This window comes from Lacerta agilis, chromosome 1 (genome assembly GCF_009819535.1).
Source record: "Lacerta agilis isolate rLacAgi1 chromosome 1, rLacAgi1.pri, whole genome shotgun sequence".
Classification (NCBI taxonomy): Eukaryota; Metazoa; Chordata; class Lepidosauria; order Squamata; family Lacertidae; genus Lacerta; species Lacerta agilis.
Window position 1 is genome coordinate 97,896,151 of NC_046312.1, and position 72,089 is coordinate 97,968,239.

At 43.3% G+C, this 72,089-nt stretch overlaps 1 long non-coding RNA gene across 1 annotated transcript; it reads right to left on the reverse strand.

The window, feature by feature from the left end:
• Nucleotides 1–12,420: 12,420 nt before the first annotated feature.
• Nucleotides 12,421–59,633, reverse strand: LOC117054998. Its single transcript, XR_004427561.1, has 3 exons — nt 58,773–59,633; nt 15,331–15,515; nt 12,421–12,653 (listed from the first exon to the last, which is right to left on the reverse strand). It is a non-coding gene; the product is annotated as an uncharacterized LOC117054998 (long non-coding RNA).
• Between the last annotated feature and the right edge of the window lie 12,456 nt (nt 59,634–72,089).

Genomic DNA, 72,089 nt, shown 5'->3' on the forward strand with positions numbered 1-72,089 from the left:
AACAGCTCCACTGACTGATGTACTGATGAATAAGTGAAGCATTGTGAATTGCTTTAGTTGCTATTGTTAGCATTGTTATTGATGGATTAATATATGCTAGAAAATGTTATTAAAATGTATCTCAGACAATTAAACTATGGTAGTCCCTTTTGACCTGAGATGCATACAAAAACTGAAGTAAATAATAAATCACAAAGTCAAGTTTAAAACTCCTACTGCAGTCTCAAAATGTGCTAACAGGACCTATAATCTCTGAAAGAAGAAACATCAGTTTCCTCTGAAATGCATTAAGGCTTAATAAATTCTGCAAACACTTAGGGATGTGTTTGGCATTAAGTTGTTTGCAATATCTAAGTAGAGATGAACTAAGCATTGCCCTTTAAATTTGTGAATCAAACGTGAGCATCCATTTCCTTTGCTAAATGTTTGGATACAAGCATGCACCCTTTGACTATGAATAATGTCCTTCAGCAACTTTGATGCTGTTTCATCTGCTTTAGTAACTTTGACTACAATCAAATCGGATAGTCCATTTCTGCTACTCCAGCAGGATGGCAGGGAGGCAACTGGGGCCAGATTAAGATTGGCAAAGTACTTAACTTCTTAAAAGTGACATACCAGGGATTGAATCCAGCCTGGAAGCTATGCCATCTGCCCTGGAATGCTGTTTCTTAATCCAAAGTGTGTGGAGGTTACTGGAAGTAAGGTACTCTGTATAAACTCAGAGGTACATTAAATCATATATTTGAAGAGTCCTTCACATTACTGAAAACAGATTACGGGGTTTAGCTTCAGCAAGCTCCAGCACAAATTAAGCTCTGGATTGGTAGAGGGCTGAGAAAAGTAATATTTTTTTTAAATACTGTGATCTCTTCCATATCCTCCTCCCACCTTCCTCCTTAGCTATATTCCCATTAAATGAATTTTACATGTTTCACTGCATTTCATCCCCTCTGCACTACATGGAGAAACTGTTTGCACTTTCTCAAGCATAATTTTCCGCAGCGCATTTCCTGGTTGGTGGTACCTGGTGCGGGCTCATTCACCTGCAATCAAGGAACAGAAAATGTCTTTTTGTATCAGGCCAAAGTCCAGCATTCTGTTGCCAAAGCTACCACGCTAGCAAATGTACTGCAGGAAAGAAAAGACGATGGGTGCTTTGATAACAAGGTGCCTGATATGGAATTGCCATGCTTCGTGCACTAACTTCGTAAGGGTTTTGACATGGGCAGTGATGAACTGGGCAGCTGAACCTATGCCCAGCTTAACACACACTCACTTTTACTGAGATTCGATGTATCATCTCTCCAAGAAACGGTGGTTGGGTGGTAGTGTTGTTAAGTGTGTTCAAGCAAAACTAGGAAAGTGTCCTTTGGAACCTTCAAGACTAGCACACAGGTTGTGGCATGGTCTTTCATGTGCTAGAGGTCATTTTGGGGGGTGTAACCAATAGCACAAGGTCTAGCCACAAAAGCTTATGCTGCAATAAGCACAGTTTACAGGAACTCGATCTTCTAATGTGGCAGCACCTACACTTTGGAACTCCTTGCCAGATGGAGGGGGCATAAATAATTTGTTGTTGTTGTTGTTGTTGTTGTTGTTGTTGTTGTTGTTGTTGTTGTTGTTGTTGTTATTTATTAGGCAGCCACCTTTACTACTCTCTTTATAGTGCCTGCTAAAAACATTTTTGTTTAGACTAGCCTACCCAGATATTTAGAAAGTTGGTGCAAATTTTAATCTGTTTTTAGTTTATTGTTGATTTTAATTTAAAAAAATATTTTTTTAAAAAATACTGTTGTTAATTCTTTTTCTTGATTTTCTGTGTGAACCGCTTTGAGGTTCTTTTTGCAAATACACTTTATTAAATGCATTAATTTTGGAGGTGTCATGGGACTTTTTTCAGCTGGAAAATATATGTGGGATGATGATAGACTTCTCAAGTCTTAATAATACTCTCATTGGCTGGTATACAACTAGTACTACTAATAATAATTTAATAATCTTATTAGCCACAAACTTTAAAAAAGTAATAAATTTCCCAAAGCTCTAAGAGTAGATGAAGAGTTGCCCTTTACTTTGTAAACAAAACCCAATATAATTATTTTGCCTTTATGAATAAAATGAGTAATAAACCAAAAGAGAGGTAGGAACAGAAAACGTGAAAATGTGAATTTTATGCACATAGCCTTTTAAAATCTCAAACAAGGCCTTTAATAATAATAACCATTGTACTAAGAATAAGGATAAAGCTATCACAAATAGCTTCTTCTGGCCGAAGACATACAGCAAGGCAACCTTGTTGACTGGGAGCTGAAGGTTACGCAGTAGATATGAAATGCATATAACTCAGATGTCAATGATAGTTTTGAAGTACTAGGGGAATAATTAAGTTTCCCTATTAGGAGAGCACATCCTACTGAAAATTTCAGAACCCTTCACTGGCATACAAAAGTGCTAACAATAGCTGAATTAAAGGTTACATATCACCTAACAACAAGCTTTCGACAAATTACTGCAAGAAGGGGGAGGGAGACAATGACAATGAGGGTATAAACCTGCATAAATGAACTTAATCAGTTCACTCCCTGTCCACCAGAATGAATCTTTAATGTAACTCTTAGCAAATTATAAAGGGATAAATAAATTAAAAACCCAAATATGTTTTTAAAGTGCCCTAGCCATACATATTAGTGTTACACTGATAACCTAGTTTTCCCAAAGAAATAATCTGACCTGACTTTATGAGATAATCTTGTGACCACCTGACACTGGTGTAAGCTCAACAGAAGGAGTTTTAAGTCATTATAAACTGGACAGTGAAGAATGTTGGGAGCATATTGGAAATTGAGCTGTATGAATCAAAGTGACTTTTGGGGGGGGGGGGAAGGAAGTCCCATTCTGAAGACTGGATATACCAGTGTGTCAATAGAAACTGCATGTCTAAGAAGGTGTACTGCTGTCCCCACCATTAGTCAGAAGGAGACAGCCACCTTAAGCAGCAAGTGGCAGTATGGTGTTGAGGGGAAAAAACTGTGTGTGCCTCACACAGCCTACCCTGCAGTCCCTAAGCTAGCCTCCTGCCATCAGATGTGGAAGAAGACACCCTCCCATTGGCAGTATTGAAATAAGATTCAATTGCCAGTCCAGTTGGCATATTTTCACTGTTTCCACTGGAGATTCTGCAACTTATAATACTAACCCTCAGCAGGGTGGAATGATCCCTCTGAGGTCTAACTATTTCTGTCTTTCAATCATTCAAGGAAATTTTCTGGGCACTGGGGAAGGAGGGGGAAATTTTGTGAGCTCCCTCAAACATTTGAGAGCATTCGGGTGTATATGTGAACTGCAGGTTAAAGGGAAAGATGATGTTTTGGTTCATCTGTTTCAGGTTCCCAGTGGGTCAAGGCAGGTCAGAAGTTGCAGCACCATGGATAGTTCTAAGTGAATTACCTGCTCTAAGAAAGGTTGGAAGTGAATCAGGGTCTTAGAAGAGTCATTTCCCGTAGTCCGCCTTTCCCAAGCATAACACCCTTTGGCCTCGGTTGTGGCCCCTAAAGGGCCTGAAGATGACGAGCACTTTGCATCTTTCTGAGATGTGACATCTGGTGCACTCTCTGCACTTATATGCCAATCACTCTTCGACCCCTTTCTCAGTCAATGTCGCCACTATGTACTGTGGACTTCAGTCAGTTTCCTGTGCTTTCCAGGTTTGCAGGCAGTTCTTGCTTTGGTCAGCTCTGAGGTAACTTGTTGAATTCACGTCACTGCTCAATTCTTTTATATAGCCTCACTGCCAATTCTTGGTTTAAGACACTGATTCCGTTCTTTGGGGGGCAGGCTATACCCCCAATTTTCTCTAGCTTCATTAGTCTCTTTCTTGTCTTCTATTCCAGACTTCGTTCCCTTCCTCTACTCTTTTTTCTTCTTCTGCCTTTCTTGTCTTTCTCAACAGAAGTAGAATAGGCCTACTTGTGTTACAGACAGCTTATACTTCAACCAATCAGATCTGAATGCCGTAGAATTCTCCCCCCTCCATCAGACTATTTCCCCAACCAATCAAGAACTCCTGCCCAATAAGCCAATCAGAAGTGTAATTTTAAGTCCTCTCTCTTAGTATTAAATAGAACTCTTCCCTAGACCATTCTTATGTAACCAAATAACAGCCAAGTCAGTCATCAATGGGTACTTAGAATTTCAAATTTAACCCATTACATGACTCCCCACATAAACATACTAATACTCATACATATACACATACATTGTATCTAAACCATACACAGTTTAAAAGGAGACTTCTCTGCACTCTTATTAACTTCAGAAAAGCTGTGCATGAGCAAAGCTGCAAGCTGTATTGGAATGTGTGACTTACAAGGACCTGAGTTTAAAATTTTGACAGGCTGCTATAGTAGACCTAAAGAGGTATACCCTTCTTCTTCCAGTGTTTTTATAACTCATTTCCCGTCAGAAAACCTTGTTCCAACCAGTGTTTTAAAGCAGCAAGATGAATAAATATTTAGTCTACACCTAATTACCCTCCATAATACTGGATATGCAAATCTGAATGTACTTGGAATCTGCTCTAAGAGACTTGGCATATATAAATTACCCTTGTCCTCCAGACTTCTAGCTTCCACAGATAGCTTATCAACAGTTGGTGCTTAAAGACAGCAGCTTTATTATTAACAATCAATAACGTTTAAAAAACATTAATACACTTAAGCAATGTTAATGCAATTACATTTCATTAAAGGAAATTAATGCTTGAAATACACCCACATTGGGCTGTGCTAAGTCATCACATCTCTCTACCTGTTATACAGCATCATTCTTCTCTTGTTTATCTCTCCCTCCCTCCCTCTTTCTCTCTGAAAGATCTGACAAGAAGGTAACAGGACAAAATGTTATTTTCAATTATTATTATTATTTTAAAGAATTGTAGCCCTTTAAAACTATGAAGAAGTGTTTTATAGGATGCAGGAAAAAATATTGCTACAACTTACATCAGAATATGGCTACCACTAACAGTTATTGCGGGAAGGGGGACAGGATGAATGATTACTCACATGAACTTTCAAGATCTCTATCCCTAAAAAGAAAAGAGAAGAGGGAATCAAGATCACTGCCCAAAACAGCACATTTTCCCTAACAGTAGTAAGTGTAAATACTGCAAGTGGTGTTTCTTTCAGGAGTCTGAGAACATGGAAAATGGCCACCTCAGAAAGGAGCTCTGAAACTCTGCAAGGGCTATTTCATTTGCCAAGAGTGGCAGCTGCTTTTTTCTAGCAGGAAGGTCTGGCAGGCGTGTAGTCACAAGGTCACTGCTTTGGGGTTTTACCCATGAGATGTCTTGGACAGCTAGCAATACTGGCATGGAACTAGGAGGACACGTCGTCCCTGATGAGTTGGAGAGAGAAGGCTATTTAGGTCATGCTCAACAAGCCCTTCACCTAGAGCTATGCAACCCAGTAGCAATTTTGCTCAACGGAAGCTTTTGCAAAAAAGTAAAATAAAAATCCTGTAAGACTGCTCATATCAGCACCTCTTTTTTTAAAAAAAAAAACAAAACAATAAATAGAAGTGCTCCTTTCTCTCTCACTCACCTTCAATTTCCTGTGTTTAAGGTATTATTCCCTGAATCCCAGGCATCAGTGATTTCAGAACTCATATGAACCAGTGAGGTAGCTTTTGTCAAGAAGCATCTAAATGCTTAGAATTGTTATGTATTTGGAGATTAGTGTTTTCAGTATGGTCACCAACTATTATACTTTGTCACTATCCACACAACAGTTACAAGCTTCTGGAGAAATGTATTCCCCATGACCTCAATGGGACAAATAGGTCTTGAAAACAACAACTGTGGACTTGTACTGGAGCCACCACTGTTTGAGATGCCTGTCATCACAACTTCTTGTTCTGTAGCATTGGAAAACTCGATTATCTATTAAACTGCCAAATCTTAAATAAAGGACATACTAGATGCACAACTGCATAGCCTTAGTTGTCATGTTTCTAACCAATATTTACTCATGGAGATGAAAGAAAGCAACATTATTTGTGTCCTGAGTCTTTATTTCACCACGGGAGGGGTCAGGTATTGCCATGCAAGGAGGGTGGCCAAGGTAGTAGATGTGTCTGACAAAACCATCACCTGTCAGTATGTATTTAAAAAACCCAGTACTGTATCATGTTTAACCTCCCAGTCATCACTTGATCTTACTCTATGCTAAAACTCACTGCATGGACTCCACCTTGTGGTGCCTTCTCCATCCAGCAGGTGGTGCTGATGTGGAAACTTTCCACATGATCTGTAAGAATCACATGATGAGCTGTGAGATACCGTCCCACTGTGTAGTGAAGGAAGCACTGCTGGTCTGCTTTGTCACACAAGTGGTCTGCTATTTATTTATTTATTTATTTATTTATTTATTTATTTATTTATTTATATCCCGCCCTTCATGGTTCAGAAACCTGGGCTCAGGGTGGCTAACAACAGGTTTAAAACACTTAATTATAATACAGCATAAAAACAGCATAAAATACAGTATAAAAGCATGAGTAACAATAAAATTCAAAGTTCAAAAATCAATATTGGGGGAAATCCATCCAATAAACATTAGATAGTTGCCAGGGCTAGCTGGCTAAATTAATCCTACTTGGGCCAGCAAGGAGGCCAGGGGAGAATTAGCTGTGGGGTCCCAGAGTGGGTAATCTTCATAAAAAGTGGAGGGGGGGGAGAGAAGGGAAATAAAAGATCAGGCTGAGTTACAAATTAAAGGCCAGGTGGAATAGCTCTGTCTTACAGGCCCAGCGGAAGGAGGTTAAATCCTGTAGGGACCTAGTCTCATAGGGCAGAGCATTCCACCAGGTTGGAGCAATCACTGAAAAGGCCCTGACCCTGGTGGAGGATAGTCTGATAGTCTGAGCCTGGGACCTCTAAGCTATGGTTATTCATGGACCTTAAGGTCCTCTGTGGGGCATACCAGGAGAGGTGGTTCTGTAAATATGAGGGCCCTAAGCCACAAAGGGTTTTAAAGGTCAAAACCAGCACCTTGAACCTGACCCTATACTCCACCGGGAGCCAGTGCAATGGTAAAGCACTGGGTGAATATGCTCCCATGGCAGGGACCCTGTGAGGAGCCTCGCTGCAGCATTCTGCACCCGCTGGAGTTTCTGGGACAGTTTCAAGGGCAGCCCCGCATAGAGCGAATTACAGTAGTCAAGCCTGGAGGTGACCGTTGCATGGATCACTGTGGCCAGATCGGGGCAGGAGAGGTAAGGGACCAACTGCTTAATGTGGCAAGGATGGGAAAATGTCGCCATAGCTGTTGCTGTAACCTGCGCCTCCATGGAAAGGGAGGCGTCGAGGATTACACCCAAACCCTTAACGGAAGGTACTGGCACTAATTGGGCCCCCACAAGAGAAGGGAGTTGGTCCCTCATCCCCATGCCATCCCGACCCAGCCAGAGGACCTCTGTCTTTGAAGGATTTAGTTTCAATCTGCTCCCACGAAACCATCCAGCCACAGCCTCCGAGCATCTGGTCAGTGTGTCCGGGGCCGAGTCAGTGTGGCCATCCATCAGCAGATAGAGCTGAGTGTCATCCGCATATTGGTGACAACCCAGCCCAAAGCGCCTGACAATCTGGGCAAGGGGGTGCATAAAGATGTTAAAAAGCATCAGGGAGAGGATTGTGCCCTGCGGCACTCCACACACCAAGGAATGGCACGACATCTCCCTCCCTAGCGCCACGCGAGTCCCAGGGTGGCAACGTTTAAAGTGGCCCTAAGGCACTTCCAAGTGATCTAATCTTCTTGAATCCTGCCTTCTCTCCTCTTTGTGTGTAACTTTATGCCATCTTTTCTGTTAGAAATTCTTCTCCTGTCTCTTAACATTCCTGTCTTTCTGCAGCTCTCCCAGAAGGTATTGTAGAGAAAGGTCAACTCTCTTAACACAGCTCCTGCCTACATTTCAGCTAATGTACTGTAGCACATTATCAGATTTCCAAACAATTGTTTGGTTTTTATTAGAATGTGCTAGGTTTCTCTCTTTGCGTAGCGTTAGCAAAAAATATATATAAAAGAATAGTGTTGAGTTGTTGACTCGTAATAGGAACAAGCAACCCATTGCCCTGAGAAGCGGGATGGAATTGATTCCTGTTATTAAAAACAGACGGTGTGCTGGCCACCATGCATGCGAGAGAAGGGTTAACACTGCAAATGTGTAGCTAGCAAATACCCTGAATATCTGCCTTCCCTAATGATTTATTTTCGGTTTCTGAGGCACCATCTCAAATAACATGGTGTCATATTGGTGTGTGATGGAACCTCAAGGTGCTAAGTGAAGAACACTGACTTGAACCAGAAAAGGGCAAATTTCTTCAGAGGCTGAGAATTTAAACTGCCACATTTGCCATATCTCTCTCCTGGAAAGGAAAAGAGAATGGTGTAATGGCTAAGATAATACCTCTATCAACAGCATGGGTAAGGATAGCAGGTGGTATTCAGATTTGACTCTGGTTTGTTTTTTTAAAAAAGAATAAGACTTAAATTGGTAGTGAATGGTGAGAATGTTAATGTACATCAAAGGACTGAGAAGGACCCAGTGAGGGTGGAGGTCTGACAATTGGCATGTTGCCAAGGACTAGGGGACAGAGAGAGCATGTATGGGTTGCAAGAGTACTGGGTGGGGTATAAGTAATAAATTATTGTTACTCTGTAGAGACACAATATCATGGACTGGCTGGGAGGCACCAGCCTCGGGACCTCCCAAGGGAAGAAGGCTCAGAGCCAGGAGATTAGTGGTGGGAGGACAATGAATAGTCAGAGGGAGAAGAGGGAGCAGACTGGGAGGAGGGTTTATTGAGAAGGAAGTGGCTGCGGCAGAGAGCAGTGCAGCATAAGAGGTAGAAGCAGAGGATGGAGAAAAAGGGATTCAAGAGGCAGAGATCAGGCAGGCTTCTGAAGAAGCCAGGGAGTCTCCCCTTCTTGCTGCAAACAACTCCCCTCCGCCTGGTCTCCCAGAACCTGAAGAGGTATAAAGAGGGAGGAGCAAAGACAGACAAGGTGGAGAAGTCTCAGGTTGCTTGGGAAGGAACCGGCAGGAGGAGACTTAGAGAGCTGTGGGAAGGTGGGGACCTTCAGTCCTTACAACTGCCTCGTTGGGGCAAGACCTACTGGAAAGAGTTGCTGTGCTCACTGGGCCTGAGCTGCATTGTTTCTTTGAATGAAGACTTAACTTCACTTACACCTTGTGAGTTATTGCTCACCTCCCCAGAGGTGGACACATGAGGTGGTTACTATAATGCCCCACTTCTGGCCTTTGATGAGAAGGCTGAGGGACCTCACACCAGATCCCAGGCAACTGTGGACTTTCCCACTCCTCAAGTGGCCAGTGGGGAGGGGTTAAGCAGACATAGGAAGAAGGGTACCATATTGTTGGTCTAGTTATACTCTTAGTAACAAATAATAAAATAAAAGAGGCGGGTAGTCTTGTAATGAGCTACATCCAGGATAACAAGCATGGTGGCACTCCCCCTTTCTCCCAACAAATGTCACCAACCGAGGCATTTTCAATGCCAAGGCCAGGCCTCCAACCACGCTAGAATGGATTCAAGTATTCAGTTTCCTCTAAGCATGCCTGAAACTGGACTGCCACCACCTTCTTGACCACTTAGCTTCAATATTCGCCACTGGATGATAGTTGCCAAGCACCTAAAGGTCCAGGAAGATCTTGTTAAGAAGACAGCACACCACTGTCTCCTTCAAGGCAGATAGTTCTTCCCTCTCATCCGCTGAAGCATTAATCACTCCCTGGACCCACCCAATCAATCCCCTAAGGCTAGCTCTAAGAAGCCAAGATGATCAAGTAGCAGGTGGTTGGCCACACTTCTTCAAGCAGTTTGTACATACTGAGATGCAATAATCAAAACTGATCCAGTACAGGTCAAATAGCATTACTATACTATTTAAAATATGGATTGATAATATGCAGGTACTAATGGAAGATATGGTTCCTATCAGCTGCACGAGGTCAGGCTCAATGACTGCTGGGTCATTACAGTATTATGAGGGTTCTACGCAACCCAGTTCAAGTCAACTTAATTACCAAGTTTTTCCCACTTTATAATCACAGTCACATTTGCCCACTTCAATTTTTACAAATTCATCTGCAGAAATATCAACCCAATCACTTGGAAAACATGAAAATTAATTTTGTTTAGACCTAAGGGTTCTTCTCATGCTGACATTATTATTCAGTGGGCCAGGGGTGGGAGAGTGGCAAAGGAGAAAGAAGTCATAATGGAACTAGCGAAAGGAAATGAATGTTTAAAGGAATAGCATATCCCAGCACAGGACAGTGATTCTAATTTTAATCGTATGCACCAGCTTGAAGAAGCATGTGAGTAAATCTGAAATATTGTCTGGACCCAGAGTATGTTTCTTCATCATTGTCCATTATAGGAATCTCTCTTCAGAGATGGGTGGGCCCCCTTCCACACAACCACTTGTATCCATATCTGGTACACCATAACAACTCTCATAGTCCCTTCCCTATTTATCTTAACCCTTGGTATGTACCTATGGTGTGTTGAACTCTTAAAAAATAAATAAAAGAAAATGGATGGACTGGAGTGTTCTTCAGAAACAACCAGAATTAAATCCAGAAGTGAATATTGTTATATCAATGAAGTAAGAACACCTAACTCTGTGAAGTACTGCAGGCAATGTCTTCAGAATCATTCTTAATTATGAAATAAGAATGGAAAATTAATGAAACCTGTGTTGATCACGTTTCAAACTCCCTGCCATTGTCTGTGAAGGCTGTAAATTGGTATAAAAGGAAAGCAGGACATATTCAGCCTTAATATAATGTAATTTGGCAACTGATAGGCCATTGCAGGAAAAATATTTGTGAAGGGAAGCAATTTTGCAGCAAAATGAGTCTCTGTAGGAATAATGGTAAATGGGGATGACGGGAGAAGCACCAGCTCTGTGCCCTCTCGGTTCTCAGAACTTTTTTTTGCTGTAGTGAGCAACAAGTATGATACGCAGTTACCTTGAGAACTTATCTTTCCGTTGGGCTAACTGATCTGCCCTTAACTACAATTACTGTTCACCCAGATTAGGAGTGCTAACCTCTGGGCCTATCCACCACAAAGCCCTTGAACACTTAAGCACTGGGAGATAACAGTCCTCCCTCATCATGAAGGGGCAGCCGTCTATCCAAATGCCATTCTACCATGCCAGAAGTGTTTGTTAACACTCTATGATAACAGTCTAATTTGAAAAAGTGCTAACGCATTGCAAAGAAAATATTAACTGTAAATCGTATGGGATTTGCAAATCAGGATAGATTTCCTTGCATAACTTTTCTGTGCTTTTACCATTTTTGCTGCCATGTTTATCGTCTTGCAGCTTATTTTTTCCGTTTCTATCACTCATCTGTCTCAGCTCTTCTGATCTGGTTTCATGACCCTTAAATGCTAGACCTCTTGTGCCCTTTTGGAAACATATCCTGGTTCTTCCAGCTGGGTTGAGAGCTCTCCACCATTTGACAGCTGAATTAAAAAAATATATAAATTGTTTAGGGTGGTCCAAAACATACCCCATTATTTTGTAATAGTTGTCTGTTCTGCAAATGTATTTATATGCATGCAGGCCAAATAAGCTATTATTGGATTATTAGCAATGGCAGGGAGCAGATGTTATAAACTGCAATCACATGTACGAGCAAACAGCCAGTCAGCTTTGGATGCAACAATCTGAAAACAGCAGCTAACCCTGGAAATTATACTTAGGATGAATTTATGCAGAAACATTTTCATTCTGCTGTGTCCAAACTAGGATACTGGCAACATCTTAGACATATACTTTCCTCTGAGGACAAGAGCTTCCTTGTATGGAGTGCTAGACTCTTATTTAGTCTTATCTACCACAAAGTAGACTGGACCTAATGGTCAGGGGACCCTTTACCTTTTTACCACAAAGTTAGGGTTGGTTACACATTAAGAAAAATGGGGCAGGCCTCAGATTGGAGGGGATTTTCTGTAAAGTTCTTTTGGTGGGACGTTGTTCCTTTTGGTTTGGTGGTGGTGGCAGCAGGCAGTACTGAATGAAGAATTCTGAGAGCTGTCATCTAAATTTCCCACAATCCCCCAGGTGATGGTATGTCAGGTACATTGTGGGAAATTTTAAAAGGCAGCTTTTAGACACAGATGCGGTTTCAAAGTGGGGGGCGGGGGTTTGCTGGGTCCTTGGGCTCTATAATCTGCCCACAGGTGATGTATACTGACACCAGGCCTGTAGATAAGTAATGAGTACGGAGTTCTTGGGACAGTTTAATTAGAGTTATGCATAAGGACTCACATGTGCTTCCCCACAGGATAATTTCATTGTCAAGGGAAATGAATAAGACAAAGAGAAGGCTAGGATAGTTATCCACACACAGAGGAAGTGCTTTGTTTGTTTGTTTTATGTTAGGCAGGACTGAAGCATGTGGTACTCACCTGCCATCTAAAAAGAGACAGTTCTTGAACTCAGTCACTGACTGGATACCAACTGTGCAGTAACAAGCTTCCTTGTAAGGATGTTTTCTTATGATCAAAACTCGCCAGTTTGGTGAAACACAGAAAACATTGACTCAATGTGTAGCAGCTGTGAAAAAGGCAAGGGATTATTAGGAAAGGTTTCAGAAATAAAAACTGTCAATATCACTTTGCTTTTATACAAATGTGGAGCATCTGCAGTTGGAATACAGTGTGCAATATTATAGGGCTGGAAAAGGTGCACAAAAGGGCAACAGAAATTATCACGGGGGGGTGGGGTGGGGCTGGAATGTCTTCTCCAGGAGAAAAGGCTACAGCATTTGGGTCTGTTTAGTTTAACCCTCCTCTAAAAAAAAAGTAAGTAAGGGGGAGGCATAATAGATATGTAGAAATACATTTTTCCTCCCTCTTTCACAATACTAGAATCTGAGGTCAACCAATGGAGCTGAGTGGTGAGAGATTCAGGATTTTAGCTTAGAAGAAGAGAGAATGTGAATGAAATCAGATGTGGTATGGAGAAATTGGTGTGTGTGTGTGTGTGATGGAGTGGGGGAGAAGAGTTTTCTCCCTCTCTCATAAAACCACAACTCAGGGTCACCCAATGAAACTTTAAGGAGACTCAGGGCAAAGGGGTACTTCTCCAAACAATGCATGGCTTGTAAAATCTGCTGCCGAAAGATGTGATACCAGTTGCTGGAGTTATTAAGGGCTATTGCCTTCATGCGCTGATTGTGTACATTGGATTGCCACTGTTGGGAACAGGGTGCTGGGTTAGGAGGATCTTTGGTCTGTCTCATTAAAGGCTTTTCTTAACACAGAACCATGATTGTGTGTGTGCCTTGTTTGCAGAACACATAAATATTCAAAATGTGAAAACTTGCCACTCAAAGTGAGCTGAATTTGATAAGTGATGGGTTGGTTAAAACACCAATTCTTCTAAATAGTGTACTCAATTCCCTGTATCCCCCCCCCCCCTTTTAGTATAATGAGTGTTTAAAAACTAGCAAATAGAGTCCTAAAAATGTAATTGTAGCTTGGTAGCACTATTAAATATGTATACGGTGGTCTTTTTGACAATTGTATTAATCCTTTTATAAAGTCTTCAGAAGTTTCATCACAGAGGCATGGATGCTGTTTTGATCTATTTATTACTCTTAAGTGTTCAGAGAACTGTCCCTATTTTCTAATTAACACTTTTAAAGATAAAAAGCTATGTATTAAATCAATCTGAATGATGGTTGTTTGTGAATCCCACAAGATAAGGCAATTTGCATGTTCACTTTGTACTTACAAACTAAATCTGCACATCTCCAAAGCAGCTCCTTATAATGTAAACCTTTTGTGAGTATTTGTAACTTAAAAGTAAGTTTGGCCTAGTACAGAGGCGGTGCCAATTATCTAAAGGACTTCTTTACCGAACATGATTGAGATACAAAATTATTAGGTTGTTATTTTATATTGTTTGTGGAGGAATTTGAGGAAACTTCTTTGGGAACGTTAAGTGTTCTGGTGTTAACTTTGCTTTATTCTTCTTTTTCTCTTTTAAATGTGTTCATAACCTGCTTTCTGAACAATAGCTAAGAGGGGGGTGGGAGGAAGGTAGCTAGTCATTCTTTCATTTGAATTTCTTTAATGATAATTAAATTATTTATTGGGGAATACACCCATAGTTTCTCTGTTTGAACAGTAATTTTTACCATGTATACTTCATCGTTTAGGGGAAGAAAATACTCTGCTCTGAATTATTCTGATTTGGGTTTTGTTGTTTGCGGCTATTGTTGTTGGTTCTCCAGTAGCGATGATTCAGCATTGCATAAAGATGTTTATGGAATTAGATAGTGCGGAACAATGGCACAGTTCCCAAAATAAATGCAAAAACTCTTTGCTCACATATAGGCGTAAGTTAATCTTTTCATGTTCCGGGCTTAGCTTCCTCATGCTCAGTCATACGTTTCCCCCAAAGATCTGGGAACAAGAGGAGGAACTATGGGATTTGCTTAGGAACAAAGGGATCTGCAAGGTGATTTGCCCATCTAGTCCAGTACTATCTACTGTGATTGGTGGCAGCTCTGCGGGGACTTAGGCAGACGGAGACTTTCCCTGTCACCTGCTACCTGAGATCCTTTTAACTGGGAATACCAAGGTTTGAATCTGGGACTCTTCGCATGCAAACTATGTGTCCTGCTACTGAGCTTATGACCATTCCACCAGCCAACCATCTTGATTGGTTTACCTTAGTAGTCTTCAGCTTCCCTCATCAACTTATTCACTGTGGTACCCCTGTATGTCTGCCTTAGAGCTCCTGGGCCTTCTCTAGAGCAGGGGTGTCAAAACTGTGGTCTGTCAACCACAAGCTTCATTCAGGCAACCCATAGCACATCTCCACTGAATATTCGCAAAGATTTCAGATTGTATTTCTGCAGCTTATTTTATTTCTTATATTGTGCTTTATTGTATTTCAATCTGGATTCTCTGAAATGCAGATTGCAATGCAATATATCAGAACTAAAACAAGCAATTAAAAACCACCCAGCATCCAGCACACCCCATTATCACTGCTACAGCAGACAGAATAATAATTGAGTGGTCTGCAAAGACTATTGACAATTTTCAAGCGGTCCATGGGGAAAAATATTTGGGTACATCAGGTAAGGAAGAAAAGTTGGTCTTCACTGTTCAATCAACATGTATTGCAAATGTACCCGAGCACTGTAACTTATCTTTTCTAAGCACAAGCAGGACTTCAGTTTCATAATTGGTATGAAATATATTGCCATGGAGCTTACCAGTAGACCTGTTTCCTGATGGTTTGATAACAGGGTATATATAGGAAGGCTGAAGAGATGGCTGGAGGCCAGGATTGCCCTACTCTGCCTGCCATCTTCAGTGCAGATCTACCTTGCTCCATAAAGATATCTTAACAGCAAGGACTAGGACGGTCTTCACACATGTCTCTTCAATCACAGGAAACCTGAAGAGAGAGAGAGAAAAAAAGTATCTGAAGCAAATGTGTGGCATCCAAATGGTCTGAGTTACCTGATTCTGCAGCACTGATCAGTGGGCTAATCAGTCCCTTAGGCCACTGGGTGTGAGAGTGGAATACAAGAATAAACACATCTTTTAAAACAATAAATAGATGGATAAAGGGAATAATTGTGACTTTTAGGTATGATGGTGGCAGGGTCCACTGGCATCATTTCTGATGGGCCCTAGGTGTCTGGGCACCCACAAAATTTTGACTGTGGGTGCCTGTACCCACCCGCTACCTTACCGCTCTTCGGTGCCATAGCGGCGACTGGCCCGGGGCCTCCACTTCCACAAACTTTGTAGGCCTTCCTGTGGCCACAGTGGGCCTCATCGGGCCTTCTGGAGGCCGTGACAGGTCCGGTTGAGCCCCGCTAAGCACCCACAAAGTGGGGCAGAACCCGATGCCCTTGGCAGGCTCCCTGAGATCCTCTTTTTCAACAGCCAAAACTATATTTTCTATTTTTCTAACCGTAATTTTTTCAATAAAAGACAAGAGTTAAAAACAGGCGGTTTTTGTTTTTTGTTTTTTGTTTTGTATACCACTTAGAGGTTCTTTTAACAATCAAGTGCTATATATACATTTTGTTAAATAAATAAATAAATAAATAACTTGCAGGCATCTGATAAAAGTCCCTGCAACAATGACTTTTCTAGTAATCTTAAAACAGATAGATTGTAGACAGCAGGACTACAACCTGCATGCCCATGATTCTTCTTACATCATGAATTCCAGTGCAAAATATGGTAGCTATGAAAAAGAAATCCAGTGATGCTACGGTACTGGGGGGGGGACGACGACGACGACACACACACACTATTAAAGATGATAAACCTCTCTCTGTGTAGCACCTGCACTGTGGAACTCCCTGCCTGTTGAGATCAAGCAGGCACCTTTACTGTATTCTTTTCAGCACCTGCTAAAACCTCAGATACTTAGAAAGCTGAGGTAATTTTAATGTGTTTTAACATCTTAACTTCTGTATGTTTAAAGTATGGCTGTAAATTTTTATTGATTTTCTTGTGTGGTTTTTGAGCTATGAGGGTTCTTTTTTTTTTTACAATCAAGCGGTGTATAAATTTTATGAAGCAAAATGAATATAAAATGCTGCTTTTATCAGCCACTTTAACCCTCTCCAAGCATTATGGGCAAGCAAGCCAATGTAAGCATGCCAAGGTATGCATGAGTGTAGGGGATAAGCACCCTAGCCACCCCTGTTTGCATTGCCTCCCGATACCACAGCTGTCTGTAGTGGTTGGGTACTTGTCTTTCTGGAGGCTCCTCACATACTTTGAGGATTGAAGGGACTGGGCTGCCCTTTTTTCACATAACACCTGAAGAGCCTTTTTGAGGGCCTGCTGCCCAGCAGGCTATAAATGACCAGGCTACAAATGCCTAGAACAAACAAACGAAATGATGAATAAATTACAATTTTGTGCTTGAATAATTTGCTTTGGTACAATAAGGGATTATCTACGTTGAGAAACGTATTTTCTTTCAGAGAGAAACACTCTTCATGACATTAAAGGGTTTTTGTTTTTGTTGTTGTTGTTTGCCTTTTAAGCTTGCCTGTGTAGTTCAAATGTATAATTGTCCCTTAACGATTGCCACCGAGGATCTAGCTAGATTATACGTACTGCTGAGGGATTGTCCATTGTCAGGCCTGGACCAAGATAGGTTTTGCTGCCTGAGCTAGAGCAGCAAATGTTGCTCCTTTCCCTGTCCAGAGGCTGAGTCAAGGTTGATGGCATCCAAAGCTGGTCAAGATATTTGGGCACCTGAGGCAGAAAATTCCACAAGTGGCTCACTTTCTTGGCAGTAAAAACACAACAAAAGTAAATCAAGTAACAACTTGCTGCCCTTTCTTGACACTCAAGATCAGCTCCCCCCCCGCTCTTCTTAAATGCCCCCCCCAGCCCTACCTCTTCTTTTTTTCAAGGAAGAAGGTGTTACTAAAGTCACTTTTCTCCCACCCCCATCCAAGGCGAAGGGCAAAGTGCTATTTCTGTCAGAAATCTATTGAATGGGCCAGTTTGCTCACATTTCCAAGACGGGGGTCTTATGTGGGAAAGACTTGTGTGTTGCTGCATATTGCCAATACATCACAGGCTCTGCTGGAACACTTGCCACAAGGACTAGATGAAGCAAAAACTTTTATTATAAAAAGTGTGTGTGTGTGTGTGTGTGTGTGTGTGTGTGTGTGTGTGTATATTCAAAAAGGAGAGAAGAGGGGGCAGGAGCCTAGTGCACCGTGGGTTCTGTAGGAAACAGAGCATATTGGTGGTTATGTTAATAAAAGCACTGTGAGTTTTCACAGTGGATCAGCAGAAAGTTATGAAGCACAGGTGTTTCTGTAATTGTGATACATTGGGAAACTTCACACTGTTAAATGAGCCTCAGCTTCACACTTCCACCTGTGTGATGTGGAAATGTACTGTTTGTATGCCAGGCTATAATAGTCAACATGTAGGAGTGATTGCTGGCAGGTTCAAGACCTGCTAGGGTGAGGGGTTTTTTCCCCCTCATCTCTCTCTCTCTCCCATTTGCTCCTTTATTCGGGGAACTGTATAATTTCTGCATTTATATTTACCACAGTTGTAAAGTGGGAAATATGTGTTATACATGCTGGTAAGATAATTATAAGAACCCACAAAAACAGAATTAAAACCCTAGGATGAGAGAAAGGAAATCTTTCTCTTTTTTCTTTCTTTTTTTTTAAAAAAATAGAGTGCATTTTTATTTTTTTTTAAATGAATTTCAAGCCTGGAAAGTGTGTATGACCAGGAAGGCAGTTTGGGAATTTTCAGATCAAAATCATGCATTTTTATGCATTCTGAAGCCTACCAAAGCATTGATATCGCCTATATATAAGAAACCCTTATACTTAGCATGTGAGAGGTATGAACTCTGGACTGGGTTTCTAACATGATACAGCCAATGAGTTAATTCAGTTGTTTGGACAAAAAGAGGCCAAATGTCTCATTCCCTTGGGTTTCAGAAAATAGAAGGGATGCATGCAAGGTTGGGTAATCCACATTTATTTGAGTTGTGACGGGAAAGCCTGAGTTGGTACTATGGTATAAGATGTTCAGTTGCTCAGGGACATAAATAGTCTACAGCAGCATTCACCAACCTGGTACAACTCCCATCAGCTTCTGCCAGCACAGTTGGCAAAGACTGGTCTACATTCCCTCACACAGCAACGGATTGAGGTCTGGGCAGGGATGAAGAAGTGTTTTTAGATTGGCCTGCAAGGAAATTTTGAACTTCAGCGTGCAAAGCAAGTAAGGAAGACTAAGGAGGAAGAATCTGAAGAAAGGATGTGTTAAGAATGAAGCAAGGTTAGAATGGAGCAGAGGATACAAGGAAAGGAAGCAAGGATAGGTTAAATGAGTGTTTTTTGGGGGGTAAGAGTTCTGAAGAAACTTTCACAGAATCAATGAATTGTAGAGTTGGAAGGGACCTTGAGCATCATCTAGTGCAGGGGTAAGCAACCTAAGGCCCGGGGGCTGGATGCTGCCCCAATCGCCTGCTCAATCTGGCCCATGGACAGTTCGGGAATCAGCGTGTTTTTACATGAGTAGAATGTGTCTGGGCTATTTAAAATGCACCTCTGGGCTATTTGTGGGGCATAGGAATTCGTTCACCCCCCCCCCCCAAAATATAGTCCAGCCCACCACATGGTCTGAGGGACAGGGGACCGGCCCACAGCTGAAAAAGGTTACTGACTCCTGAGCTAGTGCAACCCTCTGCAATGCAGGGATATGCAGCTGCCCCATACAAGGATCGAAACTGCAACCTTCATGTTATCAGCACCATGCTCTAACCACAGTGCTTTGGGTAAGAAGAGTGCTAGGGAGGTTCTAAAAGCCATTGTGAGAACAGGATGCAGAAATGGATGGGCCATTGGCTGAATTCAGCAGGCTTTTCTTGTGTGCAAACGCTACAATTGACCATGAACCAACAGAAAGAGGGTGCTGAGCTCCCTTATATTCCTTACCACCACACCCTTCCATGTGTTGCATTACTACAAAAAGGGGTGTGGGTGTGTGTATGTGTGTGGGTGTGGGTGTGTGGGTGTTATTTCAGAGATTAGTTGCCTTTGTCTACTGGCATCCCAGGAGGGATTTACATCCTCCCTTCTCATAATAAAGCCCTGCAAGTACACTTCAATCCCAGCCACCAGTAGCTTTCCTCTTAATCTCACCTGCTGGAGTAGAAAATGAGAGACAGCCTCTCGGATAGCTGCAGAGACTGCTCTGGGCTGGAAAGGTTATCCCCAACATCTTGAATTACATCTGCAGGAAGGGAAGGGAAAGACCTGTTGCCCTCTCACAGCTGCTATGTGCTCACAGCAATTTGTTCTCTGCAGGAGAGCATATTCTCCATATCTAGATATGCAGAAGGACTTCAGAAAAGAATGGCTTATTCTATCTCAAAAGTGCTGTAACAGATTGGTGGTTGCAAGAGATGCATTTTAGGAACAAATGGCCACTGAGAGTCTCCTACGCCCATGAGAGAGAGAAGGCTAAAGAGCACGTGGCTTCTAGAGAATTTGGCAGTGGTCAGGCGACAGGGTCTACAAACCTTATTAGTGCTTACCAAGAACCTTAAAATTACCTAGTAGATTCTGAATCACTCATCACTAACCTTAAGGAATGACCTTTGAAGCACTCTGGGCCATTCTCATAAGTGACCAACAGAATTGCAACTTTGTATGGCATGTGTGTGAATCAGCAGGGGCTACATAACAGAAGCTAGCGATGGACATGGCTAAGTATCTTAAATTGTTTTAAATGGGTGAAGGCTACCCTAATGATGTGAAGTACCTGTAACATCTATAGAAACATGTTCCCTAGTTAGCAAACATATACATCAGTCCAAAGCAATGGCTTACTTTCTTACTTATTATTTCATTTATACCGCACTTTTTCACCCAGGAGCTCAAGGTGGTATACATGGTTCTGCCCCTCCTAATTAAATCCCCACAACAACTCTTTGAGGCAGGTTAGGCTGAGAGGCAATGACTGGCCCAAGATCACTAAGTGAGCTTCATGACTGAGAAGGGATTTGAACCCGGGTCTCCCAGGTCCTAATCTGACATGCTAACCACTACACCATACTTAGTATCAGGAGTATAACATACAATCAAACAAGAGATGGACAAATGCTCAGAACTATGGACCAGTATGGAAAGATACAAGATGGAATTTAGGAACACGTAAATATGCACACCGTGGACCCGAAATGCCAAACTAAAATCCGCTCGGCTACCATGATTCTTCTGGATACAGTACAATGAAACATGAGGGGATGACACTTTAGTAATACCCTTCTAAACCCCTTATATATGGACTTGAACATCAGAATGGACTCGTTCCGCTGTGCAGTTTTTCAGCACATTCTAAAAGTTAAGTTTGAATCCATGAGGGCTAGAACCACAGTTTTACTTGTAAATATGAAAATAGTATTCTCATAATTTACTGAACCATTGCAAAGTTTCACAGATAACTTAAATCTGAGAATCTCTTAAATGGTTGTATAAGCCCTTTGAGATGGTCTTGGGGTTCAGACAGAGCTTTTACTATTATTACCATTATCCAGCAAAGGGCACTAATGAGTGGAAACAGATTTTCACATGTGGGTATTCCCTACTGAGTACTGAATAACAAAAGAATGAATACAAAGTCCTACATCCAGCATAGTAAACTCATATGATCATCTATATTACTAATTCATCTGTGTGTATATGGAAAAGTTAGCTTTATTCTAGTTTCTGGAAAGAATAGCCTTGTTCAGAGAAGCAGTAAACATGCTTGGGGATGAGGGATGTAGAATAACTGTAGCAGACTCCACACCCAACCTATTTATTTGGTTGTTTGCACACAGTTCCTATGTAAGCATGAAGTGTACATGCATAGGTTTGCCCCATTTTACACTTACATTGGGATTTTGCTTACAGTCTAGTGAATGCAGTTAGTTCAAGTTTATGGCCAGACACTGCATTCCTTGATGAGAAAACAAGTTTTCATATCTCTTCTCTCTCTCTTTCCTCATTTTAAGGACAACAGTTTGCTTTGCTTTTTAGGTTAAAATGACGATTCTTACAATATTGAGGGCCCACCCCTGTACTCATCTTGGAGAGAGTTCCATTGAACTCTTGGGACTTACTTCCGAGTAGACACGTGTAGGATTAAGCTGTGGAAGTTCCTGCAGTTACACGCTGCCCTGAGAGTTTAAAATATAGCATCGGAGCATAGGTAAAGGAAATGAAAAGGTGCCTCAGTAAGTTGCATGCTAATCGTCTTTTCCTAGACTAAACTCTGAATCAGATGGCAATTCAGTTGTTTCCAGCACAGCTTCTTGCATTGCTCGACACAGACGCAGAAAATGGAGTGCTCATTTGCTGACTAGAAAATCACAGTTGAGGTCGATTGATGAAGCAGTGCAAAGAAGCCTGTTCTGTCCCCAGCTTCTAGGGAGACAATACCATTCCTCACCCTTCACTAGTTATGTATTCAAATGCTGAATATATATTTTTTAAATCTAGTTAAGCTGCAGCGCAGCTTACTCACAATTTCTCGGGAAGATGTCAGATTATTTTTTACATTTGGTAGCACATGAGGCAGCCAGCTTTCCTTTTTTTTCTTTTTTCTTTAAAGGCTGATGTGGAATAAATTTTAAAGAAATCCAAGCTGTACCAAATATATTCTGGGAGTGGGTTTCCCATTGTTCCGTGCAAAACCTTAGGAGGCAGCGAATTAACTAATGGAACAAACAAAACAAAAAAAAAAACGAAGCGAGAAAGGTACAGTAGCTACTTTCTTGAAAACAAATCCAATCTTTTTCATTCCTGCCATTTGTTTGAATTCTTCCTCCGGGCAAGCTGGACAGCTGCACTAGTGAGTTTTTTAGTCATGGGTTGTAAGCCCCACCTGGCTAGATTTGTTTAGCAGACAGCTGGCAGAACGAAATAAAAAAAGGGGGGGGGAGGTAGAAAGAACAGGGATGTACAAACTGCTTCCAAAACAAAAAAAAAGATAGAGAAGGTTTTTAAAATGCTTTTCTGCCTTCGCCAGCTTTATTGGATAGATGCGTGTGCATATGGGAGGAATTTTTCCTCGTTCATCCTCATTTATGCCTTTACGGTACATCCCCCCAAATCTTCCAAGATGAGGCTGCAAAATGGAGGGTGCTTGAGCTGCCCAGCTTGCACAATCCTGAACATTAGCAAGGAAAGAGTCTCCTCCATCCCCTTTGGTTGAATTCACAGTCACATTCCTGATTTACAGGTCTACACACAAATACGCACGCACACAAACCAAAAACCACATTAGTTTTAAATTAACTTGGGTTATGCTTTTATTATTACTCTGAGTATTATTATGGCTTTCTAATTTTTAAAACGCTTCAACTGGAATGTTCCTTCCAGCTTAAAGATAAGGAGGAGGCAAAAATTGTGGGAATGGCATCCGTTCTGCATCTGTTTCTCTCACAAACCTATCAAATATCTAATTTTTGGCATTACTGCTGGCTCCAACAGGGGGATGACATAAACCAGCTTTGTGGTTACATGTTTCACTTTTAATCTCACAGAAATGAAAATCAGCGCTGAAATGTCCCTTAAATGCAGCTCTGTCAGATTCTACCCCCACCCCAACCAACAAAACGATTGAAAAGGGCGTTAACTTGGTTCAACTTAATATACAGCATATGTAGAAAGTTGGTTTTCAACTCACTCCCTAGTACAATCTAAGCTAAAACTATCCATTAATTATTATTTTTTTAAAAACAAACAAACCGTATGTTAGCCATTTTGAATGAAAAGATAATCACAGCAGTGAAACAAATTACAGCACAGGAACCAGCAGCTTAACATACTTCATGATTTTTTTTTTCTTGCACAAGTGTGTGTCAGTGCTCCTAGACACAACTCTTGGAGGTTCTCAAATTAAGCAATATTTGTTTCTGTGGGTATCTTGCCATGATTCGAGACACTTCTGCCTTGAGTTCTTCATTATATGGATGCACATGGTAGACACTATTTATAGCAGGCATGGCCAAACTTGGCCCCCCAGCTGTTTTGGGACTACAATTCCCATCATCCCTGACCACTGGTCCTGTTAGCTAGGGATGATGGGAGTTGTAGTCCCAAAACAGTTGGAGGGCCAAGTTTGGCCATGCTTGATTTAGAGGATTAGAAAAGAGTATACAGTAGTTTGGTCATTGTCCAACTGGAGGAATTCCATGAAAACAAAGGCCAAGGCTGTGATCCACCAAATCTCACTTAACCCCTTAATATCCAAAATCTGGCAATGGAACGGGAGGGAGGACAACACTTTTGGTTTCTTTCTTTCTTTAAGATACTTATATGCCACTTTTCCAAGACAACGGAAATCAGCTCCCTACAAATAGCAGAATGTAGCTACATACACATGGCAGGAACACTGCAGTATAACCCACTTGCAAGTCTTCCAGATCTTTCCTCCCACCCCCAATAATCTTCCTTTGCGAGGGTGGGGAGAAGAAGAAAAGATACACAAATTTGATTCAGATATTTCTCAGCATTACGGGCCAAATGTGAAGGTGGCAACTGCACTTTTTGCCCCAAACCAATTGCCCGTCCTCATTAAAGGTCCAAACAAAAGGTGCATTTTGGGCACGACTCGATCGCATGACAGCAAATCCAGGTTTGGAATCAGAGTTGATTGTGAGAGGTCTTGCGCAACAAACCCACTTCTCCAAAAGACTGGACCTTTTTTGCAACAAGTGGCATGAAAAGGTGGGATGACACTTCCTTTCTGATGCAACATCATATAACCTCCCTACAAACAAATCGGGATGGGTGCTCAATAAACAGGTAAGCACCCAAGGAAGACATCACAAGCCTATGGTTGTAACTCCTGGCATTTAATCTAAAAGATGCCCTGTATTGAAATCTGGGGGTCCAAATTTGATTGGAGCAGCAGCACTGGGGGGAATGCATGTTACTTCTTTTGCCACTCCAGAGTGCCTCTCATCTAACATGCCTAATGTATTTCTAAGGTTTAGGGGAAGGGCTGTGGCTCAGTGGCAGGGTTTCTGCTTTGCATGCAGCATCTCCAGGTAGGGCTGGGAGATATCCTGCTCTTAAATGCTGGAGAGCCACTGCCAGTCAGTGTAGACCATGGGGAGGCAAAGTAAGGCCCGGGGGCCGGGGGCAGCCCAATCGCCTGCTCAATCTGGCCCCTGGATTTTTACATGTCTTTACATGAGTAGAATGTGCCCTTTTATTTAAAATGCATCTCTGGGTTATTTGTGGGGCCTGCCTGGTGTTTTTACATGAGTAGAATGTGTGCTCTTATTTAAAATGCATCTCTGGGTTATTTGTGGGGCATAGGAATTCGTTCATTTCTCCCCCCCAAAAAAAAAAATAGAGTCCGGCCCACCACATGGTCTAAGGGACGGTGGACCAGCCCACGGCTGAAAAAGTTTGCTGACCCCTGGTGTAGACAGTACTAAGCCAGTTTGACCAATGACTCTGACCTGGTATAAGGCAGCTTCCAGTCTTTCGAGCCACCCTGCCCTAGTTTGTATTAGTCTTGCAACAGAAAACATCAAAATAGTTGTGACTGGGGAGATAATTCAGTTTATAGCTTTAAGGCATGGAAATGAATGGCATGGGATGGAGGGGGGGAGGGGACTCAACACTGGCCTGAAAATAAGCTCCTATTTTTGGTGGAAAGCATCCCAGCTATTAAATAGCAAGCACTGAAATAAATCTAAGCCATTACGTAACACTTCCCTTCCCAGAGCAGGATCTCCTCCACCACACACATACACGTTCCTTTGGCTTCCTTCCACCCGTGCCTATACAAGCCCCACAGAGCATAGACTTTACGGAGCCATGCACGGTATACGTGCATTTTAAGAGTCCAAACTAACCAAAAGCATTGGTATCAGTATCAAATGCTTCAAAGGGAAGGAGGGTCTCGGCTGCCTCCGTCCCTTGGGCTTCAGGAAACTCAACGCCCTCTCCTGGGATGCTCTTGACAAGAGAGCAAAAAGAGATGCATTTTATTGTATCGGGTTTTTTTTGTGTGCTTCAGGAACTGTGTTTTCCCATCAAAAAAAGCACACAGGGATGGCGGCGGCAGAGGTCACATTAGGTTTCTGACTGACCCTCCTAGGCAATTAGACCCTTGCTATAACTTAACAGCTTCTCTGTAGTTCGCTACAGACAATTACATATATTTGGTCAGATAATTATAGGAGCCATGTATCTTACCAGTTCTAACCGTGACTCATTAGCATTGCAAAGCTTTGTAATCCTCTCCTCCCCCCTGCCCACACACAAACCCTGCTCCAGTCCTTCTTCAGTTCCCCCGTCTCTCTTTCCTAACCCCCCCCCCACGTAACACCATCACCATCATCGCACATTTACACACGCTGACAAAGAGAGAGAGAGAGGCAAGACTAATTTGATATTTCTCAATTCTTTGGCAAACATTTTGTTAAGAGTCCACCAGTGTCTGCTCTCAATGAACCTCCAACCTCTGCCAACTTCTTCACTAAGGGAAATTGATTCTTGTTTACTCCTTTTCAGAAAGGGAGAAATCATGATGAATTTTAATAGGCTAGCCCCCCACTGTTCAAAATCTCCCTCCTTTAGCTGCGCAAGCTTTGAAATACGTAAATCAGAAATAAGCCTGGATTTTTTTTTATATCTATTAAAAAAGAAGGGTGAGTAGAAAGAGGAGAGAGGGAAATGGAGAATTGTATGAAACTAAAGCTCATCCAGAGATTTGGCTCTACACAGCTGTCTTCTCTCTTTCTTTCCGCTCATAACGACAAAGCACACTGCAACATTTTGTTGCTGCATTGTAAAAGGCCCTAACTATACATTCACCTTTAGAGTTTATATATATATATATATGAGAGAGAGAGAAAAAGTGCTAATGGAAGGCAAAAACACTAGAAGTGTTTTATTTCTGTGCTGAAAATTTACATAATTTCATTTCAATTCTGTTACACATATACCTTTTACTCTGGGGATAACTTAAAAAAAAAAACTTGTCAAAAGAAAAAAGGAATGGCTTATGTAAATATGCCTAGAAAGTATGACTGCTGCAGTGTACTCAGCCATAGAGAAACATAGAAATCTGTACTTGGCATATCATGCAATCCAACTAAATTCTGCTCAGAGTAGACACACTGAAACTGACCCAAATGGCAGCTGAATGTCACTATAGTGCTGGTGACGAGATAGTACCTTCCACCTGAGGCAGCCGGATAGTTTACAGAGGCCGGGTCAGGCTGTGTAGTATAGTGGGAGTGTTGTGACTAATAGCCAGCTGGAAGCCACCAGTATCTGCCACCTGACTTAGATGGTTGTCTCACTATGCCTGATGGTAGGGCCGACTCTATTTCAGACAGTGGCATAGCATGTGGGGCCACCGGGGCACTTGCCCCGGGCACAAAATTTTTAAGGGCACAAGTTGAGCGAGGGATCCTTCTTCACCTCCGAGCCTCGACTACTGTTTGAGCTCCTTTCAGTTAAACGGATCAAACTTTCAAACTGACATTCGGAAGGCTGTTTGTTGAGGAACACCCAGGCATTCCAGCTGCAGAAAGCAGCCAAACAGGGTTCCTGCTTCACTTTTGACTGCACGGTCTGCTGGGAAACATGCCTCTTCCCGAGCTGCATGCTGGGGGGTTGCAGTTTTGGTGCCTCCCCTCCCCGCTGAAGAGGTGGACAAGCTGGAAGGGCAAAACCTGCTTGCTGAGGGAGGAGGGGGCCCAATAGCTGCTCCTCTGGGAAGGGCACTTTCCTGCATCCCCTGCAGCCCATAGGGGCAGGCTATGGTGCAGAGACAAGCAGGTGGGGCTGGGCTGGGCTGGGCCCCACCTGGGTGCTGGTTATGGCTCACGGCTTGCATCTGCCTCCTTGCTGAGCATGGGACGAGGAGGCTTCATGGGGATGCAGCCCTAGCTCCCTTCTTCCTAGCAATGGAGGTGGTGCCAAGCTGCCAGCAGCTGCTTCCTCACACCCTCTGCAAGAGGCAGGATGAGGCGGTGGTGGCCTGAGGCCGCCACTCACAGCCTGTGAGTCTTGCATCGGGGGTCCAATACTTGCCTTGCCCTGGGCACTGGAAACCCATGCTACACCACTGATTCTAGGCATTGCCAGGACAAGGAAGAGAAATGGAGCAGCAGAAGCTCTGTGCCTTTTGCACCCTTTTAGAAAGATGCAGCTGCTTATACCAAGTCAAACTGATGTGTGTTTTACCTTTTGCCTTACAATGACATGCCAAAGCTCTCCACGTTTTCAGACAGGAGCGTTTCTGCAGCCCTGCAAAGAGATGGCACTGACTGAACCTGGGACCTTTATTTCCAAAGCACATGATCTGCCACTTTTGGCCTGCCACTTACTACCTAAATGCATTGGATAATGTATGCTTTCTGCATCTTCCCCCTTGGAACAAGCTGTATGTCCACTGTGGCAAAGGTCATCTAATGGCATTCTGTCAGTATTTAGGCTTCAGGCAATTGGTTGTGTCCTTTAAGGACTTGGCACTGCCGCTGGCCATGTGCAGATACATTTTCTTGAGTTCTGGGGAAAGATTGTTGTCAGGCTATCTGTTTTTTTCTAAAGGGAGGGGGAGCAGAGGGAGATTACAAAGAGTAATTGTTTGTTTTGCTTTAGCTTTTGGGACACTCTTGTACTGTTTAGTAAGTGAAGCAGTCTTGGTGGTGGGGCGATGTCACTCCACCATCCTTCTGAAAGGGGCAGGTTTACCCCACCTCCATTTAGCAGCAAGACGTGTGGGGGGAGAGAAGCATTGTGACCATATGTGGCCAATCAAAGGGGGGAAAGCTTCCTCCACCCTCCACGTAACAGCCCTTTAGATATCATTTCTCCTCATGGGTGTAGCCAAGGAGGGCAGCAGCTGCCCCCCTAGATCAAGTAAAACAATAGAAATAGTTAACTAACTGACCAATCAGGTCGGTTCTGCCCCCCCCCCAAAGTCCTGCCCCTCCCAACAAAAATCCTGTCTACACCCATATTTCTCCTCTAAGTCAATATCCTTCTTAAATTGTGGCAACCAGAACTGGACACAGTACTCCAGGTGTGCTCTGACCAAGGCAGAATAGAGCAGGACTATTACTTCCCTTTGTCAGGACGCTATATTTCTGTTGATACAGCCTAGAATTGCAATAGCTCCCCCCCCCCCGTTGCCTCACACTGTTGAATCATGTTAAGCATGCAGACCACAAGCATTTCTCTGTCTTCTCCACACAGATGACCTACTACTTGCATGTTCTTTCTTCCTTTTGCTTCAAACATAGCCAAAGAAACTTTCTTTATTATGTTTAACCTCTCTTGCAAACTTGAGTTCATGCTGAGCTTTGGCCTGCCTGACCTTCATGCAACTGTTGGTTACTTGTGCCTACTCTTCCTTCATTATTTCCCCTTTCTTCCGTTTTGTACACATGGCCTTCTTAAATCTCAGCTGATCTACATTCCAGCCATGAGTCTTATCCCACCAGGTTTCAGTAATGCCTATTTGGTCATATTTGCCATCCTGTATTAAGAGCTCAAATAGCCCCTGCCCCTCAGACCATGTGCTCCAGCACAGCACACAGCCACACCCACAAACTCACAATCAAGCACCCCTGCAGCTCAGACAAGCAACCAGCCGTGATCCAAAAGACAGAAGTTCACTCTCTCCAGTCTCCTTCATGAATCCTTCGCAAATGCACCTGATTACAAGTCCTGGTCACAAGCTCCCAGAGGCTGCAATCAGCTGCACAGAACTGCTCGTCCCCCAACTCATTTCACTTGTTCTACAGGTGTATTTCATTTTTCAAAAGATCTGTAACTGATTTGGAAGTCTGTTTCAGTTGCAACTACTGAAACACTTTGTTGACAGCGCTGAGCTGAATACAGACTAGCAACGCGGCTTCTACAAGTGCTTGGATTTGCATTGGTGGGCTCCATATGGAGCATTGGCCCAGCCTTGTTGAGGATGCCTGATGCAATCTCAGCCTGAGGTAATCTGGCTGCAGGCCCTCGCAATTTTTGTTGTGGTTTTGTGTTACTTTGATTCGAGGCTTTTAACATCATTTTGAGCAAGTCTCCAAGGGCTAAATCATGCTCATGGATGTGTAGTGCTATCGAGCTTGCAAAATCAGTCCCTAGGCTTGTGCAGGCACACAATGCTGGAGGGTTTCTCAAGGAATTTGATGATGTTGTGATCTGTACTCATGTACCGGAAGATGTTCCCCCCTATATCTAGAATTTTAATAGAAATATCACTTCCTTTCCCTGCCTCCTTTGTCAGAGTGTCCCCTGATGCTTTCTAAGGGTAAGTAAGAACACTGCATCTTTGCAACACGAATGCATCAAACATCCATTCAAAGTGCAAGGCCTGCTATACCCCCCACTGTAATTGTATGGGGTACAGTCCATAGTGCAGTTAAGTGGGCTTATGATTCATTGCTTTCAACTAGACAGAAGTGCTCAGCAGGTATGCTCTGGATGTGGTATCTGACAATTACAAGCCCACCACAGAGAACCAGGGCCAAGCGTATCTTGTATAGGTGTGCCTATGTTGCATGGTCCTCGACCCACTTTCTGATGTGGGGAGGAGCACAAAGAATCCTCTCCGCTTTGTAAATTAAGCCTGGCAGGGATAAGGCTAGGCTAACCTCCATTTCCTTGTCATCTAGTTTTCCATGTGAAGGGACATAATCTGTATGAAGGAGAAGTTGGTCATATATTCCCCTACTTGCAGCCTGAATTGCTGCCTTCCCTCTCTCATTGAAAGCAGACAGAAATGAGACAGTAGTACCACTGAGTACCACTGAGCTGGACACTGGACACTGAGGCAAGCCACTCTCTGCTTTGAACACTAACATACCCACCAGTAACAGCATGAGACCCACTCCTCAATGCTCATCACCATCTGGCAATCAATACATCTCTGCCACAGCACCCCATCCACAGTTGCTGCTGGATTTTGCCCAGAAGGTAAAGTGACCTAACTTTGTTGTATTATATCAGGTAAACCACCAGCACCTTCTATGGTGCTTGCAAAAAGGTCTCAGTAAATATCATTTCAAAAATCCGCAATGCACTATAGGTGATTGCTCTTCCTACTCATATCTCATTTGCAGTGCACGGGCCTTTCCAGCATTGATCACCCACTTCTGCCAGGATTGGACACCAACCCACTGGCGGAGAAAGAGGAGTGCGGGGGGAGCGCACTTCCCCTGGCAGCACGATCCCGGTGGGGTGGCATCGCAGTTGCCCCCTGTCTGCGCTGGGTGCCACACCCCCACAGGCAGTGCACCACACCCCCAGGATGCATGTCACGCCCCTGTGAATGGCGCGCCACACCCCCAGGACACGTACCAGCCCCACCCCTGCCTGCTCTCCGCCCCCCGGTGCCAGAACGTGAAGCTCTGCCACTGCACCCACCCTCAGATACAATCTCAACAGAGAAGAAGTGCAAAGAGCATCTATCCATAAGTGTGGTGATGACTGACGTAGGTGCCTCCCCCCAGCACACAATTGATTGGAAGGCTGGTGGAGGACATAGCCACATCATTTTGTGGTCCTGTCTCCTTTTTTGCTCTTTGAGATGTGGCAGCCATTTTGTGTCATGCTATAGCCCCGCAGGAACCATTTTGTGACTGGCAACTATGGCAATTTCTGCAAATTCCAAATGGGCCTGCTGATCCAAAAAGGTTGGAGATGCCTGCATTATAAATTCACACAACACATTATATTTGTGGAAGCAAATCAGGATGGATGCACAATAAACACTACACTGACGTTTCATCTGTGAACAGGAGGAACCCTCAGGAACCTCCCTCTGAGTGTCCTACAACACACCGGACACAATGTACTGCAGGAGTGTTCTTCAGTGTTATCATCTACTCTATGCCCCCACCCCAGAACGGAGCAGGTTAAGAACCCAAGGGCTCAGAAGCAGAAAACATTAAATGGAACTTTATACTATATGGTTTCTAGAATGAGGAAGAAATTAAGCTCCTGTACACTTAAGAGCAGACTGGCACAGATAATTTAAGCAGGTGAACCTTCTATCTCCTTGAAAGTTCATCTTAAACAATTAACCTTCTACTGCTTAATCTCGGTGTGTTGAGCTGCTGTTAAAGTCAAAGGAATAGAACCAGTAAAAAGAAAAGGGAACTTTAAACCCAAGAAAAGCAATAGGGTTGCCAATATCCCCCCCCCGCACACAGATAGGGCTTTTGTGCTGCTGCTATGATGATGATGATGATGATGATGATGATGATGATGATGATGATGATGATGCTGCCACCCATCTGACTGGGTTGCCCCAGCCACTCTGGGCAGCTCCCAACAAAATATTACAAATACAGTGGTCAGACTGAATCAGCAGACATAATCGAACAGGTAACGCTTTCCTCGCCATTAGCATCTCCATGGCAGGAGAACCTTCTCCTGCTATAGCACTTTTAGCATTATGTTACACAGCTGCTGAAGCCAGAAGAGTAGTTAAAAAAAGAGAGTTGGCAACCTTGCTTACATGGCGCCCAAATGGACGAGCTTGTGCTCTTTGATGCCACAGCTTCTCAAATCTGATTCAGACCGTGGAACAATCAATTGCTCGCTCTCTTTTCTGCACCATGACATCTGTTCAAGGCAGTGACTCGGTGGCATCTATGTTTGATACCGCCTGCTGCATCCTGCATCTCACCGCCTCCCCCCGCCCTCTGGATCCTGCAACATCAGGATATTCCTTCCCCCTGGAGGTCTCCCATTTATGCGCTAACCAGGCCTGACACTGCTTACCTTGTGAAATCTGACAAGATCACAGGCAGATCTGGTCTGGCTGCAGGCACCCCCCTGAGAAAAATCGCAAAGCAGTAACAGCCACCGGCTGGCTACATACAAATAAAATGTGACAAACATCAAAAAGTTTTTGGTAGGTCTGGGCTGTGTGGGAAGCTTTCATTTGGGAGGGCTCACACCTGTTTCTTCTTAGCGGGCCCTTCCCAGGCTGCGGCCTTGTGCTTCATGTGAAGACAAGCAATTATATCAATATAATCAGAGTCAAATCCTATGTAATTTACACATTAAAAGGAGAGAATGGCGCATGGAATGAAATCGGTTTGTCTAAAGCAATTAAAGCCTTTAAGCAAATACTGGCACTGAAAGGGGATGGACAAAAACTGTTCTCATATCCCACATCCCAGGACTTTTGATTCACTGGCTCAGTTTTAAAAGGGCTGGGAAAGGGGTGTGGGATCCCCCCCTTTTCTATGTTACACACTCAGATTCTATCTGGATATAAAGCCCAAAGATAAGGAGTTTGATTTGCTTTCAAATTGAGGTTGCCAGCTTCCCTTACCACCCCTTCTGCTTTTAACAGATGCGCAGCAGGCAGTTCTCAGGTGAATTTTTTTCCAGCTTCTTCAGCTACATGCTGGGAAAAGCTTCACCTGCTAAATTTCTGTTTAGGATGCCAGTGTGAAAGGCAGAGGAGCCCTTCTGGGAAACAGCTGGCAATCTTATTTTGCATTCAGCAGAATAACATCTGCATACACTCTGGCCAACTTAAGATTCTCTCTCTCTCTGTGTGTGTGTAGGAAGGCACTACTGTAGTTGCTCGATGGTGACATAACTGCACACAAACATGATGGCATTTTTTACTTTACATTTTCCAGATAGGACCACCATCTCATCTTGCTGGACGCAGATGAGACTAGAACATAGATGGCATCTTCTTTTGTCACCTCTCTCGCTTCTGCATCACACCTTTTGCATTTAGCGATGCAACTATATAGCCTGTATGGCATCTTTTCCTCTTGAAATAAGTAATGCTAAGTAGAAATGAAAGAGGTGGGAAGTATGTCAGACCTATCCAACAGGATGTAATGCTTCGAATAGGGATGAAGAATCTGTGGCCTTCGAGATGTTGTTGGACTACAATTCCCATCATCCATGGCCATTGGTCATTGCTGACTGGGGTTGATGGCAGTTCGAGTCCAAAAACATCTGGTGGGTCACAGCTTCCTCATCCCTGGATTATAATGCAGGAATGAAACTAAGGAAGCCAGGGTTCAAAATCCTACTCAACCATGATTTTTTTTACTGAGTAACCTTGGGCCAGTCACACTCAGCCTATCCTATTTCAAGACAATAGGGTAAAATGCAGGTTGGGGAGGGAAACATATGTTTTCAGAGCTCCCTGGAGGAAGGGTAGGGTACAAAAATATCATCAATAGGATAATCTTTCTTCCTCCCTCTCTCTCACCTTTGATCAAAACGTTTTGCAGGTTTACGTGCACTAGAAAAGCTAAGTTGTTGTAAGGATTCTAACCTGCACTCATTTACTTGGAAGTAAACCACACTGAACAGTGTCTTGCTTTTTGCATGCAACATGCATTGGATCAGACTGTCAAACCCTTTGCCTGTACCGCAATTTCCCCTGGATCTTTCCCCATCCTGCCATGTTTTCACCAGAATTTCATTTCTCCATCAATCCTGAAGTTAACCTCTTGACCATATTTCTTGGACAGAAACAATAGACTGCCATCACCTCCCTGCTCCTGATGTTCCTTGTCTTTTATTTCCCTTTTACTCATGCCTTGCCCCCAGCTCTGTTTCTGTCTTCCACTCCAATGAATCTATTTATTAATAAACCAGGGGTTTTCAGAACAGTGATGCATCAATAAACTCCAGAGCTGTTCAGTTAGTCAGCATTCTGGGAAATCCTTTCCAATATTGAACAACTGTAAATCTTCATTATTGCTTCCAATAGCACAAATAGAGAACACCCTCCCTCACCTTTGTGACATCTTCTTTGTTTAATTTTAAGGGTGAATGTGCATCTTTAGCTTATGCTTGGGTCAGATAGCAGACTCTCAACTGTGGCTGAAGGAACGCCAAGTAGTTATGGACAATTACAATAACCAAGTAAACACTGATTTAAATTAAAGGTAGGTAAACATACAGAATTAAAGGGTACCTCCATGCGGTCACTATTTCATGGAAGGGATTCAAGCACATATGCAGCTTTAGATTTGTGCAATTAAAGTAGATTAAATTGCTGTGTTGTCCGAGCGCAACAAATCCACTTTAAAAAACAAAACTTCCCAAACTTTTGCAGAAAATGCATTGCAAAGTTTGTGAAAGATGAATGAGGAGGAGGAAAACTGCCCAATTCAAGATGCCGGTTACTATTTTTAAAGCTCTGTATGATCTGGGGCCTGAGATCAGATTACAAGGGAGTGGGGCTTCAGACAGACCTCATCATACTTAAGGGATTCTGGTGGGTGCGTTGGCAGTAGAGAAATAAGACTAGCCAAGCCAGTCCCATGCACACACCTGGTAATGTGAGCCAGCAAGCAGGTTCTGCACATGGGGGAACACCCGGCTTGTGCATGCCCCAGCCACCATGCACATAATGTGCTATGTGAACCAATGTATGTACATGAATAAGCCCTGCTTATTTAATTCCCTTTTCACTAAAATGGTTGATCATGTGGGCAGCCTGCACATATTTTGGGATGAACCTGCAAAGTTACTAGATCCTGTAAGATGTACATGCATTAAACTTGTTTACACATCCCACTGCCTGTAGAACTTGCACACCTTGGCCCTGTGAATTGTCCTTGTGGACCTGCTCAACTTAAGCTTAGATCTGTGTAGAACCTCCTTAGTTATATCCCTTGGCTATGGAATTCCACCTAGGGAGAAGCTTGCATGAACCCAGTTCTTCATATAATCACGAGGCTGGCTGTGCTTTTGTATGATGTGAATTATGATCATTTGGTGTGACAATTGTGTGGTGATTTTGAAATTATTTCATGTATATTTCCCCTCACTTTAGGTCTCCTAAAGTGAGAAAACATGTGGGATTTAAAAATAATAAAATAATATTAAAAGTCTTTACGATTTCTTGAGGATATCCCAACAATGGACTTTTCTTCTTCTTTGGTAACCTGCCTCTTGGGCTCCTCTTCAAAGAATTCCATATGTCTCATCACTCTCAAGATCTGCACAACCTAAAGTCCGTCACCTAATACCATAGAGCACTTCTAGGCCCTAACCAATCCTTTGAGAATCCCTGATCTAAAGGAGTCCAAACTCTAAAGTTTTCAAGAACTGTAAAGCAGTCATTTCCCTCACCACTTCCTGTCCACACTGTAATTACTATCTCCAGTCATTACAATGTTATCAGATAATGTCATGTTGCATCTTGGTTACATCCAACACCGTGGAGACATTTCTGACAAGATATCTGCAGCTGATACAATGAGACAAGGTGTCCTGTTAAAATACCTGCTTTTAGCTGACTGACAATTAACTATAAGTGTGTTTTGATAGTTCTGTAGAGAATGTGAACCAGCAGCTAATTTCAGTCTCTATCTCCATCACCACAGATGTCTTCTTGTTTGATTAGGGGGAAATCTGAGAATGGTGAGTTTTAAATTACCTTTGTTCACATCCGACCCGTCAAGCAGGTGGGAAAACCTATCCAATCCAGTTGCTTCAACATGTCTCTCAGTGGCTCTACATCCCTCAGCCCTCCTGGTATATTAGAAACCATTCTACTGCCACACAGACATTAGGAAACCCAAGTGTACAACACTGTAGATTTTAGTTACTCTTAGAAACATTTTTCCATACGAGTGAATAAATCCCTGAAGCAGATACATTACATGAGTGGGTTGTAACCTCAAAAAAAGGAGAGAGATGTATTAAAATATGGTGAAATTGCAAATACAATATCACTTTGCCATATTAATTAATCCTGAATGACTGTGGAATTTTTATATAAATGCATATGACATACCTAGCATGCCAAATTAATTCTTTATTATCAAAGAGCTATTGCAATCAATACTAAATGAATTCATAATGATAAGTTACATAAAATAAAGAGCTGCTGGAGAAACAATAAAAAGGCTATCATTGTCAAAGCTAGAACATGCTAGGACTCATTAAGATGGAGATGGATAGGAGACTTGCAGCATGACTCTATGCATGCTTGCTTCGAAGTAAGTTTGAGTGAGTTCAGTGGAGCTTACTCCCAAGTGTAGGACTGCAGCCTCAGTAACAAACCTTTGTATTGGGGGATAATCTGTCCTCATCCCAGATTTCTTGCTATTCTCTTTTCCCTTCTCCCAAGACCAAAAGATAATGCATACTTTATCTAAAATCTGATTTCCATATCCACATATGTATCTTAGCACAATGCTGCTCTCAGATGCTGCAAAGGAGACAACCCTATTGCTTATGTTGGGCGGGGGGGGGGGGGGGAATCAGCTAGCAGCCTGATTGGCTTCTGTATGTGGATAGGAGGTGGGAGGGAAAGCCACATTGTCCTTGTCTCAGGTAGCAAAACGTGTATTGAGCTAGTGCTGCTTACTACTGATCATCTTGCTTACTGCCCACACAACTGAAAGTGTGAACTACCTCCATTGAAGAGTACTGTGCCTGAAGGGATGAAAGGAGGATCTTGCCTGTGATCTGTAGTGGGTGTCTCTTAAATACAAGTTTTCACTTGGTGTTGCAGCCACTGGCTGATGGCCATACATGGGTGGATCATCCAAAGCTGGCCAGTGCAGTAACTTCTCCCATTTGTTCTAAGGGCTCGTGTGCACGGCAGTCATTTGTGATCCTGCATGGGTGCCGTAACACACAACCAAAACGGGAGGAATTGTCCTTAGAAAAAACTGAGTCCTCCACATTCGACACCAATTGCATAATTCTAGCTGCAAAGTTCACCATATAGTCCTGTCATTATCTCAATGAACCATTTGGACAAGCTGGGGGGCAGAACAGGCTGAAGACATTTTGCATGCAGGCAGTGAGGGGGGGGGGAACTGGACTCACAGAATAACAGCATCTCCTCCTTGAAAGAGGCACAGATCACACGTGTGCTCAAAGCAAAATGTGGCACGCATGAACTTCTTCCACTGAATGTGGATTAGGTATTTTGAAGACTCTTGGGTGTTTGCCCTTTGGTGGTCACTATTCACTTGCAAATTATCACTTTATGTTGCATCAACTGATGAACAGCCAATGGAAAGGCAGACCATGAGAGATGAAGTCAGTACAAACAGAAGTCAGACTCCAGAATTACTAGACATTCACTTACTAAAATTATTTCGGCCTGATGCAGTCCTGCAGTTTCTAAATAAGAATGTGTCTGTTTGCTTCCTAAATACTTTGCAGCACATTAAGGATCAGAAAATTGAAACACCGGGGGGGGGTGACTCTATCCCTTGGAGGGCTTCTGCTTAAAATTCCGTTGCCAAAACTCAGGTGACAGTGATATGTGCAGGAGTGGCATCTGCAGGGAGGGAGGGAGGGAGGGAGAAGGTGGGACTTGAATCTCTCCAACTCTGAGCCTATTTACAAAGCTGACCTCCAGAAACATAAACAAGGCCTTACACATTTAAGTATTCCCTGTGGTTATACTTCCTCAGATTAACAGAAAAGGCAAACTATTATGTTCCCCATAGAGCCTTAAGCTATGTTGTTCCTCACTCAGACCAGCAAAGGTTACATATACTTTTTACCCTTTCCTCTTTGGCTTTTACTTCGTTCTGTGAGCAGATGTGGTGTACTAAAAGCAGCTCAGTTCCATGTATCAGCAACAGCAACAATTGCCTGCCAGAGAGGTTCAGGGGAGAAGCAAACCTACCTTATTGAACATAATCTCTCCCCAGACAATGCAGGGCAGCTTGGGAGCATATATAGTGTTTAGGAGGTCAGCTCCTGCACTCAGATGCTCAAATTAGCAGCTCAAATGGCTCTGCTTTCTTTTGCCCAGTTTGCTCTTGCCTGAGTTCGCGTTGCCAGTGCGTGGGCCCAGTGGAGCCATGAGCAAAGCGGAAGGAACAACCAGGGAGAGCGTCTTCTAACATCCTTTCTTTTTAACTTTCGGCATGGGAGGGGAAACGTATCAACATGTAGCAGATGTGCTGAGACCAAACTGAGCTCTTCCTCATGATTACAGTTGGGTATACCTGGGGAGGTGCAATTTAATTCAGGCACCAACATGAAAAAGAGAGCTGCTCTGGAGACAAATATGTTGAGCTAACAGCTTCCTTCCTGTGAAGACGACGGCGAAGGATATAGCATTTTTCTTCACTAGTCCTGTCTTATGTATAGGGGAAAGAGGCATGGCTTGGCACACGCTGTCACCAACAAACATGGCTAAGTAAGTGTGTTTGTTCTCAGCACTCTCTGTCATAAATAGCATGTTTTTTTGCAGTTGAAGCTGGGGAAGTAATGATTCCTTCTCCTGTATCTTTGCACCCCATTGTTCTGCGCCACTTGTAAATGCCTGAGGTTGTCATTATACCTTTGCGTATCAATACAAAACCTTTACAAGCTGTTGACTAAATGATCCGTTATTATCTTTGTTTCTGAAAATAGTGTACCTTTAAAAATGAAAGGGGGGAAGGAGAAGGGAAAAAACCCAACAAGCCCAAACCAACCACTCTTCATTTATCAGTAACTAGGTATAGTCAATTACTCACCGGTATTGATCACAATATCTATGAGAGTTGCAAAGTACCTTTGCTCAAGGTCACTGTAAGGTCAAGTTATGATCAATATGAATTGACTGTCTGCAAATAAATTTAAGTAGCTGACATAATTGCAAGGGGTATCTATTTGAAATTAAGGTGGACCACTGCACAACATCTTAGGAAGGTTTATGCAGTTTATTGCAACGCACTTGAACAATAAAAGAGAGGCATACTCAACAGGTTTTTACAAAAGGGGAGGAAAGCAGGACCCATGAAGCTATCATTCATGTACTGACAAATATCGGAATAAGCAATTTTGCACAGAAGGCCTTTTACCTGCAACAATAAAATAGTCATTCAGTAGAGCACCCATTCATTTAATGCTTCTCAGCTGTTGTTGAGGAGTTTGAACACCAATGTGTAAATATATACCAGATGAAGAGGGTGTTAACCAGTTAGAATTGAAATAACTGAGCCCAGTAGAAAAGTTCTAGCCACAAGCATTTCCTCTTTTAGATTTCCCCCCCATTTTTTCATTGGTGAAGGTTTACTAAATTTCTGGTTTCTGCTCCTCAGTTTTCTGGTCACCCTATCATCAGGGTGATTCATGGAAAATATGACGTGCTACATTTTATCACGGAAGGTTTAGCGGACACACTTGACAGGAACTTTTGGCTCTCGCCGACAAGAAGAGAACTCTCAAATCCAGTGCCACCCAGTGACTAAACTCCATATAGACACTACCCACACAGGGTGGTTCCCAGGCACAGCAAATGCCAAACTTTGGACATTTCTCACCCAATAACAACTCAGGTTAAAGAAAATTACCAAACTATGCTAAAACTATATAACTATGAATTGTGATTGAGAGACAACCTATCAATTTCTATGACTCCTATGACTACATCAACAGCCAGCCAATAGGAATTTGAAGCTCAGTTGGTAATTTGAGCAACATCCAGCAGTACCCAGTTTAAATGAAATACTGTACTAAGAATGTAATCACCGATTCTCGCAGGCAGCTGTGTTCTTTAACGTAGGGAATCAGTTCACAGAAGTGACGGCTGCATGACTGGCCTAGTTACCCTTTATAGGCCAAACCCACACATTTTGGTTAGACCACACAATTTCCCCAAAATAAGCCAATTTCATGCTTGGAACTCAGACTCATCTCAACCACTGTCTCTTGGACTTTCAAACAACATACATCTGAAAAATCTTAACTTGATACCATTTCCTAACTGAATCTTTGGCTGGACCAGTATCTGGACTTGCACTGGTCTTTCTACAGGTGTCTGCAAAGTATCACATCCACCCAGAAGGCATCATCATATCAAGAGTGCAAATTAGATAGCGCAACATTATCTTTCTTGTAATATGAGTAGTACTAACAATAGCAACCTTGTAGTTTGGTTTCAAAGTAGCAGTCCTCTTACCTCAAAAGATTATTTTATAAATCTTCACTAGCTTATTTATTTTTGAATTTAGAAAATACCACTTGCTCAATTTAACCTCTCCCCCTCAAACTGTGTACAGGACCAATGATATACAAACATGACTAAAACAAACCCATTTAAAACATTTATATGAAAGCATAACTGGAAGAGAGATAAAGCAAATGAAACATTTAAAACAAATGTAACTAAATTAGGTTCTAGATAGTGTTGTTTATACAGTGGTACCAATTCTGCGCATGTGCAGACCGCGAAAACACGCATGCGCGAATTGCGCGTGCTTTGGGTTGCGCTTCTGCGTTAGCGTAGTTCGTACCCCGAAAAGTATGCAACCCGAAGCGTACATAACTCGAGGTACGGCTGTAGTTAAAGTCCAGGCTGTAACTGCTGGATATGGCTGGCTAGTCATGGAGTGGCTGAAATGTCTACTATGAATAGCAAAGCCACAGGTGAAAGTCTTGGAGAAAGTCCACATCACCTGATGTGTGACACCTGAACCACATGATCTACCTGGTGGTGGTGCCACACACTCGCTATGCACACAAAGTCCTCCATGCAGACTGCTGTCCCTTTATGCAAATGACTTCTTCCTTCTCTACAGCATATCTGAATACCGGTAAGTCTCTTTCAAAAGTGCAAACAGGAAATCCTGTGAATCCATATTTAGAAAACTGTTGTTCATTCAGTAAAACTCAAAATGCCACAAACCAGAGTTTTTCTACACAGGCTCACAGATACTCAGCTTCACTTAACTTCTTTTTTTTACCCCTCTGAATGCACCATAAACCACTTTTGAAATTCTCACCAATTTAAAAAGCTATTATTATTATTATTATTATTATTTGTATTGGTATTATCCTCATTAGTATTTGCATTATGTGGCACACTCCAGCTTTTTAAAGCCCTTCAGTACATGGACTTAAAGCATATTTATATTGGCCTATAAGGTCATTAGGGATGCGGGTGGCACTGTGGGTTAAAACACAGAGCCTAGGGCTTGCCGATCAGAAGGTCGGTGGTTTGAATCCCCGCGGCGGGGTGAGCTCCCGTTGCTTGGTCCCTGCTCCTGCTAACCTAGCAGTTCGAAAGCATGTCAAAGTGAAAGTAGATAAATAGGTACCACTCCAACGGGAAGGTAAACGGTGTTTCCGTGCACTGCTCTGGTTTTGCCAGAAGCAACTAGTCATGCTGGCCACATCACCCGGAAGCTGTATGCCAGCTCCCTTGGCCAATAAAGTGAGATGAGCGTCGCAACCCCAGAGTCGTCTGAGACTGGACCTAATGGTCAGGGGTCCCTTTACCTTTATAAGGTCATTATTGTTATCCCCATTCTGCAGAATGCTGAGAGAGTAGTAGTTTCTTGGTAAGTTGATGGTTGAGGGGCAATTTGAACTGGGGCCAGACAAGCCTTTAGTCTCGGTCAGCTCAAGGCAGCTTCCTGTTTGTTTACACTCATCATATAATCACCACGCTTAGGAACCCTCCTTTCAGCTATCCTTAGTCAGACTCATCAATTGCTGTTTTAGGATCATCTTTGTGTACCTGAATGTTTCTAAATGTGACTTCAGGAAGCAGCTAATAAGACATACAGTGTTCTCTATAAGTAATCTCTAGTTACAGAAAATATAACCCAAAGCTCAGAAGAAGTGATTATTTCTTTTCTTTAAAAACAAAAAAATGCACACAATTCAATTTTAGGAATACACTGGTATGAACAGCAATTGCTTTCAAAATAATATCCTCCCATGAAGGATGCTTCTCCTCATCCTGCAAATGACAAAACAGAACATCATCCTGCAGAATTATTAGAAAATGTCAATGGTGAGATTCTGCTTCCAGATATATAAAGAGCGAGCCAAAAAGGAAACACAGCTTGGGTCGCTCTTAAATCAACCTAAATGATTGCATGAGACGACTGGGGCAAGTTGTCAGCTTAGGCTCACAACAATCAAGTGGGCCACAGCAGTTTACTACACTTGAAGATCTGAAGTGGGAAACTTACAATTATTTTCCAATATGCACTTTTCAGAGCTTTCTTGCTTTGATTCACAGAAGACAAGAAGACAACTCAAGTTTTGATTAGCACCAGGGTGGGGTGGGGGTGGGGGAGAGCCAGCGACCGACCCTCCAGCTCTTGCTGCACCACAGCTCTCATCAGCCCCATTCAGCATAGCCAATGGTCAGGGATAATGGGAGTTGTAGTCTGGCAATAAATAGCAATAATGTTATTGTGTTCACTCCTGTGCTTGGTGCTGGCAGACAAGCTGGGCTGAGGGCCAAGCTGGATGTTACACAGCAGATGCATCTTCCAGACTTGGGGTATTGTTTTGTTTTGTTAAAAAGAAAAAATAAAGGTAGCTGCAGGACACAGAGAATAGCAACAATGAGCTACGCTACACTATGGTGTAGCATCCACAGGCATCTGCTGGGATCTTGTCACCCTGGCAGGGGCCACCAACAATAGCTGCCCATGACCCAACCCTTTAAATGTTCCCCCCCTAAGCTGTTACTATTTCAGTTTATCACAACCTCCCCATCATAACACAGCTCTAGGGCGTTGTGTAAAATTTAAATGGCATTTGGCTGGTGCTGAACAGAGGAATGCACTGGCACCAGGTATGCTATCTAAGGGCCCTACTTTTGTAGGTGGTTGCCCGCTGCACTAGCACTAGGTTCCTAATCCAAATCCTACCCCCCACTTGATATGTGCTATTTATTCTTAATTGCAATAAATCCGATAGTGGATCTCATAAAAAAGAGCATGTGTAGTGTATTGTCTGTAATGTTGGAATAGGACATGGGAGACCAGGAATCAAATCCCTACTTAGCCATGAAGCTCACTGGGTGACCCTTGAGGGCTAAGCACCAACCCTCAGCCTAACCTACCTCACAGGGTTGTGGTGAAGATAATAATATGGGTAGGAAGCAAGCAAGCAAACAGAGTGTGCCAGCTTGGGCTCTTTGGAGGAATGGTGGGCTATAAATGCCGTAGATTATATAAATGATGCAATAATAAATGAATAATAAAATCCTGTGTAGTTGTTCACATGTAACAGTCTGACAGGCAACTGTGCCACCTTCAGTTTGAACACACCGCACAATGCCTTCTTGTCTTCTGCAAACTATCTTAAATTTTAAACAAAATCTTTAGGTGAATTCTTCTGACTGCACAGGCAAGTTACTGTTCCAGTGATTTCCGGAAAGGGGGGGGGGGAACCCTGCTATTAGGTATTTGGGTTCCAAACCATTTAAGGCTTCAAAAGGTAAGTACCAGCACTTTAAATTGGACCTGGAAATGAATTAGCTTTCATTATTGCCTAATGACTAGGAAGGAGCAGGCAGTGTACATTCCAGGAACCAGGAGGGACAACTAGGGAATGGAGGGAACCCTCTGTTCAAAGGCAGGACCACCCATTCACCAGTTCTGATATATTCATTTCATTATATTGTCCTCACTGATGTGCCACAAGCTGTACTACAAAAAGATGTAGCAGAAAAAGACTCCCACAAGCCAAGCCTCTAGTGCACAGGTAGCCAATCCATAGGACACACCCAACCCTTCCTCTTGTCCTGTGTGACCTGCTAGTTGCTCACTAGTTGCCTCCATGGTTTGGTGTTACCAGTATGTCTAAACTTGGGAACAGTGGCTTGTTTTGCTCCAAAGAAATCATGATCTGAAGCCAAGCTCCGTTCTTGGCTTAACTATAGTGGTTTGTTTGAGCAAAACAAACAATGATCGACCAGCAGGGCACAACGCTAAGTCAAAGTTCATGGCTTGTTGTTCCTGTTTGTGGGGTGGGGAGGGGGGAGTGAAGTGGGAGGAATCTGTGCATTCACACTAAACCATTAGCCATAGCTTATCATTTCATGCAAACACTCTCCAAATTACAAAATAGTCCTATTCTCTCTCTCTCTTTCTCTTAAAGCTGGCAGTCATGGCTGAAGAAACTCCAGTACGTCTCCTTATCTGCAGAATATTCTTCACCAATACTGGTGTATTGTGCAAGTTTCCATGGCGTGCCTGCCTCACCCCACACCAGGCATTAACTTTTAACAAAAGTGATGCAAATACGATCAATGCACCTAGTCCTTCCCAAAGCAAATAGCAAAGAGGACAAGCTTCTCAAAAGAAACAGTTTGGAAAAGAGGACTTGCTGGTGGCATGTGAATTGATCTGTCTGCACTATTCACTTGGAAGGTTTCTCGTCGGCTACATGTTGCGCTATCATTATCCTATACGCAGAACCTAAATATCCCCCATCACAATGCACAGCAGGCAGGGGGCCCAGCCCTTCAAGAGGCAATGATCAAATCAAAAATGCATGAGGTGGAGGGTTGCATTTGATTAGCTAAAGCATAGGGTGTGTAAAGTGTAATAGGAGGGTGCTAAAACAAGCTTTCCTGTGTTTTAAGTATAATGCCAGTTCAATTATATATAAAGTATTTTTTAAAAACCAGTTCTGTCCAGAGCCCAATTATGTGCTGAATCAACCCAATGTGTCTGGTAGGTGCTAGTATAGAACACGATTATTCAAATTTTAAAATTTATATATTTATTTTAGATGTTTTAAAATGTCATGGTCCCCCCCCCGTTATTCCCCCCCTCCCCTCTACCCCTCTCATTCCCATTATGTGTTGAATGGAAATAGCTCTTTCTTGTAACTTGAAGAAGCCATTGGTTTGTGCCCTACCCTCCAGAGCAGGAGAAAATAAGCTTGCTCCATCTTCCATGTGACAACCCTTCAGATATTTGAAGATGGCTGTCATATCTCCTCTCAGTCTCCTTGTTTCCAAGCTAAACATACCCAACTGCCTCAACCGTTCCTCATAAGGCTTGCTTTCCAGACCCTTGATCATCTTGGTTGCCCTCCTCTGCACAGGTTCCAGCTTGTCAACATCCTTCTTATATTGTGGTGCCCAGAATCGGACACAGTATTCTAGGTGTGGTCTGACCAAGGCAGAATAGAGCAGGACTATTACTTCTCTTGATCTGGACACTATACTTCTGTTAACGCAGCCTAGAATAGCATTAGCTTTTTTTTCTGCTGCTGCAAAAAATAATGTCTCTTTGGCTTGCTTCTTGGCCTGTGTGTGGAATGCTGAATGAAGGGCCATGAGGAAAATGAACCTACCTTCTTCATGAGTCAGAATTCCAACTGATTCAGACCAAGCAAGCAGTGTAGTTGTTTCATCGAAGCCCCAGATTACATTCCCATTGTCCCAAATGGGGAAAGAAGTGCAGCAGAGGTGCACTTTTAACTGCGTGACTTCCCTTCACACGACTAACATGTGAAGGGGGCTCTTAGAAAGCAACTTGGCGAGTTCAACTCCAGCAGTTCTTACTCAAATAAAGCCATCACTATGATTAATGGCATTCTCAAATGCCCTGCTTTACAATTCATATCTCCTTTCTCTCCAGAACAGCCCTGTGAGGGCCAATGACCTTCACAGCTGTGCTGAGATGTGTCCCTGAAAATAGTGCTCTATGCACTGTGCCACAAATCCTGCGATGAGCGTGGCACTCCACAGGGTTCACTCCCCCCCCCACCAGCCTCCTTCCCTGAATTAGGAAGTTTTGCTGCTGGATTCAAATCTCAGGCGAAGAGAAGCTGAGGTGGGTGGAGAGCGGAATAAGGACAGCCTCACTCACATCTGTGTGTTCAGGTGTTAAATTGCACGGAACAATAAAATCTGTGAAGTTAAAAGCAGTTGGATATCTTCCTGCACTCAGAGAGAGCAAGTTTCCACCTTAAATACATTAAATTGTACAGCAGCAGCAGCAGCTAAGGTGGTCAATGCAATTAAATTCAAAACCTGAATGTATTGAACTTTTCTGCAATTATACATGGGTCATCTCTGGACAATATGTTGGCCATCTGGTAGCATCTGTGCTGTTCCCACTAATAGAGTTCCTGCTGTGGCTCCAGGCCATGACAGGCGCGCTAAGCGGGTCACATGTTGTGTCTTTCAGCCATATTTAGGTCACAGGGTGTTCCTCTCCCCCCCTTTATTTTTGGAGGGGGCAGATAGGAACAGTCTAGCTGCTCACAAAGGCAAGGGGCATGAAGAACCCTTTAATGCAGGTACTCAGTGTCCATAAAAAGAAGCACGCACACAAACACACACCAATTGCCGCTCAGATCCATGATGCACAAACAGAAGGCAGGGAGCTGGACATGCTGAAAACTGTACGGAAACGCTATGAGCCTGAAAATACTGAACCACTCCCTATTAAAAAATAAATAGATGTACAAATAAAGAACCTGCCCATGATGCCAAAACAATACCCTACACAAACACTGTGTAATAGAATGAAATAACATTACTGTAAAAAACATACTGTAAAAAAAGGCTATGAATCAAAAACGGAGATGCTGTACATACTCTTTTCTGTTTGTTTTGCAACACAAAAAATCTTCAGTAAAAACTAATTGCATGTTCAGACCCAGAAACCCCCCCCCCAAATCAATTCACACTTGACTCAAATTTTAGTTTGGTTTTTTGGCAGAATTTAGGCCACAACTTTATTGATTACAGAAAGTGAGTGGTTGCATAGGCTCAGGTTTGATTAGCTCCCTGCCATGCAGGTAGCGCTGACCCAGTGTTCCAGCATAGGTCAGCCAAGGGTGAACACCTGGATAAGCGGAAAGCCGGGAACAGGCTATCTCCGCCACCCAAATGTCCCCCTGGACTCAGGCATGGGCACAACCCCCTCTCAGGGGTTGACCAAACCATTTGAGTCCCTGGATACCCTTCACATAGGGATGGCGAGAGCGTTCTCCCATCCCTATCAACTGAACCAGAGCCTATCTACAACCTTACAAGTTGTGACAATTTGCTATGCGGCAGGCGAAACCCAAATGACAACAGCCAATCAGCCAAGTGGGGGAAATTCCTGCCGTGCCTCATTCCCAACGACAGATGGCACACGACGGCATAGCAAGGTCAAGCGCAAAAAGCCCTAAAAGTAGGGAGAGGTGGGCAGGTGTTCCGAATGCATGCGCCGAAAGAGGAAGCTCTGGGTCACGTGCATGGGTATATATAGGTCCCTCAATCCGTTTGGACTGCGCCCCATTGGCCAGACTGAACCCAACATTGAGGGACCTACCAATCGGGTGTTGTGGCTGACCAGTCTTACCTACCCACAACACAGGGGATCGGTTTCCAGGTCTCACCGCAACACGTCCCCTCTTTAAGGGAGGACACGATTTAGAAAGTAAATAAATAAGCTGTTCCCTATTCTGTTGTGCAAAATTAGAGCCTCCCTCCTCACACACACCCAGCTCATATTCCCTATGCGAGTGCTTAGTTGGCCTGTAAGAGAACAGAAAAGAAAGTGATACCTAAAATAACAAGCTCTTCCACCTCCACCCAAATTCAACTCTCTTCCTCCCCTCCCTCCCCGACACGTATGCCTTTGAAAGAAAGAATACATGTATTCAAATCAGGACACCTTCCTATATTTCAGGCACAGATAGATGTCCCTCCTTAATGACGCTGATACACTTCAGTGATGGAAGAATAGAGCCTCTGAGCCACTGCTTATATAAGAATTTGTACTACTTGTCATTAAAGTAGGCCTGATGCAGATGCACAAACCTTGGGGAGAGCAGCACCAGCTGCAGAATGAGCCCTTTGGGACAAGCAAACTTTCAAAGTGAATTGAGCCCAGGAACAACTGGTTCCTTTTGTTTAAAGGAGAAGGTGTCTATGCCGCGTGCAAATTCCAGTCTAACAATGCAGAGTACTGATTGTCTGGTGCTTGTGACAAGCCCTCCCATGCTCAGAATTTGAGGGTGGAGGGGGTCTTTAAAAAAGAAGGAGATGGGGGAGGGGGTTTCTGGTGGAAAACCACATAATGGCAAGCCACGACCTAAAACAAACCATGGTTTACTGTGAATGAGCTGCATTCCAGTGCACACTGATCAATCATACCTGCCCCTCTCCTCCTTGTGTTGCATTATGGGAGGAAACAAAGCAGAGTGCAGCCTTAGTGCTATAGTACTTGTTGCAATGGTTTGTTTGAATCAAACCAAACCATGAACATTGGTCCACGTGTAATGCTAAGCTGGTGTATTTGTTTATTTCCTCCCAGAGCAGCACAGGGAGGAGAGAGGTGGATATGACTGAACTGCATAAAACAGAACGCTGCTTGTTCACAGTAATCCATAGTTTATGGTTTACTATTACACGAAAACCAGGTCAATGTATGAAGAAACACTTAACAGTCATTGCCACAGTGATAGATGAGCGAAAAACCTTTATCAACAATCCCCCCATACCTGTTCATTTACTCTGATTTTTTAATATATATTTCTCCTATAAATAAGGTTGGTTTAAAAAAAAAATCCCTGTGTTGTTTTCTGCAAAATGAGTTGAATAGGCTTTTAAAATACAGTGTACTCGCCTGTATCTTGACCAACATAAGCAATTTCAGTTTGACATCAATTAGCAAGTTGCTTTTACCCTTATAGACATATTTATAATGGAAAGGAGTGCATTTAGGCTTTAAGGTCCTGCCAACTAATCAATTTGATGAACTAATTGATAATAAATGTTAATTGACAACTAACAGCAGTCAATTAATTGCATTTCAAATGCAGCTCCAGGAAGCTGAGCTGAACATTATTTCACCTCAAGCTACTCAAATAATAGCTCACAGTGACTTTGAACAGGCTTCTGAGGTCAAAATAGGCACCCTCTCCTATTTGTTATTGGGAGATCATAGCACATGAGTTCGTAAAAACAGTGACATGTGCCTAAGCTCAGTTTGCAAAGTAATTTAAAGAGGGTGGGCACTTAATGGAACACCCCTCCATCCTCTCTCATAAATAAAGGTCGTACAAGCCCTTTTCTCATGAAGAAGTGTTATCATTTCCACATATTCTCTTTGGGATGAATTGAGAGGTACAGGTCTCCAGTTAGAAAGGAGTATTTGTTTTTGTAAAGGTTTATTTGGATCAATAAACTATTGATGGGGGATAGGGCAAGAGTGGATCCTTTGATTTGTTTAGTTGTGTTGAGGGCAGGAGAATTCTGGGCAGTCCTGACTCCTGCCAGACTGCTGACTACAACCCAGTCCTTACCTTGCATTTATGGTGGCACCGTGTGGCGGAGAGCAGGTGGGGGCGTGGCTGGCGCACGTCTCGGGGGTGTGGCACGCTGCCCGCAGGGTGTGGCACCCAGCGCGGGCAGGGGGGCAGCTGCGATGGCACCCCGCCGGGATCGCGCTGCCGGGGGTGGTGCGCTCCCCCCACACCCTTCTCTCTCCGCCAGTGGTGGCACCTCCCATACTTCACAGCTTTGGAACTCTAACCATGAGGATGACTAGTGGTGTATAGCCACATGGTACACAAACTGGTTGACATTGAAGAAAGCAGAAAATAGTTGCAATTACTCAGAAGAAGAGTGCTGAAAGCCAGTTTTTATATCCAAAACTGTTTCTATCATTTGAATAGCTTTCCAAATCACAAGAAAGAAAGAAAGAAAGAAAGAAAGAAAGAAAGAAAGAAAGAAAGAAAGAAATGGCCAATATAGTTGTACAGTGAAGAAGGGGAAGATTATCAGCATGTCCCACCTTACAGTCTTCTCAGACAGCAAATAAATAAATAAATTTTATGTTATGTAGCTCTAATTTATACAGGATGGGCGTATGACTGGGCCTTTCACTATTACTGCCCTTCCTCCTCATACTACAGGGGTAGGAACCTTTTTGGCTCCACAGACCAGATCATTAAGGCTGGCCTCATGGCCAAACTTGACAGGAGGGTGGGACTGACTACCTATCAATCACCTGACTTCACCAACTAAGGTGAGGAAAACATGGAGGCAGTCAGTTAAAAAAAGGTTGAAAGGCAGTGGAATTTTATGCCTGCGCTTAAAAGGAACAACCTTTCAATGGGAAAAGTTAAGGATGTCATTAGGTCAGTGGAGATTACCGTAACCTGTGGCCCTCTAGATGTTGTTGGACTCTAGCTCCCATCATGGCTAGCATGGCCGGGGGAACTGAAATCAGGAATATCTGGAGGACTGCATGTCGCTACCTCCATAGCCCACCATATATGGCACCAGAGTGAAGTGAAGGGGGCAAGCAGATAACTCACAACTTTACCACCCCAATTGCTGGTCTTCTGGTTACTTGAGGGAAAATTTATCACATACAAATTACAACTGAATGACAGTTGTCATTCAGGGTAGGGTTGCCATACATCCGTGTCAGGGAACTGTTCCTGGCTCAGCGCAGGGTGGTGGAAGGGCTCTCGGGATGCTACAGAGAGCCTCAGCGCCACCTGACCAGTAGCACCTCCTCGTCCAGCGGAGTGAGCAACGACGTCTCCAGTGGGGAGGGGCAGGCAGCTCAGGAGCTGGAGAGGGAAGGCTCTGGGGATGTTGGAGAGACCATACACTCCTCTCGCTCAGCGGGCGAGGAGGGAGACACACTATTTCCGTCGCCCCAAGTATGCAGAGGGCAGAAACGAAAGGAGGGGAGGTGGAGATTTCGTATACCGAAATTCTTATGTTGGGGTCAGAACCGGAAGGGGCCACTCCCGGATTCTGCAGACAGTTGATACAGACATGAACTTTTAAGCTCTGCACTGTACATAGTATGCACAATAAAACTACTAAAGAAACAGCTGGAGTTTTGCCTGGTTTCTCATGAGCAACCATCCAAGGACCTTACAGCCCGGTATTCATTAAAAAGCTCAACAACTTTTGTGTCTGGATTTTTCACTTTTTGAAATATGCTAGGGATAAATACAGGCTGAGATCCTGAGCCTGCTTAATTAATAATTAACACCATCAAAAGCAATAGTTACCTCAGAGAAAATACGTTTAGGACGTATTAATATGAAATATTTTTTTCTCTCAGAAGGCTGCCCAGAAATTCATCTTGCCCATTGTCTGGCCTTTTTTTTTCTTGTTCTGGTACCACCACTATCTATGACAGGAGGAAGGAAATAAGCTACACTGAGGCAATGTGAAATCGGTTGTTAGGGCTGGCCCTCGTGCTTGAAAATATATCAGAGATGAAATTAAATGCATGATTTGAGAGTGACCAAAAGTTGGAGATGATCCCTAGTAATATTGGATCATGCCACTGCTAATATATCCAAATTAATTAACAGAAAGTGAATCTGATTTATCAAACTACCATGCAGAACTCAATCAATGACTGTGCAATGGTAGGTTGTGCACTGGATAATATTTCCTTTTAAATGTTTTCTAAAAATAAAAATAAATCTGCATCCAGAAGCTTCTCCAAAACGTTTGTGCAGGAGGAATGCCCGTATTTGGTAGAAGCACCCAGGAGGGGGGGAAGTTTCTAAATGTGATGGGCTGCACTGTGTTGTGATGCCAAGGACATGTGTCCACGTCTGCTTCAAAACGGTGCCCCTGTGCATAGGTGACTGGTGTGCCTCTTGTTTTATTTGGAGCCATTTCCTGTGTCGTTTCCACCCATTTAGTGCAATGTCTGAAGTAATTTGTTTTACGCCATGACACAGATCCTGCATTAAAGCGATCTCTTTAATGGAGTCCCCATGACTGTAACTCTTTTTATGGACCAAATGTTTTGGGTCAACACTTATGACAAAAGCTCCTTGTACAGTATATTGCTCAGCAATGTGTCCCGCCACTGCAGGCATTTAGTATTCGGTCTGCTGCTTAGGCTGCTATTGCAATCCAATGTTCCCGTTTGTTTAGTAAAGCAGCACTAATCAAAGATAATGCCCCTGGGCTGCCCATGCCTCATGGAGTTTTAGGACAAAGCCTAGAGCTGCCTTCGTTCTATGCATAGGACACAACAGGGAAAGCCCAACCTCGCAAGATGTGCGGCAAGGCTCCTCCTGGTTCACTGGTGCACGGATTAACAAAGGGCTTTGCATGCCGAGGCTCTGTAAAGATGGTCGGAAAGCAGCAGCAGGAGTGTATTTTCCCTTAAACACTCCTGCAGCATGCTAGACCTAAATCAGCATGGGTAGCTTGATGTGAATGAGCAAGGGCATGGGCTTCCCTGAGTTTGTTCCTAAAAGCAGCCACTTCTGCCTTGTCCTGTTTAAGTAGTATCACACACCACTTTGGCTTCCCTAAATATGAGTTTGTTATGGTTGCTGAGAGTGATTTGAACAATCAAGCCCTTTTCCCAGCTAACTCTGGGAGTGGTAGCTCTGTGAGGGAAATAGGGATCTCCACTCCTAATGACTCTCAGCACCCTTAACAGTTCACAGGTTTCCTTCTGAGAAGCCATAGCTGCTTAAAGTGGGGTGATACTGATCTAAATGTGCAGTGCAGATAGGGCCAATATGTTCTGACAGCTGAGGTGAAATGCCCCAATGATGGAGGAGGGCATGAGGAGGAGCCCTTGCCAGGCCTTGTGAGTCTGCTAGGCTGGACATCAAACACACAGAGCTTTGCTGCTGTTCCCTCTCTGCTCCTAGGGGTGGGGGAGACAGATAGCAAAGCTGGTCAGCAGAATATTAATTACTATTAATATTATATCCCACCTTTACTTCAAGGTGCTCAAGGTGGTTCTATTTATCTCCATTTTATCCTCACAACAATCCTGTGCAGTCGGTTAGGCTGAGAAACACTGACTGAACCCAGTGAGTTTCATGGCTGAGCAGCACCAAATTAAAAAAAAAAAATGCCTTTCCCCCCTTAAAACACATTTATGGGAGCCTTGTTCATTGGTGGTTCCAGGCAACTGAGATCTCCCAAACCATTTTATTCAAAAGCTTTTAAATGTGTGTGCAACCAAACTCTTAAGCGGTGATAACTCCATATCCAACCTCCATTTTGGCTCCATACTTGCTGTTACATCAAATCCTTCCCGCTCTATATTTTGGCATTCGTCCACCAACAGCTATTTCCCAGCACAAACTACCCTCTCGCTTTTTTCTCTCCAGCTGCTTCCTAGCTACCCTCAGGCCTCACTCAACGTCTTCTCCATTTCACAACCATGTGGCTCCTTCCTTTAGAAAAAAAGCAACCCGTTAAAGGGAAAGTCGCAGAGTGGAAACCAAATGAGGGACCAACGATGGGAAGGCTTGTGGAAAGCCTTGCCTTGCCCTAGTTGTGACTAGTGCCCACTGGGACTGGTAGGGCAGAAGGCAAGGAGAATAACAGCAGGCAGAGGCAGAGACAATTCCAGGCACAGCCACCCCCAGGTTGGTTGTAAGTAAGAAGTTAAGTGGGCAGGGGCTTGCGGAGGCGAGATTGTGAAGTTGGTAGGGCAGTCTCCACTGTGCCTCCCTTCCACCCTGGTAGAACAGCAGGAGTTTTAGCGTAAGCAGTGTAAACTGAGACAAGAAGTACCTGTAGTAGTGATTACACAGTGATAGTAGCATTCCATTCATAACAGAAGCAAGCATCTGATTCTGTACACAAATGATTATGTGTCCCACAGAGTGCCATACCTCTCTGTTAAGACATAGCTGCAGGCTTAAATTACAAAAAGGCTTCTTTCCCCTGTGAAAGAGGCTTCCCGTCTCCAAACTGAAGACTTTCATTTTGGGCAAGCTGCCAGAGGAGGGTGCTCTGCCGTTAGCCGAAAACCCTTCCAAGTAGGATAGACAGAACAAAGAGGAATCCTCTTTACCTTATTGTGACAAGTGCCTCTTCCCCCCCCCCCCCGCCCCATTCTGTCACTTCCCTGTTCTTTTACAATGGCAGGACAATGATCTTGTCTAAATGATTTCACAGGCTTTTGTTCAGATGCTCTACTTTTAACATTTCAATTTTGTCATTTTGTTGTTACACAAAAGGTGCACTTCTACAGAATAATGTTGCCAGAATTATCTCAATGAGGAGTAATGGCTTTTAATGTTTTTCTTTTTTTAAAAAAAAAAAAATCGTTAACAACTACATTATCCGTGACCTGATCAACATCTTGGTCTATCTCCCCAGAAGGCCAACACAGAGCTTTGAATCTAATAAAAGCATCTGTTAACTGTAATCTCTCAACATTTTAACTGAGAAGGCTCAAGAATATCTATGAAGATATGGATGATGTTAGTCAAATCTTTGTGGGCTAAATTTTAAAAAACAGCAATTTATTCACTGACATATCTTTTGTGCCAGCAATAACTGCACAAGTAGGTTTGGCTGTCCTGTTTCGGGAATCAACCCTAGTGTAGGTATTGAACTGGTGATCTGGAAGGTGTCTGGTGGGATTCCAGCCTTTGCTAATGATATGCGCTTTAGGTAATAGGCCACACCAATGCAATATGCTTTCTTACACCACTGGAGAAGCTCGAAGGGAGATCATGGACCCCATACTGGTGAGGTTTGCAAGCCTCCCAGAAAAGCAGTTATACAACCTGCTCTTGTTAGGTAAAGACCCGATGATTACCAGGGCGGTTGCCAGATTTTGTGTCCAAATTTGCAGATATAGACCTTCTTCTCAGCCCATCTAAGTTTCTCCTCAATGGAATCTCGAGCGAGCCGGGCTCAGCTTTCTGCAGCCACTATTTTAAATTTTTAACATTGTAATGCAATTAATAATTTTCTTTTAAATCTTGTTCAAAGAGTTTTATATATGTAACATCCCCGGAAACTGTTTTGTCAAAGGGATCCGTTGTATTTACTTTTATTTTTACTTTACCTCCTTTTTAAGAGCTGGTCTTTGACCGTAATAAAGAATGATGATGGTTACACCAATGAATTGTAACATTCTGATCCCTATAAAACACTGTCAGCTGAGGCTGGTCTGCTGATTAGAGGCACTTGGAGACTCTTCCCGCCTATGGACCATCTTCATCTTTAAACTCCTCCCACTCTGCCTCGACTCTTCCACTGCATAGAAGCATGCCATGATCCTGACTGTCCCTGTCCCTTCTTCCTAAATGGAGAGGGAGGGGAAATCCCCATTACAGAATTTAGACTCACTTAGCTTCACTTGTAGTTTGACCCTGAGAAATAAATTTCACTGTGTTTAGTTGGGTTGCTCCCAGGGCTTAATACTACTCCGCAGGATTGTAGCCTCCGCAGGATTGTAGTGTCGATTGTGACACACTGTACCTACACTAAACTTAAGCTATATGCAAGGGCTTAGATCGTTTACCTCTTTAGGAATAAGTGCATGAAGGGATTAAGGTTATTTATCCTAAGGAATGAGCAGAAGCTTTACAATATTACTTGCCATTCCAACAATATAAGGACTTTTCAGCAGGGCATCTGAGGGTAAATCCACTATGGCACAATAACCTGGAAGTGTTGGCTGCTGCTGGTTCCCTAAAACATACCAAATGTTGTTAAACTATTAAGGTACGGCCTAAAACATTTTCTCCATAAGAACAGCTACAGAGCAATATGTCTGTTTTGAAATTTGCCTCAATTTAGTTATTTCCTCTTTGAGCATATTGGAGTCCAGTGACTTTAGAAGCATAAACATTTCTGCAAGTGCATAAGGGCAGGCGAAACACTGAAAGCACAAGCCCAGAGTTTACATCAGAGACAAAATTGACATAAAACAGATAAGAATGGCGAATCTATCTATTTTACTATATAATATTCGTGTATGGGGGGGGGGAGTCACCACGCTGTAGTTCACATGGCCTCCGATAGGTGGCCAAACAACTGTAGCATGACAACAGCAGGCAGAACAAGCGAGTGAAGCAGGCAAGTGGGCACCATGAGTGGGCAGGCTGGCACAGCAAGCAAGTGAGTAGGCAAGCAGGTGGCCCAGGCAGGCCTTCTAAGGTTCCCCATGTCGTTGCCGCCACCACCCACCTGGCCACAACAGGGCGAGGGAATCCTAGGGTCTGAACAATCTAGGGGCCCAGCTGAGTGAGAAACTGGTCAAGCAAAGCAAGTGAGCAGACAGCTGGGCAGCCAGGCCAGGTAGGCCTTCATGTGCTCTCCGCTGACTTGAAATGTAGTGAGCTCATTTCTCCCCGTTGCATTTCAAATCGTATTTGCATGTTGTTGTACACATCAGTACAGTTGGATATGTTTCCATATCAAAATACACATTTCTCAATAAACTACAAGACAGATGCAGATTGTGCTCATCATTGTACCTACACAGCTTCACAAACTAGATATGGAAATGCCCTGGATACAGAGAAAATGGGAGGGTGAGCACAGTTTTGCCAGTGGGCTAAGTGAGGAATGGCTATAATTCACCATTCACAGAGAATAAAATTGTAGGGTTGGAAGGTACCACAAGGGTCATCTAGTCCAACCACTGTAATGCAGGAACCTTTTGCCCAATATAGGACTCAAACCCACAACCCTGAGTTAAGAGTCTCATGCTCTACCGACTGAGCTATCCCAGTCTAACGTAATCTGAAGCCTCCTCAGTTATCAAAACATATAAATATGAAGCATTTTGAAGTATTTATTTTCAGCACACATTTAGAAATTTTACTAGAATAGGATGTACATGCTCTGTGGCTGTTATCGCGAGCCAGGTAATGAGGCCAAGACTTGGAGACTTCAAGGTCAAGAGCTTACCATCTCTCTTCTTTGGAGTTATAATCCAACAGATGTGCAGATCTGTGATCTGGCATCATACTACAAAACTCACTCACTGTTATACTGCGAACACTCTTTGCCAGGGCTGGATTATAGGATGTGGAGGCCTTGTGAACCGCATCCTGGAGTTCCCATTCATGGGCACTCTTCATTCCCCAATAGCTACATTATAAGCAGGGAGAACAATTTATTTAAGGCCCAATGCTACTTAGCATTCAGCATAATAGTTAATCTAGGTGTTAAGCCTAAATAAATGTCAACAGATTTCAATGTACCTCGATCAGGGGGTGGTGAGGTGGGCCCCCGCCAGGGGCGTAGGTGATGGGGGCCCCACAAAATCGGCTAAAAATATGTCCATAAATATAAATGTTGATTATTGTCTCATAAGAAATGGTTTTAAATAGAGGGTGAACTGAATGGAGTAGTGTGTGGGGGAGGAGAGGTAGAAAGAAGAGCTAATTTGTCCGTGGCAAGGGGGCGCAATCTGGACGATTCTGCAAAGGGCACAAGATCACCTAGCTACAGCTCCGACCACGATTTGTTCCAGTTTAGGATCTGGCCCATGTAATGCTTATATTGGCTGTTGTGTATTAAGTAAGATATTCTGTCAGCCGGGTGGAGTAATGTCATTGGTCAATTTAAAGAGTACAAGCACAATCCACAGTCTGATTGGGTCCCGCCGGAAAGTTTGAATATTATTGGTTCCCGCTTAAATGTATCTTTCCTCTCTGTACCAGTGTGTCTATAAATAGAGCTTTCCCTACCCCCTATTCGCCAGTCTTGTCCTATCCTTGCAATAAAGAGCTGTTCACGAAGAAGTGTCTCTGGACTTATTGCTCCACGAACCCAAGACACAACATTGGCCATAATATTTAAAGACCTTTGTGGTTTCTTCGAAAGGTTCACAACATTCAGGCCCCTGACCTGCCCCCACCAGTACCATTACATCCTTTTCAAAGTTCATTCATCTCTGAAACATCTGAAGCCTAACTTTCCCCCCCATTTATAATGTACTGTCTTTGTTGATAACTTTTTCCCCTAGTAATTCCATTATCGCAAATCACAGGGTTGCCAAATATTCAAGGATCAGGAGATCACGGGTTGACAAGTAGCAGATGTACATAAGAGGTTTTAAATGACATACATTTATCCCCCTCATCATTCCTGTCTCCTCCCCCCCAACAACAACAAAAAAAAATGTACCTATATTCACAAAGCCAGACTTAATTTGTACAAGGGCAAGGGGGGGGCATCTTTCCCGCTACATCCACCATTTTGACAATTTTTTATTCCTAGAAGAATCTAGAAAAAAAAATTAAAAGGAGAATTCTAAGAGGTTTCACACAAGCTGTTTCTGTTTAAGGACAGAAGTTTTCTGCTGAAATGCGAAGCATAATTGGGATGTCTTTGAGTGCAGCAAAAGCTGTAGGCAAACCAAACAGTTTCTTTGTAATACCACCACTGTAGGCTTGTTTGAAACACTATAGCATCTTCAGACTATAATTATCGCCTTTGTTGTTTTGTGGATTCAAAAGATAATAGACGCCGTTTGTAAAAATTTACACACCACCAACATATCGCATAGGAAACAGAGACACAGCGGCATGGACCAAATATCCTTCTTTACAAAAAGCCCCCAAACCCTGGACTGTTTTATTAAGATACATGACTGGAGGGGTGGGGTGGTGGTGAGATCAGAAGCATCGCATAGTATTTGGAGATAGAATCAAGTAAAAAGGCTTCAACTTACCTTGTTAAGTTTTGCTAGCCACAGAACAGACGCCACTAGCTCTGTGAGTCTCTGGCTATATTGCCTCAGTTGCAGCTACCTGCGCGGTCCTAGAACGACAGAGAGAAAATATGAACAGAACACAATATGTAAACAATGAGCAGTAGGAGAAAACAGATTCCTTAACTGTGGTGTACGTGAATCTGCCCTCCTTTCCACCTCTTCAAAGACAAACAGTTCCATCCAGTGCCTTCCACAGATGGATTGACAGCCGGATATGTACATCTGTGTGTATCTGTTGCACAGGTGTTACAGATTGCATTTGCCAGCTAGAAAACCGGTAACTAGATTGCGTGAGGGGTTGTTTTTTTTTCCAGGGCAGGGGGAAAAGATCACCTACAGTTGTTTGACAGAAAGAGAGAGGGTAGCCCTCACAGTGTTAATTTATCGGTTTACTCCTCTTCGCCACCTTGCTGTTTGGCTTCACCCTTTGAGGTGCAAAGAGAGGCAGATGTGGTATCTGGCAGGCTTTCAATATGTATCTCCCTCCACCCCCCCTCCCTCTCCTTAAGGTACACATAGGAGATTTCAGAGAGAAAAGTCTTATTTCCACCAGAAAGAACACAGACGTTGGAATTAAAGATGCCCTTTGAACACAGAGAGGAATGCCGGCAATGTTTATGAGGGAAAACAATGACTGCTTTTGATACCTTTGTTTCAAATTAAAGGAGTCATGGTGGTCTACATACTACACATGATATAAATAAGTTTCTGTCAGTAATCAAGTACACTGTGTTTGTCTGAGCATTATGAAACAGTCGTTTAAGGTTCTTTGTCTGTACCTCTGCCCATGGGATTATGCAATTTGTATCATTCATAACTCCATGAGTACGCACGCACACACACGCACAAACACAGAGAATATTGTGTCATAGGGGCTTAGGATGCAAGGGGGGGGGGAAACCCTACGGTTCTTAATATAGTTATAGTTGTTGTTGTTGTTGTTTTCCAGGTCAGGCACACAGTGCTTTGAAAAAGAAGTGTTCACTAGCATATTCTTTATACTTCCAACTTGTAATTTTCCAAAATTTAAGAGTTTCAATCACACAGCCTGGAGCTAGGGCCTAACCTACCTAGGTTGGTCATTTGTGAAAGATTAGGCCTAAGCCTTTGACTGAACTCAGATCAGTTGATGAAACAGAGTGCTTCGAGCAGGAGAAGGAACAGAAATGTACCGTAACATAGATCCTTGTGGGGTCTTCTAATCAACTTTTGCGTGCATAAGAAAAAGCTCCATGTAATTTTAAAGACAAGTTTATTCCGTCAGCGCACTTGCAGATCTGTCTCTGCTAGTTACACAGCAGTAAATTTATTTAATATTGAGTCTTCTTCCTGTTGTTGTCATTTCCATTTTTGTCCTACATAAGCTTATGCCATCCCTTTCCTTTATCCTAACAACCTTGTATATTTGTTAGGCTAAGAAATAGCGATTGGACTAACGTCACCCCATATGTTTTACAATATAGACCACAGAGAGTTGGATCATTGGTCCATTTATTGCAGGGATGGGGAGCCTGTGACCCCCCAAATGTTGCTGGCCTACAACTCCCATCAGCCCCAGCCAGCATGGCCAGTGCTAAGAGATTATGGGAGTCGTAGTCCTGGAACATCTGGAAGGTCACAGGCTCCCTGTCCCTCTTCTATTGTCTGCATTGACCTGCAGGAGTCCTTCTCCAGTCCTGCCTGTACATTGAACCTGGGACCTTTCTGTGCTCTGTTGCCGAGGTTCCTTTTATATATCTGAATGGGGATTTGAATCTGGCTCTCTCCAGTCTTAGAGTGACACTCTAGTTTACTACATCATGTTGTTTTACATTCCAGGCACTGGGGAAACAGTCAGGGTCATGCATATTAGACCAGGCTATATGGGGGGGGGGGCGGTATGGGGGAGAGAACTAATAGTTTTCTCCTGGGTATCTACAAATTGAATGCAATACTCTCCCAAATTGAGTGGTTTGCAACCACTTCCCATAGGTGTTAAATGACAAGGGCACATCATGCCCAATGAATTCAGAGAGGGACATTTTCAATGACAGGCACTTGAGATGAAGGTCATTTACCTTTGAGCTGAAAGTCCACTTGCAGGTTGACTGCTATGTAATCTCTCTCTCTCTTCTTAGAACCCCTTAATTCAGAGTGTTACAATTTTCCTGATGACACTTAGCTTGGAGATGGGCACGGCAGAACTGGCAGGCTGGAAGATTGCCTAATGTGCTGTGACTGATGTGTAATCAAAGTTAGCCACCGGTGCACATTTCTAAACTGGGAGGGGGTGAATATGACACCTTTCAATGTAGCTGCCATGACATCTGGCTGCTCTGCAAACACTTCTATAAAGGTGCAGGGTAGGTTTTGATAGGTGAGAAGAGATCCTAGTCATGGAGGTCACCTGTGACCAACTTGCTGGAAAACAGCCACTAAACATTAGCATCTGTGCACTCTGGACTTAAGGATATTCTCATCTTATCAATGATGCTGAATTGTGACCTGCTGGTCATTTCACTTCCTCAGCACGTCCACCTTTCAAATGGTGAAATGGATTGGCTGTTTGTTCCATTTTAAGTAGGTCATGCCTTCAGTCTATCATAGACACTTCCATGTTGTTTTGTCGAGTATGCTGTCCAGGCAACTTGTGACCCACTCTACCAGGGATGGTTTTCCAGGTGCTGCTGAACTACAACTCTCATCATCCTTGCTGACTGGGGCTGACAGTAACATCTGGAAGGCTACAGGTTTCCCAATCCTCACTTCAGCCAACACAGCCCACCAGCCATGTATGGTGGTGTAACAGATGCCCGAGAACTCTTTTGCAGGCAATAATAACCGCAGGTTAATAAAGTCCCTTTGGGGAATGGGCTAGTTCGGCTATGTGGGTCTTAACATGCAGGAATTACGCTGTACGGATTTCCCCCCGATATTAACTATTATTATTCAAAAACAAATCTGTGTAGCATTTAATGCCGAAACAAACTTCCATCGAAGCAGTTCAAAATGATAAAAAGCCAGTTACACAAATATTAATAAACATCCATAGTTAAAAATGCACAATACACAAAAATGAAAAAATACAACCTCCCAAAAACATTTTAAAATATGGACATCCATAGTTAAAATACACAGCACAAGAATCCCATTAATACAACACAGGACTTAAAACAGAAGACTCGGGTTAAAATACCTGATAACATTTCTGAGCCAGTAAGTCAAAATAATGTGAGATTAGGCAAAGCAGTGACGAACCTGGGAAGTCTGGCTGCTGGTTCAGACCAAACGGTCACCTAAGTCGAGTAGCCAGGAGGAGCAGATGCCTCCAGGAAGCCCACAAGCTGTGTATGAAGGACCTTCATCAGTGTTGCTCCCCCAGCAACTGGCATACATATGGAGGTTCATCTGAGCCACAGTGGCTAATAGACAATCTATGGTACTCCATGAAAACACCAGTGTCCTGTTTGAAGCAATATCATCACTGAAAGTCTATGCAACTCTTACTTTCTTGTAGTGAAGTGTAGAAAGGTGGAGTGTTATTTTCTTGTTTTTCCTCCTCCTTTCTCCCCCCCCTTTTTTTAGGGGGGAGGCAAAACCTGTCATGTTGTGTTGTATATGTGCGCTGCTGCTTGGAGCATGAGATGAAAACCTAACTGTCAACAAAAGGTGTTTTGTTTTGTCACCCACAGCTGCTCTCATCCTTCTGGCAGGCTCCAAACTTACCACAGTTTCCTTCCCCATTATCAGAACCTTTACTCTCTTCTGCAGTTACCCTTGGTGCTATTTTGGAATCTCACTCATCATAAGGCATTTGCATTTAAGTGCTTGGGGCTTAGGGAGGAAAACAGTGTTGCTCTAGCCTAAACATCAGGTTTGAAATACCTGCCGTCTAGGATATAAGGAGCGAATTTCTACTGGGAGCAATAGCTCCAAAGGTTAGCTAGCTCTTCTAGCCCCAACAGGACAGAATTTACCCAGCACTTCTGCTTTGCTTTAAGGACAGGTGTACATACGTTCCTTCCCCCACCCCTAGTGTGGGTTTATGGCATAATTGTCATGCTCACATTTCTGTAGGCCTCTTAAAAGGAGTATTTTACTCTTTAATCAAGGTGTTAATGTATTGTAGAATTTGCTCTAGAGAGACACAGGCAGAAATTGGTCCTAACTTTGTATCCTGGATTTTTAAAGTAGAAAATGCAAGGGGGTTGAACCTGCACAGGGCTTCAAAAGAGCAAGGGGAGATAGCTTTCTCTAGCACCCATGTCCTGCTTAGTTTTTGCTTTTTTACACCATCAATTTATCACTTTGGCCACTTCAGTGTTACCAACCTTTTGAAGTCCCAATACATAGTATTCTCTTGAAATTTAACTACCCCACAGGTTGACCTATATCAGGTTAGACATCATGATCTATATCAAGACAATTTAATCAATTTTTCAATGGCGCTTCGAATTGGAGGCATTGTTACAGTACACCTGGATGGAGAAGTGGAAGAGGAGGAGGAGGAGGAGGAGGAGGTCAGCCCAGAGTGAAACTACTGGAAGAGTCAATCCAGGGCTCTTGATTGTGTGTTTCCATTACATTCAGACTTAAAACTAGGTTATTCCTATGAGACAGAATATAGCTGAAATTTATTTCTTTAAAAAGTAAGTTAGCTTTGTAAACCATTTAAAAGAAAATATCAGTTTTTATCCACTCTGTCCTATATACATTTCCTGTTCTAAACTCACTTGCAGTGAAAAAAGAGAGTAAGGCAAAAGACTGACCAACTGTTTTTGTTCAGGAGTTCAGAAGTAATTCCTATGTTTCTAAGGATTATGAGCATGGGTTTTTAATGCTGCTTCCTCTGGAATGTTTTGGGTGATTGCTTCTGATGTTACTTTTAAAAGCTTGCATACCGGTATATACAAAAAAAGCACATGAACGGGTTGTAGTTTGATCAAGAAATCATCAGCGATAGGCTGGGGCGGAGGAAGGCTCCGCGCTGCCCGGGGCGGGAGCACGAAGGAAGCACCCCCTGGGGGCGGGGCGTCCTGACGTTGCATCATGATTGCGCGCGGCAGCCCTACAAGCCGCCTTTTCACCCGGCAGGCTTGCAACGTCGCCGCGGCAGTGCTGGCCCAGACAGAGTGCGTGCACGTAACATCTCGTGCGTGTGCATTCCATCGCTGGGCTCCCGCCGCTGCCGCTGCTTCTGCAGCGACGTTGTGATCCCTCTGAGTGAAAAGGCGGCCTGTGGGGCTTCCGCGCGCAATCGGCAGCTCCCCACAAGCCGCCTTTTCACCCAGCGGGCTGGCAACGTCGCTGCGGAAGCAGCAGCTCCGGCCCAGACGGAGTGCGCACGCGCAGAATGTCGCACATGTGCACTCGCATCTGGGCCGGCGCTGCTGCTGGCGGGGCGGGGCGGGGCAGCCCAAGTGTCACCCCCCTCCCCTGAAGCCGGCCCACTTGAGCTCTCCAAGTTGCTTCTCCGTGGCAGAAACTAGATGAGATGGTGGTGCAAGAACATAGAGGAAAATACTCTGAATCCCACAGAACATAATGAGATTTGCTTCCAAGCGCACAGTGCACACATATCTGAGTCCAATTGACCTCAATAAGATGTATTTCTGGGGAAACATGCATACTAGTAGGATGGTATGACTCACAAACCTTTCCCTAAGCCTGGTTGACTATTTACATTGTGGCTGTGAACATGGATGAAGTTCATTGAAGCCCATCACCTAAGCTTATTTCATATATTCCTTAAGTGGTATGAGACTGCTTTAAATGTATAGTGCAGGCGGGGCTTTAGAGAAATACTATTGAAGTCATTTTGGAAACTACAAGGCTATGACACTGTGTTGACTGAAGTACTGGTTAGATTCAAGTTATGTCTTCTATGAAGGCACAATCATGCAGAACTATATAAAACAGTATTTTCATCTATCAGAACATCTGATTTTCAAATGCTGCTCAAATAATTTTAGTCCAGCATATTTAAATACTAGTCATCTATGACAATATGAGTTTATTTTGTTATCCATGGTATACATGTCTCATGAAAAACTAGATTGCAAACTCCATGCCTCTCCCACCCCACCTCAATCCCTTACTTTGGAGCTAATTGAAATAATCTTCTTGTTGTTCTCTCCACTATTACATTTCCCTTTCCTTTTGCCTCAGGAATTTGGAAAATCTTAGGCTGAAGTCTGGTTGCTTACAAGACCTTGATATGAAACTGGATGCCCGAGACGCTAAAGTTAATTCCAGTATCGTTGGAGGCAAGCCTTTTATTTATTTAGTGGCAACAAAAAAATCCACGCAGTTCAGAGTACAATCCATCACTGGCACTGTCATACTAAAGTCCGTTCCTCACACACATAGGCACATCACCTCAAGTCCTCTCTCAAGTCCATAAATTCTATACCAGTTCAAGGAGAGAAGCCATAGATATCTCTCTCAGTCCAAGACCAACAACCAGTTCTTCCCTGGATATAATGATATAAGCACAGGCATCTGGCGGTCGTTCCATGGGGGACCGAACACAATATTTTCTATTATACAGTTAGTCACCTGAGGCACCAGATGCCTACTTGTTTTGTATCTGTGTGTGTTCAGGTCCCCTTACTACAGAGCCACCTGTGCAACCTATTTAGCACACAACAGTGATTTCTGCTGCCACTTGAACACAACTACATGCCCATCCAGACTGAAAATAACTCTGCCAGGAAAAAGATTAGTCAACCTTAGCATGACCCTTTCACTTGCCACAATAACATTTGCAGCCTGGTTTTTCTCCCAGCTTGAATGTGTAATCACTTGTGCAGTTACAGAGTCTAAATTAAAACCTATTTGGATTTATCATCAGCAAAGTACTATCATCCGAGATTTTAATCTGTATTTTTATTTGTACTTTACAGCTGCACAAGTGTCTTAAGAAGTATCTGGGTGCTTGTGAGCAAGCCCTGAAAAGGCTACAAAATGCGTGTCAAGGTTCCTGTAGTCAACAGCAAAAGGATCCTAAGTTGCGCAAAGGAAGGAAGGAAGGAGAGTGAGATTCTATAGAAGAAAAGATTCAAATGGCACCTGCTACTTGGAATAAATACATACCAGGCAAATTGGATTGACTGTCCTCATTTGTTGGTGGGTAATCTGAAGTACTGTGGTCGCATAACCAATAAACTAAAACTGACACAGGGACAAATAGAAGACTACACCTTCACCCCGGTATGGCTCCCCTTTATCACATACACAAGACAACAAGAATCCGCCAACAGCATACGAATCAATCTGGCTAATCTGATTCAAAAACACACACACACGAAAACAAAGTTTACCACAGCCAATCACAAACAAACAACCACGCCCTAGGCCAGGGGCCAGCAACCTTTTTCAGCCACGGGCCAGTCCACCGTCCCTCAGACCATGTGGTGAGCCGGACTATATTGGTGGTGGTGGGGGGGGGGGAAATGAACAAATTCCTATGCCCCACAAATAACCCAGAGATGCATTTTGAATAAAAGCACACATTCACCTCATGTAAAAACTCCGGGCAGGCCCCACAAATAACCCAAAGATGCATTTTAAATAAAATGACAAATTCTGAGAAGGTGATTGGGCCGCATCTGGCCCATGGGCCTTAGGCTGCCTACCCCCAGGGGTGTATCCAGGGGGGGCGGGCCGCCCCGGGTTCCATAATGGAGGGGGTGACAAATTATCAAGGAACAATTTTTTGAAATCTACCTGCACGTTCACAGGGTGACCAAGTAGTCAGCAATTAGAGTTCCTGCTTTTATGGAACACAACAACCACAAGCTTGCTTTGAGCAGAACAGTTCTGGTAGATGTGTGATACTACCGGGAGGTTGTGCCGAGAGGGAACAGGCTAATGTGAGGCTATAAGAATTTCTGTCTACACTGACCATGCATGTTAGTCTGTTTTGTCTAGAAGGACTTGAGAGTGTACTACATCAGATCAGAGCCAGTGTGGTGTAGTGGTTAAGAGCGGTAGAATGGTAATCTGGTGAACCGGGTTCGCGTCTCCGCTCCTCTACATGCAGCTGCTGGGTGACCTTGGGCTAGTCACACTTCTTTGAAGTCTCTCAGCTCCACTCACCTCACAGAGTGTTTGTTGTGGGGGAGGAAGGGAAAGGAGAATGTTAGCCGCTTTGAAACTCCTTCGGGTAGTGATAAAGCGGGATATCAAATCCAAACTATTCTTCTTCTTCTTCTTCTTCTTCTTCTTCTTCTTCTTCTTCTTCTTCTTCTTCTTCTTCTTCTTCTTCACTAGGGATTATATAGCTATATATGAAATTTCATGCATATCGGTTAATATATTGACCCTCTCCACCAAAATAGCTGTTCACTTGGCTGTTTTCCTATGTCATGAAGGCTGAAATTTCAGTTCAGAGAACACTTACTGTTCCCAACCCTAACCCTGTGGAAAGCCATCTAATTAGACTTTAATTTGATTTTGAGATGTTTTTAGGAGGTAATTTAATTATTGTTTGATTTTATACCAATGTTATGTATCTGATGTTAGCCACCCTGAGCCTGACTTTGGCCGGGGAGGGTGGGATATAAATAAAAGTTTTTTTTATTATTACTTGTTATTATTCATTTGTAAGAAAATTTGAAATAACGTAAAACCATTTTTGCGGGGGGGGGGGGTCAATGGGGGGGGGTTGACAAGAAATTTTCCGCACCGGGTACCACCTGACCTTCCCATGCCGGGGGGGGGTGACAATTTTTTTTTTGCCCCTGGGTACCAATTTACCTTGCTACGCCCCTGCCTACCCCTGCCCTAGGCCAACCCCAACGTCTCTCACCACCAAAGGAATACAAGCGAATAGTAAAGAGAACCTGCACAAGCGACACTGACACAAAACCCCACACATACACTAAGTAGAATAGAAGCACTGCCACCCCACCCCACTTCCACACACAATGCTCCCCTCCACCTCTTTCCCCCTTTTCTTCTTAGTGTAATATTAATGTCTGAACAAATGAAACTGATCTGTAGAAAATGTAACTTGCATATACTTTTGTAAACCAAGAGATCTTTAATAAAAATATGTTTGTTGTTGTTGTTGTTGTTGTTTTTAAAAAAGTACTGTGGTAGCAGAGGTATAAAACACTATAACCTTGTATCAGTTACTAGCTATAAACATTCAGAATTCAACCCTTCATTAAATTTATATGCTTCCTTTAAGAACGTAGGAAGCGCCTGCTGGATCAGGTCAACTGCCCATCTTCTCATCCAGCATGTTGTCACAGAAGCCAACCAGATGCCTGTGGGGAACCAAAAGCAGAACCCAAGGGCAAGAGCACTCTCGCCTTCTAAAGTTTCAAGGAACTGCTATTCATAAGCATTACTGACTCATTTCCCTCAAGATCTCAAGTCAGTGTACAACAGGCATAGGCAAACTCAGCCCTCCGGATGTTTTGGGACTACAATTCCCATCATCCTTGACCACTGGCCCTGTTAGCTAGGGATGATGGGAGTTGTAGTCCCAAAACATCTGGAGGGCGGAGTTTGCCTATGCCTGGGTGTACAAGGTCACCCCCCCACACACACACCTCATACTGGTCAGTATGACAAATTCTTCTAACATTCGTTGCCAACACTACTGTAGAAGTCACAACATTCTTGGAAGTGTACTCCGGGTCATTATCCTATATACACGTCCTTGAGAATAAATTCCATGGAATGCCATGGAATTTACTTCTCTGAGTATATGTACATAGAATAGGACTGTTGACTTGCCACAGTTCTTCAATACTGTATTTGAATGTGACTAATTTTTTTAGACATATTTTTTTTAATGTGAAAAGATTACACATGATGGGCATGGAGAAAACCAATTCCATGCCTTTGTCCTCGACTTCCCAAAGTCAGAATCCATCTAGAATTCCCCTCTTCCCCCAAATGTTGGCTGTTTGGTTGGATCTAATAGTCTTCAAACACCAAAAAAGAAGAGTCAGGTTTTTCGTTCCTCAAATGATACTTACAAGACCATTCTCTCTCCCTCTTTAGTTTAAAAATGAGGTTGATAATGATAATGTTCCTCCCATAGAGAATCTCCTACTTTTTAATGATACCCATAGTTTCCCCTTTACATAAATGACTAAATCCTCACAGAATCTCTGTCTTGATTAGCACTCCTGCTAGTAAAATTTCACATACTAAATCAGCACCAGCTGTAGCAAGAAAGAATGAAAAGGCAAGTGTAAATGTTCCATATGCCCTACCAAATCGGCATCTGTGTCAGTAACCCTGTGTTCCTTAAACAATTGTATACATACATTCTCCTAAGTGTTGTTGCTCACAGGATTTTGCAAGTGAAATTCCTTTCTGGTGCTATACCACTGAGATGTTAAAACTAAAAACAGCAAAAAAGGAGAAAAAAAGCTTTTATTTCCCTTCCTATATCAAAGCCACGTGGAGCCAAATGAAATAGAATTATCTGGAGTTTACTGTACCTTATCCCGACAGCCACTCAGTGTAACACGTCATAAGCATGACCACATAAGGCTGAGAGTTATTTAGTAATACCACATTGGAAATTTATTTAGTAAAGCAACAGAAAGGGTATATCTATTTTAAAGATAAGAAGATCCAAATTAAATAATCTGAAATACAATGATGAAAAGCATGTGCTATATACTACAGCAAGAGGTAGCAAACCTGTGGTCTTCCAGATATTGCTGGACTGCATCCCAACATCCCCAACTATTGGCCATGTTGGTCGTGGCTGAAGGGAGTTAGAGTCCAAGAGTATCTGGAAGGCCACAGGGTCTCCACCTCTGGAACATGGCTTTTGCTCAGCATCCATTTCTGGAGAAAGCTGACCTGGTCGTAGTTCTGCATGCCTTAGTCACATCTAGTTTGGATGGTCACAGCACAAAATGCTGTTTCAAGCGCTCTTGAAGCAGGTTAACTCTGCTGCTGAATCATCTGCACTGGCTATTGGTTTGTTTCCAGGTGCAATTCAATGTACCACTGAGGACCTAAACAATTTAAGAACAAGGTATCTAAACTAAGGACTGCCTGCATTTATATGAATCTCTCCATTCGTTAAGGTTATTTGGCAAGATCTTTTGTGAATTCTCCCACCTCTGGCTTAACAATTGTCTAAAATACACAAGAAAGCCTTTTTCTGTTGTAAAATCCAGAATGTGGAACTCCCAGTCCAGGGAGTAGCCAATGTAGCAGGTTTGCCTCAGGGGTAACTAATATAGGGTTGGACTTCAACTCCCATCATCCCTGGCGATTGGTGAAGCTGGCTAGGGCTGATAGGAGTTGTAGATCAACAAGGGCACCATATTGTCTGCCCTTGGTCTAGCTTATTCCACCGAGAGTTGCGTTTTTGCTGAGCTTTTAGTACTGCTTTAAACGGTTTTCATTTACTGGCTCGTTATTGTTGTTTTTGGTTGCTGCTGGCATTCACTTTCACTTTGCTGTATATCTGATTGTTGTTGTTGTTGTTTACTCCAAACTGGTGGTATTATCTGTAAACCACCCTGAGCAAGTCCATTAGAAACAAGAAAGGCAAGACATGCATCCCTTTAGTAAATAATGAAATAAATAATCAACATCCCTACTCTTTCAAACTGTTTGTAGATGATGATAGACTGATACAAACATGGAATTATTTACAGGATGCAGAATCCTGCTATGGACTTCATTGTGAAACTAAAATTATGTTTGGAGCAAAACTACCAAGTTAGTCCATTTCTCAAGCATGGGCAGAGTGAATTTGAATGCAAGCATTCCTCAAAACAAAATGGTTGCATTTTTGCTTTATGACTGTGAAAGGTGAAGGCCTTTTCTAACAATAGTTTACAGACAGGTAAGATTGTTCCTGCAGAAGAGAAGGGCTTTGAAACCTATCCCCAGATAGCCTTGGACAAGTCCCATAGACTTCAATAGGACTTTGCCATCTGATTTTGGCTGGTGTGGTCTAGTGCAGGAACAGCCCACACACTGGATCTGGTCCCTGAAGCCATTTGATCTGGCGCATTGCAGCCCCACTGAGTTTTAATCCAAATGTATCATTACTGATACATTTGGATTACTGCTGTTAAAGAATAGTGGACTCGTTGCAACCAGATTCAGTGAAAAACGACACCAAGGAGGTCAGGGAAATAACTTATTCAGCAGCAGTAGGAAAGATAGAAACAGGCCATAAATTTGATTTCCACAAGGGCTTTTTAAGTTACGTTTCCTTAGGAGGCAAAGCTACTTGCTCAGGAAAAAGGGGAGGGATTTGAGAAGAATGGTTAGGGATCTGCTGCCATCCCTAGGATCTGCCACCTGAGGCCGTTGCCCCCATTCTGTCTGTAAGGCTGGTCCTACAATGTGAAGTGAAAAATTTACATTTCCAGAAGTCTGGAATATGTGATGGGCAGACACAAGGGAGATGCCACATGTACTAACCATGTGTCACCAGTGGTTTGAAAATGTGTGTATCTGCTTCACGCCTTAGTACTACAAATAACAAAGCAACACACCAGGGTCGACCAAATAATGAAGCAGAATGAGAACACCATCTCAACCAGTGGGTGAGTGGGTAAGAGTGGCGAATTAGCACGCACACAGATCTGCTGCTCTCCTCATTCTTGATTGCCAGTCCTGCTGCTGTCACCACCTGCTTACCTACCCACCCAGTGAGGCAAGTTGCTGCTGCTTCCCCCTCTCCCTCCCTTCCCAACTCAGAAAGGGCTAAGGGTGTCTTTGTGCATAGTGAGGCATTCTAGAAATGGTGTCTGGGAGAGTGCCTGTAACTACCATTGTGGCAAACTGTGGCAGAGGTGCACCCACCCTCCTGGCTACTGTGCTCAGAATGCCTTGGTCTGAGGAAGGACCCTATTTGTTCTGAACCCCTGGCCTACCTGATGGCAAGTCCCGCTGGTGAATATAGTATGGCAAGTCCAAAGTTCTGCAGTCAGGAAACACGGTCCGGGGGTCAATCCACATAAGCCAAGTCCCAACAGTCCGGAAGCACAGTCCACGGTCAATCCAAGTAAGCCAAAACCAAAGTCCAGAAGTCTGGAAACATAGTCATACCCAAAGCACAGTCCCATACAGGTCCTGGACCATCCAAGCCAAGGTCCATCAGCATGGACAGCTGAGCCAAAACTACCGTACACCTCAGCTCTGCTTTCCTTTGCATGTTGCTTGCAGCATCTAGGCTTGACGAGTCATATTACCCTCACCTGTCCCGAACCTCCTTTCCTAGCTAAAGAGCCCCACCTGGGCTGTGAGCTCTTGCCTGCTTCAGCCTCTCAGAGCAGATCTCCTCCTGCTCCC